We start from the raw sequence: 71,131 nt of genomic DNA, 5'->3' as shown, positions 1-71,131 counted from the left end.
GAGAAACTGAATGCAGCGAGTCGCAGATATAGGATAAACAAGGTTACGTGGTCATTTCTTCCCTTGTCATTTGCCGTAAACGTAATTCTAAATCTTTCTAATCACGTGGAGCTTGTGCCAGTTTCTACGATCAAGCTGCCGGGTTTCGTTCACAAGAACGATCTATTAAGTAGTAAGCGCAAATATCATTGAATATTGCCGGTAAATCGAACAAGCGTATCTATAACGCGAGGGCCTGTATCATATTGGATAGTAATCTTAGTATGCGAATTCAATTTCCTCCAAATTTCTCCAGTCGTCTAAGTCCCTCTTCCCACTCTAGACTGTCAGTAGTAATATTACATGAAAAAGTATTATTAGACTATTAAACTTAAGCTAACTATTGTCAGAAGCCTTGGTGTGACCTCTGAACGAGAGCAAGAAGTAGTAGACCAAAAACAAGTAAAAACTTTCTGCACAGTAAGTTCATTGCACAGTCAGTACGTACCAGGGTTCCTAGGGCTATGTTTACACAGGACTGGTTCCTCTGAAATAGATCCGCTGGTCCAAAAATTGGCCTGGATAGATCTTTTCACACGAGGCTTCCTACCCGTACCGGCTATCCGTTTCCAACCCGGTCTTATTTCTGGACCTGGAATAAAACTCAGGTGTAGTTTTCGAAACATTTCAATCTCAAGTGGAACGGGCACCGTGTAGATACTTAGGCTGGTTCGTTTTGCTACCAGCGGTGCGATGTAAATTGTCGATTTAAATCGTTATCAGAGAGAGGCCATAGCGTATTTTGTGGATAAAAAGGAGGATGTTTTCGTATAATTCACCGACCGAGTTCGGAAAATCGCTATTCATCAGTTCTTGCGTTGGTTTAAGACTTGACGTGCAAAATTTCGGACTATGTTGTTGTTTGTTGTAGTTGTTTCACCAACCTTCCGATAATGAAATGTTTCAACTTACCTTCCGTAAATGTAGACCTCTAAGATCCGAAGAATTAGAAGTGGTAGGGAAGGTGACCAATGTCAGTGATTTTTCTGCGGCACTTTGTTGTAGAGTTCAAAGCGCGATCAGCACAATAATATCCATAATAATATCGGTTCAGGCTAGCCTGCGAACGCAGACGTATTTCCGGCTGTCTCTTCTTTCCACCAGCCAATCTCGTACCCAGAGTCCTCAGGCTCTTTGGCCAGCGGTCGGTGACCAGGATTGACTCTGGGGTACTGGAATTTTATTACCGCAGAATTTCTAAGGTAAAACAATGGAAGCCGTCACGGAGCTTATACAGAGCAGCCAATCAAAAAAATGAAATTTTTTCGAATTCTCCAGAGTCTCTCCTGGCGGTTACCCGCTGAACAAAAAGCCTGAGGACTCTGGATACGAGATTGTCCGCCAGCCGGAAATACGTCTGTGTTCGCAGGCTACGTTCAGACGTTCGTTTCTCAAAACTCCCAAAGAGCTTTCGTAATGATGGTTATTTTTCCTGCAAACTAGCTTAACGTGTGTCTTAAACTTAAAATGCTTTTGCTTTCAAAATTGAATTTTAGGTTATGAATTTTGTGTCTGTAAAATAGAGTTGGGGGGGGGGTTGAGAAACGCATCCCAGGCCCAGTATGTTCACAGAACACTTGCCGAAAACATGAATTCTCGCAGAAGGGAAGAGAAAAAAACCACAGAGCAAACAATTATTTCCAAGAATTGTTTTGGGAATAAGTGATGATTTTGGAAAATTGGGAACTCGCGAGAAAATAATTAATCGCCTCAAGAGAGCCTTTTCATACGAAGCGTATGATTGCTTTTGAAACACAATGACTTAGCACCGATTGGCTCTCTAGTAATCTTCACGTGGGCTTCAGCTGATCTAACGATTGGAAAGGAAAGCGCCCGTTCGTTGGGGAGGAAAGATTGCATGACGAGCCAAGAGAGCGTCTGTGCGGCGCCTGTGATATGTCAATTAGAGGTTGCCACCAGCTGTTTCTCCGTTTTTGTGAAATTCGTTTTGATGGTAAATAAGTATAGTTCTTACAGGACGAGCAGTGGACGGAACATTCTGGTTAAGTTGGCACCTCGACTTACAGGTAATCTAACGTTTCTTATTTTCAATGTTTGCAACTTTCATTATCGCGTATTAAAGCAACTCGTGATTAGGCTATGGACAAAACCGACCTGCTGTATTAGATGAACGATCATATCAAAGCCATGGCGTTTTGGAACTGATATCAAAGTAACACTAGAATAAGCCTCTGTTATTGTAAATCTCCTATCTATTTTCCTATATTGTATTGTAATTTTCTTTTCCTTTTTCTGATAAAATGACTGCCGGTTTTATGGAACCTTAATAACAGTAGAATAAGCCTCTGTTGTAGTAAACCACTTATCTATTTTCCTATATTGTATTGTATAATTTTAATTTCCTATATTATATTGTATTGTAATTTTCTTTTCCTTTTTTTTTCTTTTGAAAGTCTTGGTGTATTTATCTTTCTGCACCCACCCGACTCGTTTAGCTTCACTACTTTCGGGTGGGAACTGTACTGTACTTCAATTTTGTGTTAATATTATAATAAACGAATGATTCTGGGTAACTGATAATCGGCCATAATTACCAGCGGTCTTCTTTTAATCTTTCGTTAGCTGACATTTTACCTAATGGACCACCAGCGCGTATAACTTGACAATGTCAGTTTTTCGTAGTTTAATGGATTTTATAGTTGGGCTACTTTTCTGAAAAATTAATCACAAAGCAGAAGTTCGACAATGGCCGAGTACCTGTTTCTAGGAAGGCTTTCTGTTAGAGGGCCTACAATTTTTCTGTTTACTCGTGTGTTTCAGTTGAATACCGTTGGGAAACCTTTAGCGGAATAAGTCTGTGAAACTTGATCCTTGCTTTGCATTTTATTATCGAGCAAGTGAGGCTAACCGCTAGTAAACGGCTTTTTAGGACAATGTGTTATGGTTGTAATATTTAAACTTTTAGCTACACATAAAGATAAGCGAAAACACCGTACGACGTTTCTACGTTATCATTGCATCAACTGTCAACGAAACATTATGTGCACAAACAGGTTGCCTAAAAATTTTACATGCAGGAATGAATGACAATGTGGAAATTAAAATTCTTCCAAGGGAGTAATGAAAGCATGTCCTGTTTTGATTGGCCTTTGGATTATTAGATTAAAGTGTCTCTAGTATTACGTTTGTTTGTTTAGTTTACCACACACGTTACAAAAATAGCACAATATGAGTACAAACATTACAGAGAAAGTAGCGACGAAGCGTTAGCAGAAACCATAGGGCTTATAGAACTTAAGGCTTCCTCTTAACAGAGTTGTTACATACGATGTTTGAAGACTGTGAGACAGTTGATACAATTACAGTTGAAACGAATAGACGGGAAACGATCAATAAACATTTGAGAAAAAAATGGCATTCAAAGTCAAAAATAAAGATACCATTTTTTAAGCTCACGATGGCGAGGGTCCTGAAGTTGTTTTACCGTATTCATTTCTTTTCAATTTTGATTCCGCAGCTTTCGCGACAATCACTGACACTGGGGTCCGAATATTAAGAGGATTGTTAATCTTCGGACCTAAGTTTTCCACAAGAAAACTTCCACAGGTCAAGATCTTCTTACCAATTATTTCAGTTTTACTGCATTCTCCTACAGAATTATCTTGTTAGAACGCTGGTTGACAGGGCTTACAAAATCAACAATTCTTGGTTGGGCTTTAATAATGACAAAGAGAATCTAACATTTATTTTATGTTAAAACGGTTTCCCTGTTCATATTATTGAGACGGTTGTCAATGAATCAATGCGTCAGCAGAGCTCAAGACAGCCCATCTGATGGCGCTCAAGTTCAAAATCAGTTTCATTTTATTATTTCAAGTTACCTCATGCATGTTTCTTTACTATAGAAGCGCAGAAAAGATAACGTAAACTTGTTCAGCATTGTTGTACTAATATTGAAATTAAATTGTTTTTCTTCTTCCAAAGTCATTACTATTAGTGTTAAGGATCCTGTGCCTCTCGTTCTTCGTTCGCGTGTTGTCTACAATTTTTCTTGCGCAGGATGTTATGCCTGCTACATTGGCGAAACAAGCCGACATTTTTCAACAAGCATTCGCGAGCACCCGAGTATGGACAGGAACTCACACATTTAACAGCATCTACAAGAATCTGAGACATGCTGCAAACTTTGTTCAAACAGAAGCTTTTCCTATTTTGGATTCTGCACCTAATAGACAACAGTTAATTTTAAAAGAAGCTACTCATATCCGCTGGGAAAATCCCACATTAAATAAGCAGCTTAATCCTGCCGACCTTACTCTTCTATTCCGATGTAATTTTCTTATACGTTAGTGTCTTGTTATTTAACTTTATTTATTCATACAATTTTGTGTGATAGCTGTAATTATTTTTGTTGTTTATATTATGTTTCTCTTTGTATATTCGGTTTTAGGAAATGTATTGTTCCATGCCACGCGTATTTAAATGTTGTCCATTAATTCAAAATATGTTACGCCATTAGTAAATTCGTTAGCGAACTCACGACTGATGATCATCGTTGAACGAAACATATCTTGTTACAAACTTAAAGTGATTGCCCGCTTAAAAATGAAATGATATATTTTAACAAGTCAAGGCAATACTCTGGAAAAAAACAACATGGATTTGCTGATCATTTGAATCAAGCAGATGCGCGCAAGTGACGTGGTAGTTAAAGCTCATTTATGCAGCAAACAAGCGGCTGCTAACAGCTTTGCTTAGTTCAACAAGAGTAATGGGCGAGATGTTTACCATCACTTTATTTATCAGGTAATTGTAACTACGTTTCTCTCTAATGGTACCTAAACGTACTGCTCATGAAAAAGAGAAAAGTAAGCTAATTAAACCACTGTGCCATATATTTGATAGCAAAGGCTTGAAAACGAGATAAACAAGGTAGTGAACTGACGCCATTTTATGGAAGCTTTGAAGTTGATTGATTCGGTAAAATAACTCTTCGTCAGTTAGAAATTTTCCAAGTTAAGTTCAGTAACCACAAACCTTTTTTTGTTGTGACAGTTGATTCATGCGATGGAAACTTTTTTTCGGTTGACAGTATAAACTTAAGTTTAAATAGAGATGGTTTTCAGTAGAAGGGTTTTATTTGCATAAACGTTTACAAAAACATTTCTAGGAAACGGGAAAAAAAAGAGTTAATCTTCAGTCGATAGTGGGATCGGAATGAAGGAAAATATTCAATTCAATTGATAGCGAGAGTCAACCACGATGGACGATGACGTTAAATCTCAACGAAAAGAGGAAAGTCGATAAGGCCAGCACCTGCATGAGCCGGCTCACTGGCGGTCAACTTAAATCCCAGCTTGAAGTTACATTGATTCAATTTTAAGTTTGCAAAGATAGTTCATTCATGTTCCACAAATTTCATTGCTGACACGAGCCAGCATGTGCTCAAGATTTGAAAATTACTGTGGCACGGACACATCTAAAAAAAAAAACTGATCACTTGTTTAATTCAAGCAAACGCCTGTATGACCTAAACGACCGTTTCACTGAAAGTCTTGATGATCTGTTACCTATTACGTATGTTTTGCATGAAAGGTACTGTTAGTCTGTTGCAATATGATTACCAACCATTCTCAGTAAGTTTGAAAGTTCCCATAGTACGCAAGGCCCACAGTACTTTTTATACGCCCAACCAAGTCCTGCCAAAAGTGGTGTGACAGCTGCGCACCGTTTCAATCAATTTGCATCGGCAAATTTGAGTTAGATGCGGCTTTTTTTTTTTTAGGTACGACAGAGCTAACCGCGAAATTGGAACGACTTCGATTTATACGTTGTACTTTCCATGTAGCTGAATCTCACACATATTAACAAATTTTAATGTATTTTTCGAAATAACAAAGCTCCTGATGAGTGTACACCTTGTGGCGTGAATAGTCAAGCACGATTGCTTGCGCACAAAAACAAGAAACGACCATCAGTTAGGTTCGACACGAGGGACCGCTGTAATAAAAATGCCGCACCTAAGTCGAACGTTATTGTATTAGGCAAGCCGTCTAAATCTGTGATCTTGTCCCCCTAGAGGCAAACTTAATTGTATTCTGTATAGCGCATGAGGGATAGGACGCCCAAACCGGGCCTTGCTAGGTCTCCAGCTTCTCCAAAAATGAGATAATTTGAAATTAGCAGATCACGCAAGAAAGCTGTGTCCTTTCTTTGCCGTGTAATTAGCCGAGGCACAAATCTAAATAAATTGAATGTAACTCGCTAAGGGACTTAGCTCATCATACAAACTCATGATCAGTTGACTTTGACATTTTTTTTTTTTTTGCCAACCAGTTGGAGAAAAATTTAAAAGAATGTGATATGTTTGCTTTTTATCCAGGTTAAGTAACTGACACTGACACACTCCAATCATGCCTAAATCAACTGATGTTGCCGTAACAACAGTGACGTCTATCTTCATTATTACAAGTATCGTTGGAAACTCCTTGGTTTGTGCTGTGATAAAGAGAAATCGAGATATGAGGTATACATACATGGATACTGAGAGTAATATAGCCTTTCCATTTCTAGTCACGTATACATGTAGATTCAAAGTTATAAGTTCCCATGACGCCTTTTATTTTGGTAGGATTTAAAATTCATGAAAATCGAACAAATAGGCCGTCAAAAGTGATTTCCGGGATATTTTATGGGTCACGTAGATGCCCATTGAATTTTTCAAAGCGTCAATATTCTCCAAATGTTTTAAAAGGATGTAAGTCCAAAAACAACTAACGACAACCAAAACTTGCTTTTTGTGTACATGTGATATTAAATTCTTTGTCCATTTTCTTGGCCCAAAATGCTTTTTCTGTTGCGTTAGGCCACTTAATGTACGAGAAAATATTAATTTCTGCAAAGCAAGAAAAGGTCGAGTTTGCTTACTCAAGAAAGAACAAGATTATGATGCACGCTTACGAGTCGTGAATTTGATTGCGTGTTACTAGCTATGTTATAATTAATTCTGACATTAAAACTTGGCGAGTGCTTGAGGTCCGCATCTGATCCAACCGTATAATGGTACCGTAGCGAACGCAAAAATAAATCAAAAGTGTCAATCCAAATCATCATCCAAATTTCATAAACAAGTGTTTTCAAGCTAACCTTCAAATAAGATTAAGTCTGGTTTCTTTGACCTTGGATATTAAAAATTGAAAAATATATATTTTAAAATGTTTTTAATTATATATTTTAAAAACTGTAAATATGCAAAGGCTATACGCCTGCCACACATCCCTCTTCTCTTCCTCCCGTTTAAGTATGGATTGAGTTAACGGCCGGCGAGTTGACCTCATTAATTCTTCAAAACATTTCAAACTAAGAGTTTTCACTTAAATTCACAGGATTCCAATAGATTTTCTTCTTGTGAATCTAGCAGTGGCGGACATTATTTTCTGCACATTTCGTGTACCGGGGCTGATTCTAAGCTACATTTCAACCCATCCAGATGGGATAGCTGGAAAACTTTTATGTCAAGTGAGGACCGAGACCTTGGGTTGGATTGCAGCGTATTCCTCAATCTTCAGTCTTCTTGCCATTGCATTTGAACGCTACTATGCCGTGATATACCCTTATGAATACAAAGGGAAACTTACCAAGTGCAAACTCAAGGTATGTCATTGGGCCAACACCTAGCTGATTGTTTGAAATTTTCAGAATAGGGATCTCATCGTATAAAGGTAGTAATTGAAATTTTTTTAAGAGGGTGGGTTCTAGTAATAATTTTAAGGAACAGATGGGACTAGTATATATAAAATGAAATGTAAAGACAGAGTTTAGAGGAGTCAGTGTGCCAATGGTTAGGTTTCGCCAGAGCTCAATTGTTAGACCACTGAAGAGAAGGTCTCTGATTATGTGGCGAATTAATTCAACTGCGTTATTAACGACGGATCTACTGTACTTGTCTGTCATGCCTATGTCCCCTCCAACTGGACCAATGACAACATCATAATGTATCTACGGCTAAAGATCGTTGCAGATTAGACTTATGGTGTTTTGATACAGGTTTTCAGAGACGATACCTCACTTTTTCAACCGGTCAGTAACTTAAGTTTTTCCCAAGGAAGAAAAGTCGTTTTGACTTCGGACTAACCCGGATAATCTGTTGGGGGTCATTGGTGAGGATGGGGTGGGTAATCTTTGGATTTTTTTTCTTGAGGATTTAGTCAGCGATCTGTTTCTTGTTAGGCGTTCAATTCAGAGGAGGGGACTACAAGCCTTGTTCTATATAAGAAAAGGAAAATAGGGTTTGGTTAGGCATAAGTTATTATGGTGAAGTGCTGAACCAAGGTTGCAGTTCTTGTTGTTTATTTTATTTATTTATTTATTTATTATATTTTTGCACCCTTGTAGTTTTTTTTTTTTTTTTTGAAAACTAGCTGTTTCGTAATCGAACCATTTTGCTAGCTGACAAGGTGCCCTTTTTGTAGCATGCTGTTTTTATTTATGTTTACCTAACATGTTGACATATTTTACTTGGGCAGTTCAAACTTGAAAGAATTTATTTTTAGCGTCCGAAATAGATAGGACTGTAACTATTGAGTTGTTAATATTATTTTTTTTATTCTGAGGTTGTATGTAGCCTAATTTATGTTTTTTCGTTTATTGTATGAAATGGAGTTAATGGGGGAGAAGTAACATAAAATTAATTTATTGTTCTGACTCATTTCCGTGACGACTGAATGTCACAAATTTCTTTTGATGTTTCACGCTCAGCAATTATTTAATATTTTGAGGCAAATAGCATTTTATTCACATTTGGGCCTTGTCATATGATGTTTGAGTTTTTCTGTGCTCCGTTACTGAAAAAACTAACATGCATATGTTCCGTGGTAACAAAACGCATTCCCTGGACCTTTAAGCTGGTGCTGGCGTTTCGTATTTACGATCAGTTTTTCTTCTTCTTCTTTTTCTTCTTCTTCTTCTTCTTCTTCTTCTTCTTCTTCTTCTTCTTCTTCTTCTTCTTCTTCTTCTTCTTCTTCTTGGAAACTGAATATTATGAAAACATTTGGCATTAAGCTATGAAAAACCACTGTATAACCACGACGTTTTCATTTGTTTTGAGCGGTAGCCTATTCGAAGCAAAAAAATTATTGCATGTGACAGTCATAATTACCACTTTGAAGCCTTTTGTTTTTCTAGATGATTATTCCTGGTTCTTGGATCCTGTCAATAATTATGTGTACCCCGCACTTCCTCAAAACTGATTTTGACACGAAACTCGCTAACTACCAGTGCCATTACGAATGGCCTGAACAGTGGATGAACACGGCTCACACTTGGGCAACAAATGCTTTTGTTCTCCTTTCCATTGTGCTGATGGCTGGGTTATACGCCAGAATGGTTTACACTTTGTGGTTCAAGCGTGATGATGATTATAAACTCACTTATCAACAACAGGTATGTGGTTCCCTTATTTCATTGGGGTTCAATGTGCTCTGTATTTGAATGCCACTTCGAATCTTATTGCGTGGTTTACTACGAAAACACAGGCACGACACCTCTGTAAGACTGAACCGCAAGGTCATTAATCTCTCGTTAAGTAGGGCACCCATTTGGCACACAAACCAAGCTATTTTGTCAGCTAGATGTTATTTATCTCTATTCTAACCAATAAAGAGAAATATGGGCCAAAGGTTGCGGCTGTATTCCATGTCTTCCTACAAAATCAATGCGAGGCTATTATGGGAAAGCAATGATGCAATTATGTATCTGATACATAAGCTGATTGGAGATTAGTGAGTAATCTAACCTTCATTTTATTTTTCGCGTCACTGTCAGTGAACACACATGCACCCAAGCATCAACACGATGGCAAGTGTTGCCAATATATTTAAACCTCGACATCCCTTTTTAAGATTGCTATTAAAGCTCTATTATTCCTGGGGTCTGCATATTCCTGGGGTTTTCTGAATAAAAAACAATAATGTGTCGTGTATCACATTGTTATTCCTACCTTAGAAAAAATAATGGTTCTGCAGATTGGAGATAAGTTTTCCTTTAGACAATCTGATCGACGTTTTGCCAAATGGTACGTCTGGAGCGACGGGCTTCCTTGGTTATTTTTTTTTTCTTCATGCATTCTCAATCCGCAATATTTTATTATCGGTTTAGGTACTAGAATAAAGCTCATCTCGGTTCCAAAGAATAACGCCATCCTTTTGACGTACTCCAAAAATTTTGCCATCGTTTTAAGTAACTAACTGTGGCATGGCCAACAGTTACGTATGAAGGAGTAAAATTCACTTGAAGAAAACATTGTTGCAAAAGAAAGCAGAGGTCTTTCTCTGAGGAAAGGTTTTCCTGTTTTTCTATAAGCCTACCGAGATTTCAGCACATTTTATTCTTTAAACTAAATTCGATTTTGAGACGGCAATACGACTTTATATTGACGGCTGGTTGGGAGAAAATATATTCCGTATTGGGCGGAGTCGCGAAGCGACGGAGCCCAGTACGGAATATATTTTCTCCCAACGCCATCAATATAAAGTCGTATTGCCGTCTCAAAATCGAATTTAGTTTTTTATCGTGATACTGACATTTTGTTGGAGATTAAACGGATAAAGTACAAATCGTGCACTGATTGAAAGAGAAATTCTTACTTCAGTTAAACTATAGCCATGGTAATATCCGTGCGCGAAATTTTTTCTCGGGGCGGGTTATTTGAATTTTTGGCTTTAATTTTAACGTCAAAACAAAGAAAATGCAAAAAATTTACAGTCCATAAAGCACCTACCATTGATGAAATAGACGAGCTAGTAGGTTTGAACATTTTACCAGCAAATGTTATCGAAAATTTGTTACCGCCGAGACTAAAACAACAACATGAAAACAGTAATGAATAAACCTCAAACCAGAAGCAAGAACAAAAAGAGCAACCATGCTAGTACCCAAAAACGAAAACAGAGCATTGTTATCCTAGCTTAGATGCCGTGGAGATTTAGAAAATTTGAAAGAAACCAAGCGGCGAAGAATACTGTAAAAATTACCGAGTCTGCCGTTCGGCGCTACGACAAGAAGATCAAATTGACAAACCTGAGCCATGAAAGAGAACGCAGCAGCGCTCTTGGAGCAATTTTTTCTAGAGATAAGAAACATCAGAAAAGAAACAGATCCTTTGGCTTTGAAAGTGCCATCATTTATTGGAATTTAAGCTCATTGTTATTTACCGTAGCCGCTTTCACACTCGAGAAAGTCTTTTAAGTAAATTTCTCTTCATCGAATTTATAATCACTCTTTTTCGCTTACCTTCAAAAAAAAAGTTGTAGCCGCTGTACCATGGTACATGTTCACCACAAAAAAATATTATAAGTGGTCCTTGAACAGTGTCAGAAGCTTTGTGAACTCAAACGAAAAGAAATAAACAACACCATCCAACGTCGCATGTTCATTCACAGAAGTAAAATTTTAATCTGTGCGCGCCAAACCCATTTAAGTGCCGTGCTGTCATGCTTAGTCATGACAGTTTTTGAGCCAATCAGAAACGGTCATTTTGAGACGGCAATACGACTTTATATTGACGTCTCAGCGCAATGGGAAGATCCCCCAGGATCGCGATAAAGTTTAATATACTTCTCTGTGCTCATGATAATGTTTAGTATTATTTCTCCTAAAGACGTTAAGACTATTTCCAAAACGAAAGATTTCAGTCTTACTATACTGTGCTTGTGACTTCTTTTTATTCGCAGGGTGTGTTAAAATTACGGAAGCGAGTCACCTTGATGGTTTTGACAGTCAGCGCCATTTATGGAATCTGCTGGGGGAGCGACGTAATAACCCATTTGTTAGAGGATTATGGCTCCTACTATCTCGGTTCTGCTACATTTCCAATTGTTCACACCATGATCATGTTCAATTCGGCTGTCAATCCGTTTGCATACGCACTTATAAACCATCGATTTAGAAAGAAGATGAAGGGCATGATATGCTGCAGCGGTTCGAGTCCACCAGCTGCCCTGGAACCACAGCCTAAAGAGATGAACGACTGCAGGACCCAGCAGAATGACACAGCGGGACCAAGTTCCAAAGCGTGATATATGAGGGGCGTATCCACAAAGTCCAGAAAGAGGGGGCCGAAGAAATTGTAGCGAGAGCGCAACTCCCCAAATGTGTTAATATTATAATAATAAAACTATTATTTATCCTCGGCAGTGTTTATAGCACAAGTGCTAGTGGGGCCGAGCATTAAACTTCACAAAGCAATAATTTCAATTGAAAATAACATGATTAAAAAATCGCAACTGGCAGGAGGCAGACCAGCTGGCTGTTTACCAGCGCGGCCGAGGAGTTGAACTCGGGGCTACCGAGAAACAACTCCAGCTAGTGGTCAGAGCGGGAAATCAACCTGGGACCTCCGGATTCAGTTCAAGTCCGGCGCCCTAACCACTCGACCACGCTGCCTCAAGTATAATAACAACGAACTCTATGGCTATCAAAAGACGATTAATAGATTCATCTACCTGCGGTGTATTGTATTCTTAATTTACATATTCAATGATTTTTTTCTCTTGTTGTCGTCGTTTTATTTTTTAGAGGACAAGGAGTAGCAAAAACAGTCCTTGCCCAGTCGCTAAATATAGACGCGTCTAAATAGTACCTGCTCTTGTACCCACTCATTCGTGTGATTAGGTACTTGTATATTTGGGACAAAAGAATGAAAAAATGAAAACTAGACGAGCAGCAACACCTGTCGAACATTTTAATGTGTTTTGAATTTTCGTTGGAAATTGCATAGTGGATGAAAAGCAATTTATGCTGGATTTTTCGATATACAGGTCATGTAATTTAATGGAACACCTTGGTATTATTAGCACTGACGGTTGCTTTATGACTCATAGGTGATCATGACAATAAGCTTTATCTGTTACAGGCGGAAATTCATAATAACGGTAACATTATAGGCAAATAAGTGTACTTGGTGCTTAGAAAAAGGAAAAAGATTCTAAGGTATTAGTTTGCGTAGTGATTCTTTTTTTTAATTTAGCATATTTAATTTACTATTATTTCAAAACCTCTGTTGTAACAAGAGCAATGCTTCCCTTTGAAGAGAAGAGGTATAATAAAGATATACTGCTCTGTTACCTTTACTCGCTTACTTACCGATCCACTCGCCCATTTTTTTACTCACTATAAGCCCTTCTCTTGAAGGATTACAGCAATCGATTTGTGTTCGATTAAAAACTGCCTCATATAGGAATGGAAACTCAAGTTATGTACTACTAAACGGTATATGCTAAGAAACGGGAACGGTAAAAAAAAGATGAAGATGAAACTTTAAATCTTGCTCATTGACAAACGACACATTCAGGTTAACTTAAGAAATGATTTCCTCAGGTCGTAATACCTACGAATTTCATTTGAAGTCTGAAGAAAGAAAGCTTATAAAGTTTTGTCAGAATTGAAAATAATTTCAACGGGTTTTCTATGATTGACATCCACCAAAAAGCACCTTTATCCGACTTTTGTGAAGGCGATAGGTCGCGTGTTATTGGTAACCGCTGTAAACAAGGACATCTTAAAAATTCTGAAGTCGGTAGAGGCGTAGGGAACACAAGGATTATGACACGCAATACGAAATTATCAGACTCCTAAAGCGAAAACTTGACTTTGATTTTTCAGTTTAAGCCAACATTAGAATACGTTTCAACCATCTCGGATTCTTTCAAAAGAACTTTAGGCTGTTATTTTGTGAAAAGTACTATGGGTCATGCGGGACTATAAGCTTGACTATAAGGCCATTTTGTCGCGGATTATTCTGAAAAGTTTATCACGCTTGTCATGCTAAAAAAAAACGCACAGGAAAGCTCCAGGGCCAAAACGTTTAGCAAAGTTTCCATAAAATTAAAAGCTGTTTAAGTTTAGGACAGACAAAAAACTGTAAAAGCGAGCTGAGAAGACATTGACATCCTCCTATATTATTTATTGGGAAGCAATTTACTGTGGACGGTACTAGAAAAAAATAATAAACTTGAATAGATAACATGAATGGCCCGTCAAAGTCCCCTGTCAATGAACAATGGGAGAAAACCCCAACCACATTGTCCAAATATCACGAAAAACAAAACTCTAGGCCAATGTAAAAAACGATGTTTACACAATTTTATTTTTAGGTTTAATGGCTGACTAAATATTTTTGACATGAAGTCATCACTTTGGCGCACAACAGACCTGTTTTATAATTTTAAATAACAGGTGTTGGCTAGTTTACACTTCCTGTATTTTTATTCAGTACTATTTATCTGGCTTTGGACGAAACCTCTGTTACCATATTTTTCAGGTAATTTAATCTTTTTTTTTTTCTTTTAGTTCCTCGTATCTAAACTAACCGCTGCAAAATATATACCAGTACTACCATTTCTGAGTAACACACAAATGCAAAGCAAAAAATCGATCTAAAATTTTATTACATAAAGATGAGAACTTTTTCCGCCTTGGTGCAAAACGTAATAATAACTCGCTTGACGCGAAAACTTCCTTATCTTCAGTGTCCAATTATTTTATTTGCATTACCTAAATGTACGGTCGATTTGAGGGCTTCTAATTAAAGATACATTGCGTTTATATCTTAACTCATATATAATATCCAAGAATATTCTATCCCTCAGGAGAAAACCATTAATAATCTTTTTAATCACCAAGCTAGTGGCAACAATTATGCGCAAGAGGTAATGACGAATGGAGCTTTAAAGCTTTTACGTTAAAACTTATTAAAAACGCTTCAGAAGCCAAGAAAGTGCTTGGGAAGTTGATACTGGAGAGTGCATCAGAGTTGAAGGTATGGCTGGCGAAATGGTGCAAAATAATATCTTTTTGTATTGGCTTAACATATTCAAATTTCATTCAACATTTTTTATTGTCATTCTCAAATATAACCATTCGCGTTCATCTCTTTAATCAGCTGCTGCTGACAACATCTGATAGTTGTCGAGACTCTTGCCTTCTCAGCCGCCGTCTTTTTTTTTTTCGTTTTTCGTGGCCTCGGAACGAGATTGTTTTGGCGCCAAAATCTTCCGTGACGTAATACGCCAATAACCACTGCGCAGAAATTGTTCAATGAGCAAAAGATTGTTAAACAAATACAGAATGTTGAATTAGCATAAATTGTTGAAAGAATAAGCTGTTGAATGAAGTGCAATTCAAGAAACTTTGTTTTCGCTTTGAATCGCTCAATTTAAGCATTTTTGTCCCATTTTTTTTTTTTAAGCCAAAACTCTCTTTTCTTTTGTTAATTTTCAATTTTTGATCTTAAAAGGGTTTCACTAAAAGGATGAAAATTTTTATTAGACTCAACAGCATCAACTCTAACTGTAAATGGTTCAGGCTTTAGAAATTGATTTTCGACTGACACGTTCAAACTTAAATCTTACTTTCATTCAGCTTGCAAACCGTAAGAACTTGAACTTCAAGATTGTTAAAGTCACCCCAATGGTAAAGAAATTCAGTTGTGGCGTCCCCTTTCCGTAAAATGCCCGTGCGATTCTCCACGACATTTCTCAACAGCAACATTCTCCGATGGAAAAGGGAAGCACCTTCCTAGTTCGCGTTTCACCAACTAAAACAAAAATACTAAGGCGTGGTTAATAGGCCGATTTTGTGAGGGGTAAATCGTCAAGATAAGATTCTTCAGGCTAACATGTGAGTTTCTTTTTCCTTGATACATTTATTTGTTGCTTTCATCCAGGTTACATATCTAACAGGAAAGCGCTTTGGCCATGTCAGGATCATCCAACGTTGCCATAACAACAGTAAACTCCATTCTCATCGTTACACGTATCGTTGAAAACTCTCTGGTTTGTGCAGTCATCAAGAAAAATCGAGATATGAGGTACAATTACGTAGCTAAGACACTGGTAAAGTCTGGCTGACAATGTGCCCTTTTTGTAGCATGCTGTTTTTATTTATGTTTACCTAACATGTCGACATATTTTACTTGGGCAGTTCAAACTTGAAAGAATTCATTTTTAGCGTCCGAAATAGATAGGACTGTAACTATTGAGTTGTTAATATTATTTTTTTTATTCTAAGATTGTATGTAGCCTAATTTATGTTTTTTTGTTTATTGTATGAAATGGAGTGAATGGCGGAGAAGTAACATTAAATTAATTTATTATTCTGACTCATTTCCGTGACGACTGAATGTCACATATTTCTTTTGATGTTTCACGCTCAGCAATTACATAATATTTTGAGGCAAATAGCATTTTATTCACATTTGGGCCTTGTCATATGATGTTTGAGTTTTTCTTTGCTCCGTTACCGAAAAAACTAACATGCATATGTTCCGTGGTGACATAACGCATTCCCTGGACCTTTAAGAGCGGATGTCTGTAAATATCAACCAGAGGTGTGCAATAGCGAAAAATTCAAAATTCTCAAAAAAATTCACAACATAGCCCACAGTAAACTATTGCAAGAAATACATGTTTTACTTCGATCCGATAATTATTTTTGATGTGAGGCTATGATCTTGAATTCACCGCTCCTGAACCGGGTTTTCGGTGTCTGACACCACATGTTGCGAAGACCTTGTTTTAAAAATCAAACTAGTTTCGTTCCAAACGAAAAACATCCAGTCTGATAAGTACATAATTATAGACATCATGAATGGTATGTTACTCATCTGAAGTGAAAATTAAATATTTAGGAGATTTTTCAATATTTACAATTTTTTAAGCGATTTCTCGTGATGCCAAATTGACAAATTTGCGACGCTAAAATCATCAACTGGTACATGGCGTTGAGGATAAAGATTTACACCACGTGAAAGAGCATCATTTCTTCTTATAAAATCCGCTTTCAAAACTATGGGCAACACAAAAGGAGATTTTTGAGGCCGCGAATTACACGGTAGTACTTTAGTGAAATTTGAGCTTTTCTGTCACGGCATTCCGATGCCAAAACTCAGATTAACTCAAGATGAAAACGTTTCAAACAACAATTGTTTGTTGGTACTTGCTATAGGTTTTGGCCCACGTTCATAATATCACTTTCCATGGTTTTTAATCATTTCGTGGCAGGCACAAAAGATTGTGGCAGTTTTAGTAGACCCCGAGTTCAAAAGCATATAAAGGTCACAAAGGTCAGTTTACGTAGTCAACGTTTTGAATTCGGACCAGAATGTTTTGCATTGAATCTTACTTTAGAACAAATGGAACAATAACTACAAGTGCTACGTAATTCATACCTTTTGAGCGAGCGTTCTTTACAATGTAGAAATCATCATATCAATCAGGAACGATATATGTATTTTACCGCGATTTAAAAATACGTTTAACAGCAGAGATTGCGTTACAGTTTGCACAGATCACTTGCCCCCAGGGGGAGGGGGACTCCCATATCAAATTGACGAGTTGATCGTCATAAATTTTGAAAAGTACCACTAAAAGGTACCAGAATTTGTTTTGTAGCCGTGATCTGTGCAATTTTCCCACTTAGTGGTACCAACTCTAAAATGAATACGCTAAGTGACAGTTGACTGACATTTATAATAACTTTCTCTCATATGTTTTCGCTCAATACCCTAAAACTGGCTAAAAGGTAGCGCCATACCTTTGACAGGTACTAAACCACGAATTTTAACCCCCGAAAGCTACGCTCACCCCCGTCAATTTTTATATACCCCCCGGGTACCCTGCGAGCAGTGGCCCTTCGACTTATCTAGGAAGATCGAAGGGCCTCTGCTCACAGGGTACCCCCCGGGCGCATGCCAAGGGTAATTTTTCACTGCCGCTTCTAAAACTATCTAAGGGTCACGGGGTTTGCTGACTGAACGCTGAAAACTGAGGCGGAGCTTCTCGTAGACAGAGCAGGTATCGAATTACTGTAACGCAAAAATCCTGACCTTAAATAAGAATTACCTTAAATAACGCTTGCAATTTGATTCTGAATTACTGGTTATTACATCCACACACATTTACGATTTTTAGTGATTTTTTTTAAAAAGTTATTTGGCCGTGTGTTTTGTCACTGTTACAGTCTCCCGACGTAAAGAATGAGGAGGTTAGGAAGTTATTTGGCCGTGTGCTTTGTCACTGTAGCAGTCTCCCGACGTAAAGAATGGGGAGGTTGAGGGGGAGGCGGCGGGGTAAGAGCGAGGAGGGAAACGGGGTTGCGTCACCACTGTCATCCCTATTTTTCCTCAATATTTCCTGTAGTACGACTCACACCTGCGACAGTCGACCACAGTACATTGTCAGCAGGAATAAGGGAGGAGCGCAGGGGGAGCAATTTTTGTCAGAGAGAGGACCAGGGTTTCACAGCCTGGATGGCAGAGCTACGCTCCTTTGGCTGTAAAGCCAGTTCTACAAAGTGACATAACTAACTGACTAAACTTCAGCGTAAAATTTCCCTTAGTATCTTCGAAATCGATGACAGCCATCTGATCAGGTCTATTTGCTCAAGACATCGAGATGCTTATGGCATCAGACGGCGCTGCCAAAACCGATTCTGCGCCGGTCCCACCCAGTTGGGCAGCTAATCGTTTCAAGCAAACGAAGGGAGATCGGAGCATCACATTTGTGCAATCTAGACTTATCCACAAGATGACCTCGATATTAGTGCCTGTTGGCTTTCGCAAGTACTCTAAAAATTCAGAGCATAGCACCATATATTCAGGCAACATGATCTTGTTGGATCGTGTTCTTACTTTGACCCATTAAGGCCAAAGAAACCATATTTTGTCTGCTCAAATTCCATTACTGATGGATGAACTATCTTTTATCGCATGAAAACTATCCTACAACAGACAATTTTTGTGAACAATAAATTGAAAATTGGGTCTTATCCAGATGAACTAGACAGTGACATTGCTTTTAACTCTCCTTGAGTAGCATTCATGGTAGCCTGCGAATAAAGCCGCCTCTCATCGCTCCCGGCCCCCGAGGGCCGTTTTGCGAAACGCCCCTCGGGGACGAGAGCGATGAGAGGCGGCTGTATTCGGAGGCTACGTTAGACTGAAATTTGAAAAACTTTATCAAAAATCAAAACAACTGCGCGTGTTTAGACGCAACCAGATAAAATTATGATAAGCCAAACCCGTAACCTCAGTTTGAACTGATTATATAATTAATTGTCTTTGGGGTCTAGCTGGACGAAACATCAATTTCTATCTCGTGGACAAGGGCGTACGTAAGTGCAAGGTCAGCGGTCTACCGGTGAAATGCATGTAACACAATCTTTGTGACCAAATGTATAAAACGGCCTAAAGTGTTACGATGCCTATAGATGTCCCATATTTCTTAAACATCCAGTGTGGCCGCTCAAAGGTATGAATTATATAGCACTCTTAGCTATTTGCTCCATTTTTTTTCAAAGTAAGATTGAATGAAAGAAGTCCTGGTTTCATTTTATTCCATATTTACTAGTGTTGCGACCGGTTGACACCGTAAACTGACCCGTGTACGGCTTTTGAACTCCGCTAAAATCTTTTGACATTGCCCCTAAAGGATAGAAAACCAAGGAAAATAGTCTTATAAGCATAGGTCATGCACAGGCAGTGCCCTGTAGCAAGAATTAATAAACCATTGTTGTTTGAAACGTTTTCATGTTGTGTTTATTTGAGTTTTAGCATCGGAATGCCGTGACAGAAAAGCTCAAATTTCACTAAAGTACTACTTGTAATTCGCGGCCTCAAAAATTTCCTTTTGTGTTGCCCATAGTTTTGAAAGCGGATTTTATAAGAAGAAATGATGCTCTTTCACGTGGTGTAAATCTTTATCCTCAACGCCATGTACCAGTTGATGATTTTAGCGTCGCAAATTTGTCAATTTGGCATCACGAGAAATCGCTTAAAAAATTGTAAATATTGAAAAATCTCCTAAATATTTAATTTTCACTTCAGATGAGTAACATACCATTCATGATGTCTATAATTATGTACTTATCAGACTGGATGTTTTTCGTTTGGAACGAAACTAGTTTGATTTTTAAAACAAGGTCTTCGCAACATGTGGTGTCAGACACCGAAAACCCGGTTCAGGAGCGGTGAATTCAAGATCATAGCCTCACATCAAAAATAATTATCGGATCGAAGTAAAACATGTATTTCTTGCAATAGTTTACTGTGGGCTATGTTGTGAATTTTTTTGAGAATTTTGAATTTTTCGCTATTGCATACCTCTGGTTGATATTTACAGACATCCGCTCTTAAGCTGGTGCTGGCGTTTCGTACCTACGATCAGTTTTTCTTCTTCTACATTTCCCAAAATTTGATTTTGGCGCGTTTTGCTGCCTTCGATTGAATGAGACTTCACCAAATTTTAAAGATTGTTTTCATTTCGCCGAAGCACTTGAATTACGCTTTTTGGAGTTTTTCCATAGTCTTTGACTCTTTTTTTCGCTGATTTTAAGTTTCGTTGGCTGTTCCTGTATTCCAAAAGGAACGTTCCTCTAGTATGGACTGTTCCTCGTTTTTGTGTTCCTATTGACTATAAGAGGACCAGATGTTTTACAAGGTAGGAACAAAACGTTCACTCTAGTTTAAAAGAGGAATATTTCGTTCCGAGTTCCCAATTGTAAATGGAACATATTGTTCTCAAATTGACAAATAAGGACTATTTTGTTCCGAGTTCCTCTCTGTAAATGGAACACATTGTTCCCAAATTGGTCATTTAAGACTTTTTTGTTCCGAGTTCCTATCTGTAAATTGAACACATTGTTCCCAAATTGGTCATTTAGGACTGTTTTGTTCCGAGTTCCTATCTATTGATGGAACACATTGTTCCGAAATTGATAAATAAGGACTGTTTTGTTCCGAGTTCCCAACTGTAAATGGAAGATATTGTTCCCAAATTGATAAATAAGGACTGTTTTGTTCCGAGTTCCTATCTGTTGATGGAACACATTGTTCCCAAATTGGCCATTTAGGACTGTTTTGTTCCGAGTTCCTATCTATTGATGGAACACATTGTTCCGAAATTGATAAATAAGGACTGTTTTGTTCCGAGTTCCCAACTGTAAATGGAAGATATTGTTCCCAAATTGATAAATAAGGACTGTTTTGTTCCGAGTTCCTATCTGTTGATGGAACACATTGTTCCCAAATTGGTCATTTAGGACTGTTTTGTTCCGAGTTCCTCTCTGTGAATAGAACAAATTGTTCCCAAATTGGTCGTTTGAGAACAGATTTTGGACCATTTTTCTACGCATTCCCATTTTGTTCCCAAATTAAGGTGGCCTTTGGGAATGAGGCAAACAAGAAGGCGCGCTCAGACCTGCTTGGGCGAGTTTGGTGGCATGTCACTGTCATGAATTTTGCACAATAGTAATGAGGGCGGGCAAGTTAGGGCATGCTTTGGCAAATACAAACATATATGCAGTTCCTTTGCTCGTCATGGGCTCCTCGGTTATGGTTCAGATTTAAAGGAGATTGTGTTGACTAGATGCGCTTAAAAGGCAAAATGAGCAAGAAGTATAAAGTCGATTGGTCGGATATCGATGGAGCGTCGCCCAAACCTAAACGGCTTCACTTGGAAAAAGATGAAACTGACAGCTTGTATCACTGCCCAATACAAGAGTGCGACCATGATGGATTTCAAAGTCAAAGAGGGTGCAGAAAACATGTTTATAACAAGCGCAGTTGGTTCTTTTATTTTGATGAAAAGCCCAATTCGAAAGAAATCACAGATTCGCGAAATGTTCCGATGGTGAAACCAATTCAAGATCAAAGTACTGAAACCACAAAGCATGCCGTAAAGTTACTTCCTTCGTTTTCATTATCGTGTGACATTGCCGAGTTGTTCACGAAATGGTTGACTGGAAGTGGTGGCGGTTACAAGAAGGATCGCGCAGCGCAACAAATAGTTACAAGATGCTTTAAGTTTCTAAGATTTTGCTGTGAAGACGAGGAAGAGTTGACTTTTGACGTGGTGGACTTTAGTTTATGTTCTCCAAATTTGTTGTTCAAGTTTATCGACTACTTACAAGACGAATGCAAGCTCGGCCATGGTGGGCGTTTAGGCTACATAGACGCTATTTCTGAAATGATCGACTTCAGAAAACTTCATGGCGCATCAGAGGCAGTCTTTCAAAAGTTCTCTGCAACAGAGTTGTACCTCAAAAGAGCGCGAAAGACAGTTGCAAAGATGATGCGATTGCAGTGGACACACGATTTAGACATTGAAACACTGGAAGCAAGAGGCCACTGGGCAACAATGGAGGAGCTGTTGGGGGTCGTGAAATTCCATCTGCCGCGCTACGAAAATACCGTGAAGATTTGCAAATCGAGTCCAGCTCAAGTCAACCCCTCGGACTTGACATTTGCCACGAAATTCGTGGCCATGTATCTGTTCATCAAAGTGAAGGGGTCACGTCCTATGACTTATCAATATTTGACGGTGGACATGATTGACACAGCTAAGGAAAAGGGTGGATTCATTGATCAGAAAACGTTCAAGACTGCTGGAAAGTATGGATTTGATTCTTTGATTCTTTCCGATGCAAACATGCAAGTGCTCAATGGCTACATCTCGTACGTTAGACCTTTGCTTAAACCCAAGTGTGATTTCGTTCTCGTCAACAGAAATGGAGGCCAACATGGTAAATTGGGCGAGATTATGAGCAAACTGGTGTTTGATGCAATTGGAAAGTACATCCATCCCACGCGTTATCGCCAAATTGTTGAAACGCAGAGCCTCAACCAGCTCACTAGCGAAGAGCAGAGGATTTTGTCGGAAGACCAAAAACACAGCTCTGCCGTTGCTAAAGTTCACTATCAAAAACAACGATCCCGAGAAGTTGCTTTGAAGGGTCACGAGTGCCTACAGAAACTACAAGGCGCCAAGGGGTCAGAAGTGGACGAGGACGTCAACGCAAGACTCGGCGATTCAACTTCCACCGCCGGGCCTTCTGTTGAACCAGGGCAAAATGACAACTCCTTCCCCAAAAAGGACGCCCTGCCTAAAAGAATCTTGCGCTCTCAGAGGAACATTCGTCATGTTTTGAAATTCACAACACAAGAGGACTATTTTCTAAAGGAAGGGATAACTAAGCACGGGTTTGGACAGTGGACTGCTATTTTGAGAGACCTTGATTTCAAATTTCAAGACGGAAGAACAGCGGACTCTCTAAAGAAAAGGGCTGGAATGAAAATGCCGCTGGCTTGACACCAGAGGGACATATACCCGCATGAAAACGCTTACATGCCATCAATGATATAGGTTATTATTATTATTTTTTTTGGCATATCTGGTACTTTGAAAGCTTAACGTGCTTTCTCGAAAAGTAAAGCCCAACAACAGTCATTGAAAGAAAATGCTTGCTTTTCATTAAACTGAACTGCAACAGAACTTTAATGATTTTGATCTTACAAAGCATGGGTTTAATTAATGTAATATATTAAGTGTGCACAAATTAAGTGATAGTTTGAGTATGGTCTGGTCAGTTTTACTTTTGGGTAGCGCTAAAGTAGTCGAGGAGCGTATTCGGCTTTGTTCTCTTGGCCACATCTTGGCTGAGTGGACGATCTTTGCGCTTCCTCGTGGTACAGGTTCGAAGCAACTCCTCTGAGACAGCGAGGTCGTTGACGTTTGCAAGGGCAGCCTGCGCAGGCGACAGTGCACTGCTCGGAACGAGAGTAGCGTCAGGTTCTGGAGATGCTGTGATGGAGCATGGCGACTGTGGCCAGTACTGATCTACGTCGTTTAGGCGTGGAACGTAAGATGGCGTTCTTGGCGTTATGAACAAATCTTGTTCTTCGTCCTCTCTTTCTTCCTCGCTGTAGTTATTTTCCACTGCCGCGAGCGGGAGGGGCTCCATTAAGCTTTTCACCAGGTTTTCGTCTTCTTCTGTAAGAAGGCCAAGCATTCTGCAAACTCGCTTCCGTTCAGCCAACGCTTCCTTAGACCGGAGGGTGCCGAGGTTACTGTGGTAGTTTTTGAGCTTGTCCTGCAGCACTTCGAGGTGGGCATTAATAGACGCTCTCCTGTTCCCATCGAGGTTGCCATGAAGAAGCCTAACGCAATCGTGCAACTCTCGCTCGGTCCTAAGGAGCCAGGAACCTTCAAACACTCGAGCTGCCTTCTCGCGGCGCTGTTCTTCCTCCTTCGCTCTCTCATCTCTACAGTAGTTGTCTACTTCCCTCTGAAGTGGGCTTGGCATCTCTTCATCTGGATCAAGTGGCAACATCTCCACGCTCTCCACACTTATTCCCTTGTCTAGCAAGGCTTGTTTTTTCATTTCGTACTGCTGTCGTCTTCTGTCTTCTCGCATTGCTCGCTTCCTCTGTTCTTCTTTGAGTATGTGTTCAAGCTGTCTGCGTTGTAAACTGCCCGGATGTGATCGGCCCACGGAATCCCTCAATGCATCCAAGACGTCGTCGGACATGGAAGCACTTTCACGGTCTTGTGGAACATTCGTGACTGCGCTAGAAGTGGTCTCCTCGACGAGGGAACTGGCCAGCGTGAGACATCTGAGTTCCTCTTTTTCCTTGTCTTGCAGGATTCCTTCTTCATCGTCACTGTCTGTGTCGTCTTCGTCACTTTCATCGCTCTCGCTGTCGCCTTGACAGTCTTTTGCCTTTTCCGTGGCCCAAACCACGCAATCCATAGCGTGTTTCTATAGCCATGCTGCGGCGCTCTTCTTAGGATTTGGAAGGGTCTTGAATACATAAGTGCGCAGTCGTTTCTCCATTGCTGGTTGGTGTGTTGGACCAAACTGCAGCTTACGCTGGGCGGTGATTATCATGGGGCACTTGTTGAGAAAAGCCTTTGCGGTCTGGTACTTTACATCATGTGCAGAGTATCCTCCTTGCGTCAAGACCTTCCAATCGGCAATGTCCAGGGCGCTCTCACTGGCTTCATCAATGAAGATCACTTCAGTAAATGGTGTGATCATCGCTTTATTAAAGGCTCTTTGTTTGGTCACTGTTGCTATATTGCCATGGTGTATCGGAAAGAACAAACTTGTCTTGCCACTGTTTGCTTCGCCCACAAGGCACGGTACCTTGTCTTTGTGTTGCTTCTTGTTATAGTTCAGAAGCTTCAGAAAATCGTCACAAAAGTGGGCCACCTCGTCTGGGGACAAACTGTTTTCCAGGATCTCTTTGCAGTACTTAGGATCAGGATCATTTGTGGAATCGTACGCGCAAAACGCCCTGGGCGATATTTTTCCAATGTCGTTGGCGTTAATTGGACTCTGTACAAACGCACGCTTCTTTATGGACCAGCAAATACCGCCATTAACTTCAATGAGATCGTAGTCGATCATCAAAGGTTGGAACAGCTCACAATGAGGATCTGATAGAAGCTCAATCACCTTTTTCATCTCTCGTATGAGCCTCGACTTGAAGTGATCGTTCGTCGCGATAGTGTTGATGAATTGTCTGGCCTCGCACTTAAATGAGTAAGTGTACTTTGCTTTTGGGTCGCGCTTGTAGATCTTGCCTCGGTAACTGGCATATTCAAGTTGCTGCATTGCGATTGTTATGTCGTTTACTAAGATGGTCAGCTTGTCAGAAAGTCTTTTCTCACCCGTCATCTTCGTTGTATTGGAGCTGTTGAAACCAAACTTATCGATCTGTAGTTTGGCTTCAATCATCTTCTCTAGTGCCTTTGTCAGAGATTGCTGGAAGGTAGGGTTGAGGAGTGTAACGCGCACGACGTTTTCTCTTCCACAGTCCTCTAGCTCTTGAGAAGACAGAGGAGACATGCCTCTAAGACTTTGGTACTCTTCATGAAAGCTGTACTGGTAGGACGTTGTTACAAGGTCCTGCATGAAGGGGTTCTTGTGGTCTTTTAACGTTTTGTAGAGTTCCTTGATAGCCATGCACACTTTTCCGTCTTGAAACTGTACCTGAAAAAAAAGGAAATTATGAGTATCGTGCTTAAATTGTGCTCGTCCAGTGCGTGTCATTGCATTTATCGTTAGTACATGTGATACCTGATTAGCTGTGACTGCAACTCCACATTTCAGCAGTGCCCTATGGACGATGAGAGGATTTGCCGGAGCACCATTAGGCGTGGTTAGTGCTAACCAATAGTTAATTGCAGGCCAAAGCGATTTGTTGACAAGTGTTGGGTTGCCATTAATCATTTGCTCAGATTGTGTGCTTGGTACAGGACTATTTTCTCCATCGTCATCGCTGTCATCACTTTCTTCTATACTTCCCTTCTTTTTCTCTTGTGTAGCTATGGCACTGAAGAAAAATGCCGCGTTTGGTATACCTGAGAAAATTCAATGAAAACTGTTTTTCAAGGTCATGAAGCTTAGTTTGAAGAGAAAAGCAACCAGGAGCTGAGTCGAACCTGAGATTTCTCTATCGCACAAATCCCGCTTGTGGCAGATGCTATTCCAAGATGTGAGAAGGTCTTTTTCCTTCACATTAAATACGCATTTTGCACTGATAACGCTGCACTGACCGGCAACAACGGGACTCATGTAACATAAGGCGGCTCCTCGAATGGCCTCGCTGTTTAACTGTTTACTTGGCTGTTGTGCTCGCCGCATCCTCAACCTATTGACAGTGGACAGAAATGAAGCCCAAGCTTGCTTCTTATATAGACCACTAGTACTTGCCAGGTGGCTATGAATATATGAATTTCACGAAGTGATGCATATTTCTGCCTTAAAAGGAGCGCATCTCTATTTTAAACACCTTCTCTGCTTTAGAGGTCCTGACGTACTGTTTCTTCCACTATGATAAGCTAATAACAATATTATGCCTTGCAACTTGCTGCCACTTGTTGCAGTAATTTTCTAAAGTGGGTAGATTTTGGTGTTGATTCTTAGTCCCAGAGCAATTGTTAATTTTGACAGCTTCTAGTTTTTGCGTGTTTTTTAATGCTTCTCGATGCTTCTATTTTTTTTTTATTAAAAATGCTTCACAATGTATGTGCAAACTTGTGAAAAGGTAGACGTGATGATTAGAATTAAAAACTACTCGCCAGTGTCGTGTCTTCCTTGGTTATGTTACCAGAAGGAATCGAAAACAATTAGAAAACTAATTACAATATTATGCCTTGCAACTTGCCTCCACTTGTTGCAGTCATTTTCTAAAGTGGGCAGATTTTGGTGTTGATTCTTTGTTCCAGAGCAATTGTTAATTTTGACAGCTTCTAGTATTTGCGTGTTTTTAAATGCTTCTCTTTTTTTATTAAAATGCTTCACAATGTATGTGCAAACTTGTGAAAAGGTAGACTTGATGATTAGACTTGAAAACTACTCGCAAAGTGTCGTGTCTTCCTTGATTATGTTACCAGAAGAAATCGAAAACAATTAGATACAAAGCAGCGCAAAAGAAACTTCGACAACCCAATAAACTTGATATTGCATACATTGTCTTGTAAAATCCATGTCAGTAATCACAAAATTGCATGTTGGGTTAAATCTGATCATTGGTTATTCATATTCCCGTTAAATCCTTGAGAACCACGTCTTCCGCCTCAATAGTAGAAGTTTGTGTTGCTTATAATATATTACACCTAATCCATTGCATGACACTGCAAGTTTGCAGGTAAGACAAACTTTTAATATATAGGCGGAAGATTAGGATTTCAGGGAATTAACGGGGACATGAATCTATAATCATGTTACTGCTTTATATTACTGTAAGTATATACATATAAAATAAATTCAATAATATACTTACAGTAAACATGAGAAGCAAATCATTGGTTATTCATATTCCCGTTAAATCCTTGAGAACCACGTCTTCCGCCTCAATAGTAGAAGTTTGTCTTGCTTTTAATATATTACACATAATCCACTGCATGACACTGCAAGTTTGCAGGTCAGACAAACTTATAACATACAGGCGGAAGATTAGGATTTCAGGGAATTAACGGAGACATGAATCGATAATCATGTTACTGCTTTATATTACTGTAAGTATATACATATAAAATAAATTCAATAATATACTTACAGTAAACATGAGAAGCAAATCATTGGTTATTCATATTCCCGTTAAATCCTTGAGAACCACGTCTTCCGCCTCAATAGTAGAAGTTTGTCTTGCTTTTAATATATTACACATAATCCACTGCATGACACTGCAAGTTTGCAGGTCAGACAAACTTATAACATACAGGCGGAAGATTAGGATTTCAGGGAATTAACGGAGACATGAATCGATAATCATGTTACTGCTTTATATTACTGTAAGTATATACATATAAAATAAATTCAATAATATACTTACAGTAAACATGAGAAGTAAATCATTGGTTATTCATATTTCCGTTAAATCCTTGAGAACCACGTCTTCCGCTTTAATAGTAGAAGTTTGTCTTGCTTATAATATATTACACATAATCCATTGCATGACAATAATATACTTGCAGGTAAGACAAACTTTTAATATATAGGCGGAAGATTTGGATCTCAAGGATTTGACGGAAACTATAATGTAACATCATGTAGCTGACTTTTAGTGTAAGCAAACCTCTACTCATTTTTGTCGGAAGACATGTATTTCATGGATTTAGCGGGGGAATCTTAGATTCGTTTTATAACTATAAGGACTAGTATGATCATAAAAGTTCATGTATTAAGGGCCGAAACAACATCGGGTTTGGTGAGGGCTTGACGCCCTTCCACTGAATACGAGGCCTGACTTGATAATTTTTTAGCGTGATAGGTCTGTGCAGTGCACTGATTTCTTAGGAAAATTACTGTAGAGCGGTAGAAAGGAACAAAGAGGGCCCATGTTTAAGCGTTCCATGGTTCATGACAGTGTGCTTTCAAATGTGCTTGAAGATTCTTTTCTTTTTAGCCAAAAAACACCTTGCAGTTTTATTAGTTTATTTTTGTCATGTCGAGAATGGATCGTACAGAAAGAAACACAAACCATCGTTGTAACTATTATCTGGTGAGGAACCAGGAAGTTTGGGAAACGATCTTCTTCTTTTTCTTCTTCTTCTTCTTCTTCTTCTTCTTCTTCTTCTTCTTCTTCTTCTTCTTCTTCTTCTTCTTCTTCTTCTTCTTCTTCTTCTTCTTCTTCTTCTTCTTCGTCTTCTTCTTCTTCTTCTTCTTCTTCTTCTTCTTCTTCTTCTTCTTCTTCTTCTTCTTCTTCTTCTTCTTCTTCTTCTTCTTCTTCTTCTTCTTCTTCTTCCTCTTCTTCTTCTTCTTCTTCTTCTTCTTCTTCTTGGAAACCAGTATTATGAAAACATTTGGCATTAAGCTATGAAAAACCACTGTATAACCACGACGTTTTCATTTGTTTTGAGCGGTAGCCTATTCGAAGCATAAAATTATTGCATGTGACAGTTTTATTTACCACTTTGAAACCTTTTGTGTTTCTAGATGATTATTCCTGGTTCTTGGATCCTGTCGTTAATTATGTGCACCCCACACTTCCTCAAAACTGATTTTGACACGAAACTCGCTAACTACCAGTGCCATTACGAATGGCCTGAACAATGGATGAACATGGCTTACACTTGGGCAACAAATGCTTTTGTTCTCCTTTCCATTGTGCTGATGGCTGGGTTATACGCCAGAATTGTTTACACTTTGTGGTTCAAGCGTGATGATGATTACAAACTCACTTATCAACAACAGGTATGTGATTCCCTTATTTCATTGGGGTTCAATGTGCTCCGTATTTGAATGTCACTTCGAATCTTATTGCGTGGTTTGCTACGAAAACACAGGCACGACACCTCTGTAAGACTGAACCGCAAGGTCATTAATCTCTCGTTAAGTAGGGCACCCATTTGGCACACAAACCAAGCTATTTTGTCGGCTAGATGTTATTTATCTCTATTCTAACCAATAAAGAGAAATATGGGCCAAAGGTTGCGGCTGTATTCCATGTCTTCCTACAAAATCAATGCGAGGTTATTTTGGGAAAGCAATGATGCAATTATGTGTCTGATACATAAGCTGATTAGAGATTAGTGAGTAATCTAACCTTCATTTTATTTTTCGCGTCACTGTCAGTGAACACACATGTACCCAAGCATCAACACGATGGCAAGTGTTGCCAATGTCTTGAACCTCGACATCCCTTTTTGAGATTACTATTAAAGCTCTATTATTCCTGGGGTCTGCATATTTTAAGGCCTCAAATTAAAAAGGGGTTTTCTGAAAAAAAGCAGTAATGTGTCGTGTATCACATTGTTATTCCTACCTTAGAAAAAATAATAGTTCTGCAGATTGGAGATCAAGTTTTCCTTAAGATAATCTGATCGACGTTTTGCCCAATGGTACGTCTGGAGCGACGGGCTTCCATGGTTATTATTTTTTTCTTCATGCATTCTTAATCCGCAATATTTTATTATCGGTTAAGGTACTAGAATAAAGCTCATCTCGGTTCCAAAGAATAACGCCATCCTTTTGACGTGCTCCAAGCATTTTGCCACCGTTTTAAGTAACTAACTGTGGCATGGCCAACAGTTACGTATGAAGGACTAAAATTCAACTGAAGAAAACATTGTTGCAAAAGAAAGCAGAGGTCTTTCTCCGAGTAAAGGTTTTCCTCTTTTTCTATAAGCCTACCGAGATTTCAGCACATTTTATTCAGTTTAATATACGTCTCTGTGCTCATGATAATGTTTAGTATTATTTCTCCTAAAGACGTTTAGACTATTTCTAAAACGAAAGATTTCAGTCTTACTATACTCTGCTTGTGACTTCTTTTTATTCGCAGAGTGTGTTAAAATTACAGAAGCGAGTCACCTTGATGGTTTTGACAGTCAGCGCCATTTATGGAATCTGCTGGGGGAGCGACGTAATAACCCATTTGTTATGGGATTATGGCTCCTACGATCTCGGTTCTGCTGCATTTCCAATTGTTCACACCATGATCATGTTCAACACGGCTGTCAATCCGTTTGCATACGCACGTCTTATAAACCATCGATTTAGAAAGAAGATGAAGGGCATGATATGCTGCAGCGGTTCGAGTCCACCAGCTGCCCTGGAACCACAGCCTAAAGAGATGAACGACTGCAGCACCCAGCAGAACGACACAGCGGGACCAAGTTCCAAAGCGTGATATATCAGGAGCGTATCCACAAAGTCCAGAAAGAGGGGGCCGAAGAAATTGTAGCGAGGGCGCAACTCCCCAAATGTGTTAATGATATAATAATAAAACTATTATTTACCCTCGGCAGTGTTTATAGCACAAGTGCCAGTGGGGCCGAGCATTAAACTTCACAAAGCAAAAATTTCAATTGAAAATAACAAGGTTAAAAAATCGCAACTGGCCGGAGGCAGACCAGCTGGCTATTTACCAGCGCGGCCGAGGAGTTGAACTCGGGGCTACCGAGAAACAACTCCAGCTGGTGGTCAGAGCGGGACTTCAACCCGGGACCTCCGGATTCAGTTCAAGTCCGGCGCCCTAACCACTCTACCATGCTGCCTCCAGTTATCAGAGCACGAAGGAAAAAGAAGAACTTAGATAAATGCGTCAAGTATAATAACAACGAACTCTATGGCTATCAAAAGACGATTAATAGATTCAGCTACCTGCGGTGTATTGTATTCTTAATTTACATATCCAATGATTTTTCTCTCTTATTGTTGTTGTCGTCGTTTTATTTTTTAGAGGACAAGGAGTAGCAAAAACAGTCTTGCCCAGTAGCTAAATATAGACGCGTCCAAATAGAACTCAGTTGCTCTTGTACCCACTTATTCGTGTGATTAGGTACTTGTATATTTGGGACAAAATAATGAAAAAATGAAAACTAGACGAGCAGCAACACCTGTCGAACAAATTAATGTGTTTTGAATTTTACGTTAGAAATTGTATAGTGGATGAAAAGCATTTCATGCTGGATTTTTCGATAAACAGGTCATGTAATTTAATGGAACACATTGGTGTTATTAGCACTGACGATTGCTTTATGACTTATAGGTGATCCTGACAATAAACTTTATCTGTTACAGGCGGAAATTCATAATAACGGTAACATTATAGGCAAATAAGTGTACTTGGTGCTTAGAAAAAGGAAAAAGATTCTAAGGTACTAGTTTGCGTAGTGATTCTTTTTTTTTAATTTAGCATATGTAATTTATTATTATTATTATTTCAAAACCTCTGTTGTAACAAGAGCAATGCTTTCCTTTGAAGAGAAGAGTTATAATAAAGATATACTGCTCTGTTACCTTTACTCGCTTACTCACCGATCCACTCACTACTAAAAGCCTTTCTCCAGATGGATTACAGCAATCGATTTGTGTTCGATTAAAAACTGCCTCATATAGGAATGGAAACTCAAGTTATGTACTACTAAACGGTATATGCTAAGAAACGGGAACGGTAAAAAAAAGATGAAGATGAAACTTTAAATCTTGCTCATTGACAAACGACACATTCAGGTTAACTTAAGAAATGATTTCCTCAGGTCGTAATACCTACGAATTTCATTTGAAGTCTGAAGAAAGAAAGCTTATAAAGTTTTGTCAGAATTGAAAATAATTTCAACGGGTTTTCTATGATTGACATCCACCAAAAAGCACCTTTATCCGACTTTTGTGAAGGCGATAGGTCGCGTGTTATTGGTAACCGCTGTAAACAAGGACATCTTAAAAATTCTGAAGTCTGTAGCATCATAGTTAGTGGCGTAGGGAACACAAGGATTATGACACGCAATGCGAAATTATCAGACTCCTAAAGCGAAAACTTGAGTTTAAGTTTTCAGTTTAAGCCAACATTAGAATACGTTTCAACCATCTGGGATTCTTTCAAAAGAACTTTAGGCTGTTTTTTTGTGAAAAGTACTATGGGTCATGCGGGACTATAAGCTTGACTATAAGGCCATTTTGTCGCGGATTATTCTGAAAAGTTTATCACGCTTGTCATGCTAAAAAAAAAACGCACAGGAAAGCTCCAGGGCCAAAACGTTTAGCAAAGTTTCCATAAGATTAAAAGCTTTTGAAGTTTAGGACAGACAAAAAACTGTAAAAGCGAGCTGAGAAGACATTGACGTCCTCCTATATTATTTATTGGAAAGCCACTTACTGTGGACGGTACTAGAAAAAAATAATAAACTTGAATAGATGACATGAATGGCCCGTCAAAGTCCCCTGTCAATGAACAATGGGAGAAAACCCCAACCACATTGTCCAAATATCACGAAAAACAAAACTCTAGGCCAATGTAAAAAACGATGTTTACACAATTTTATTTTTAGGTTTAATGGCTGACTAAATATTTTTGACATGAAGTCATCACTTTGGCGCACAACAGACCTGTTTTATAATTTTAAATAACAGGTGTTGGCTAGTTTACACTTCCTGTATTTTTATTCAGTACTATTTATCTGGCTTCGGACGAAACCTCTGTTACCATATTTTTCAGGTAATTTAATCTTTTTTTTTTCTTTTAGTTCCTCGTATCTAAACTAACCGCTGCAAAATATATACCAGTACTACCATTTCTGAGTAACACACAAATGCAAAGCAAAAAATCGATCTAAAATTTTATTAGATAAAGATGAGAACTTTTTCCGCCTTGGTTCAGAACATAATAATAACTCGCTTGACGCGAAAACTTCCTTATCTTCACTGTCCAATTATTTTATTTGCAATTACCTAAATGTACGGCCGACTTGAGGGCTTCTAATTAAAGATACATTGTGTTTATATCTTAACTCATATATAATATCCAAGAATATTCTATCCCTCAGGAGAAAACCATTAATAATCTTTTTAATCACCAAGCCAGTGGCAACAATTATGGGCAAGAGGTAATGACGAATGGAGCTTTTAAGCTTTTAAGTTAAAACTTATTAAAAACGCTCCAGAAGCCAAGGAAGTGCTTGGGAATTTGATACTGGAGAGTGCATCAGAGTTGAAGGTATGGCTGGCGAAATGGTGCAAAATAATATCTATTTGTATTCGCTTAACATATTCATTTCATTCAACATTTATATTGTCATTCTCAAATATAACCATTCGCGTTCATCTCTTTAATCAGCTGCTGCTGACAACATCTGATTGTTGTCGGGACTCTTGCCTTCTCAGCCGCCGTCTTTGTTTTTCGTTTTTGGTGGCCTCGGAACGAGATTGTTTTGGCGCCAAAATCTTCCGTGACGTAATACGCCAATAACCACTGCGCAGAAATTGTTCAATGAACAAAAGATTGTTCAACAAATACAGAACGTTGAATTCGCATAAATTGTTGAAAGAATGAGCTTTTAAATGAAGTGTCAGTCAAGAAACTTTGTTTTCGCTTTGAATCGCTCAATTTAAGCATTTTTGTACCATTTTTTTTTAAGCCAAAGCTCTGTTTGCTTTTGTCAATCTTCCATTTTTGATCTTAAAAGGGTTTCACTGAAAGGATGAAAATTTTTATTAGACTCAACAGCATCAACTCTAACAGTAAATGGTTCAGGCTTTAGAAATTGATTTTCGACTTACACATTCAAACTTAAATCTTACTTTCATTCAGCTTGTAAACAGTAAGAACTTGAACTTCAAGTTTGTTAAAATCACCTCAATAGTAAAGAAATTTAGTTGCGGCGTCCCCTTTCCGTAAAATGCTGGTACGATTCTCCACGACATTTCTCAACAGCAACATTTTTCGATGGAAAAGTGAAGCACCTTCATAGTTCGTGCTCCACCAACTAAAACATAATACTAATGCGTGGTTAATAAGCCGATATTGTGACGGGTAAATCGTTAAGATAAGATTCACCAGGCTAACAAGTGAGTTTCGTTTCCCTTCATACATTTATTGTTGTTTTCGTCCAGGTTACATATCTAACAGGAAAGCGCTTCGGCCATGTCAGGATCATCCAACGTTGCCATAACAACAGTAACCTCCATTCTCATCGTTACAAGTATCGTTGGAAACTCTCTGGTTTGTGCAGTCATCAAGAAAAATCGAGATATGAGGTACAATGACATAGCTAAGACACTGGTTAAGTGTTCTTGCCACTTGAAGTTTCCGAAGTTTCATAAAAATAAAAATAGACCTTTATTAACCTAGTCACCAATTTTTGCTACTTGCTGCTGTTGTTGCTTTTACCTCCAGTATTGTGTCTTTGTGCCAATCGCTGTGTGTTATGGGGTTTAGCCTTATCCAAACGCGTAAATGAGTTTTTTTTGCTATATGCTGCTCAAGTTTTTGGATGTCTCGTACTTTTTACAAAACAAAACATTTTTCAAGAATTCAGTAAACAAAAGTTATTTTTTAAGGTTCTTTCTTGATATGTACAACAAGTGTCATAATTCGTTTAACCACCCGCCCCCTCTCCCTTTGTGCAATATTGGAGAGCGCAAGGAACGCGACATCTAATGCAACGCCTTTACGTTTCTAAACAACATTGCATGGTGGGAAAGGAAGGAAGATGCGATCGAGGCGAAAGTGAAACGTCACACATTGTCACTAGTTGCAGGTATCGCCCCTGGTTATTTTATTAAACGTGGTTCATGCAAGGATGACCTACTTTGTAAACTCCATTTCCAGACTAAAAGAGGGAGGTTTAATTGGGTGCCAAAAGTAATTCGCATTTTCGTCAATTTTTACTTAACTGCGTTTTGTGATTGTGCTACTTTGTAAACATTTGGTAAGCCAACGAGAAGAAAAGTAAAAGCCAATTGTGACTTCTTCCCATGCATTTACTCGCGGTTGACACCAGTTACATGTATTTGCCTTGAATTCAGATCAGTTTCATGCATTGTTTGGTCAGAACACTTACTTCCTTTTGATTTTGCGACAATCAATTAAACACCACCTTGTCATTGCAAGTTCAATAATTTTTACCTTTGGATATTTTTATAACAAATTGATTATAAAATTTTACAGGACTCCTATAAACATTTTGCTTGTGAACCTGGCGGCAGCAGACATCACTTATTCGGTTTTTCTTACACCCGAGTTAATTTTGAGTCACACGTCAACCCACCCTGAAGGTGTAACTGGAAGAATTTTATGCACATTGCTGACGGGTGGAACCTTCGCATGGGTGGGAGCGATTTCATCGGTCATCACTTTGGTTGCCGTCGCGACTGAACGCTACTATGCCGTGATCTATCCCTATGGTAACAAAGGAAAACTTACTATTCGTAAATTGAAGGTATGTCTCTGATTAAATGTTATACGTGTTATTTAGGGCTCTGAGACTTTAATTAGGTAAAAACCTGCCCCGAAGTCTTCCCTATCGATACGAATTTGGAAAGAAATCAACTTAGGACAGCGTGTTATCTCTCTTTCGTTTCACCTATCCAGAAAGACTCTAGTTGTACAAAATGTAGTTTTCGTTTTGAACAGTTAGCGAAATCGTTTTGTAATTTCACTTATCGTAAAGGTAACATACTCTTTTAAATTAATGGTATAACATCATTATTTTCAGGTACACTAAAGCTCAGATACACTAAGCCAACTAAATATCAAATTTGTCTCTCCCTATTTCTTCTTGACCATGAGACTAGATTGAATTGGGCTGCTACCGTATTTAATGACGAAAAGGGCACTTCAAAGTTCGTTACGGTTTTAACAAAAAGGAGAAATGGAAGGCGGTGCTCTTACTTGTTAAAATTTAGGAAATGTTTGCGAAGTCCGTTGGGGCCTTTTAATTTGGCACGTGAATAAAGGAAAGAGTATCTCATCCTTCCAAGAAATACTACGATACCAAGTCTATCTGCTTACAGAAAGAAAAACAAAACGTCTCCGTAACCTGTTATTGCCCGTTATTGTTCATGCCTTCATAAACGTTTTTAAAATTTATTAGGCCCTATCTATAAAGTTCACTTGTTTTGAACATCACCGTGCGTATACGACTTAAACTGGTGCTTTTTTACATTTTATTATTGCAGGTGATCGTCCCTGGTTCTTGGATTTTCGCATTAGCAGTACAAATCCCTCGTTTCATTAATACTGAATTTAAGAAGGAAACAGATCAACAGTTTTGTTTTCTTGCGTGGCCTGTGGCTCGCACTTGGTTATTTTTCGTCGTTTTTGTCTTCGCCTCCTCTTTGATGGCTGGGTTATACTCCAGAGTGGTTTACACTTTGTGGTTCAAATACAATGATGACAATAAGCTTACCCTCCAGCAAAAGGTATGAGTAATATAATTATATTGTTTTATTATTTAATATTATATCGTGACATATTGTATCATGTCATGTCACGTTTTGTTCTCTTTGGATTTGAGTTAATATCTTTCTTCGCCTGGTACTATTCTGCCATGCTTGTCCTGCTCCATTATGATTGAATGTGCTGTGCTGTGCTGTGCTGTGTTGTACTGTGTTGTCCTATACTGTGCTGTACTGTATTGTCCTATCCCATGCTATGACATGCTGTCTTGTCCTAAACTCTAATAGGCTATGTTGTGCTGTGCTGTGCTATGCAATGCCATGCTATGCTATGCGGTATAGTACTTTGTAATGCTGTGTTGTGCCGTGCTGTACTGTACTATGCTCTCTTACGTTGTGTTGTGCTGTGCCGTGCCCTGCTGTGGAGTGTAGTGCTGTGCTGCGCTCTGCTGTTGGGTACTGTCAGCCTCGGCTAATGCATTTCTAGCATTCTGATTGGTTCACTTAATCTCGGTTATCATCTCATATACCGTAGTTTGACCATGTGTGGAAAACGATTGCCCCTGGTGTCGCTAAGCTATTTTTTTTTCCGGCGGAAAGCGAAAGTTTCTTCGGAAAAATGGAGGAAAAAAAAAGAAAAGAAAGAAATACCAGACAATGCCATTTCAATATAACAACTAAAATAAAAGCCACAAAGTTCGGTATGACACTATTCAATGGTACGTATCTCTGAAGTTTCCTTTAAAATCTTTAAAATTGCAAGATTTTACGATTTAGATCACACAACAACAACAAAAACAACCGGTTACCTTCAAAAATTTCAGGATGGCTTGCAAATCCTGGCGGTAAGAGGTTAAAAACCAATCGAAGAAATTTCTCAGGAAGAGCTTTAATGCACTTGAATGCTTGTTTCAGAAAGGTTGTAACTCGTACATTTAAACGTTTCTTGAATTTGAGATGTTCGACTGTGTCCGATCTTCTTCGCTTTCGATTTTTCATTCAACTCCGTTTGCAAAGAGCTGCGTGTGTCATGTGATCATTACGTTTCGCGCGCTTTGGTCGGAAGTTGCCTCAACATCCGGTCGTTTTAATTTGAAAGAAATTTTTCGTTAAAATAAAATTCAGTAAACTTCAACAGCAATATCCAAACGCGGAGAATTTAATAAAACAATTATTCCATTCGCGCTTGTTGGAGATGAGATTAGCCAACTCGGTGCTTCTCGCCTCGTTGGCTATTTACCATTTCATATCCAACGAGCGCTCATGGAATAATTGTTAAATAACGTCGTCTCAGCGCAATGGGAAGATCCCCCAGGATCGCGATAATGTACTGTACTGTACGCAACTCGCAAAATATCCGCGCGTATTATACGTAAAACCATCGAATAAGACATATGTACCGTACTGCACTGTGCTGCGCTGTGCTGTGCTATGCTGTACTTTCCTGTTATTTGCTCAGCTGTTTTGCTGTTTGTAATAGTGTACTGTATTGTTTTGTGTTGTGCTGTGCTCACGATGTTGTACTATACTGTACTGTGATGTACTCTTGTTATCTGCTTACTAAAATTTGAGCTGACGGTGATGCATGGCTGTCGCCTTTCCTTGCTTTTTTTTTTTTTTTAATTGGGTCCTTGTCATAAACATCATCATAGAGCGAGAAGCGAGAAGCAGGTCAAATATTTTCTCTAATTCACAACCTTTTAAAGCCACGTAAAATACGTTTGTAAGGCCAGTTTTATGATTGTAATATCCCCGTTTCAGGGTGTGTTGAAGGTAAGGAAGCGAGTCACCTTGATGGTTGGGATCGTCAGCGCCATATTTGTGATTTGTTGGGGCACAGATACAATTCTCCACACCTTAGAAGATGTTGGCTCCTACAAGCTCAGTCCTTTTGCGATTCCCATTGCTCACACCATGATCATGTTTAATGCCGCTGTCAATCCGTTTGCATATGCTCTAATTAACCAACGATTCAGACAGAAGATCAATCGAATGTGCTGTGTTTCAAGGTTATCTAAAGCGAGTGTTAATTCTACAAGGGAAGCACGGGATATCAAGTTGGCAAACGGCAACACACAGTCGATCGACACAGCAAAACCAAATGCAACCTATTCGTTTTAGACAAATTGCCCTCTTAACAATAAGCCGAACATACCAAGAAATTACTTGGGAAATACGCTAACCTAAGCAAAGACGTTCGTAAGCCAGGAAAGGCAATCGGAAGTTATATGTTTCCCTTTTGACACATCGTCGTGGTATTGTAGCTGTAATGCAAAGCCATCAACCACCGAGACAAGCATTTTCCAGTTACTTTGCCAAGGAGAAGAAATTTATTTGATTGGTCACACTTGCTTTATAATGCACATACTGATGCATTCACAAGGTTGGTTTGGTAACGAGGAAGCCTGAACTGGAAGCCGGTAGGACGTCCAGTCCTCCACTGGTTTTAAATATAACAAACGCGAGCATACAAATGCCGACTGCAGTCCATGGCTCAGCAACGTATATTCTGACCGGGTTGTATTTAAGTTTCTGGTTCTTATAACTCGCCACGGATGCCCATTGAGATATCCCATTAGCTTTTCTTATCGTGTTATCGAATTCTAACACTAGACCAAAGACTGGAGCAATTTGATTTTAATTAGGGCAACGAAAAGATCGAAAATGTATTAGTTTCTCGGAAATAAGTTTAATTTGCACTGTATTGTACACCGAAGTGCTGAAAATCAATAAATTATTAATTATTAACCTGGAAAATTGAATATTTTAATCAAACCCGATAACTCGAAACCCCGCTAACTCGAACAGTTTTTCGTTTTCGAGTTACCGGGGTTCTACTGTGTTGATAAAAAGGCATAGCTTACTTTATTTAGTTGATTTTCTCTTGTTTAAAATTTTTGATGAGATTGTAATGCTAGTTTTCAGGAAAAGATTGCTACTGAGTGTAACTTTCTTTAATAAAAGCATTGTGATTTAATGATATCAGCCGTGACTAAAAGGGGAAGTATCATGGGGTTTTTGACCTCTTTTGTTAGAAATGGTGAAATAAGACATTCACTTTGCTACAAAATAATTCTAGAACAACTAGAGGAGAGAAATCAACTCAATTCTTGGTAGGAACAACTCCTGATCTGTTCTAGCGCATTTTGGCGGCAAAAATGCTAGAACTTGGAAAACATTAGCCTAACATTTTTCAAGTTTCAATCCATTCCGACCTACTCTGTCTCTGGTCAGAGGCACTAATCGACAGTTTTCAGTTTATTCGCTGGAATGATAATTTATAACAAAACTAGACAATTCCTTTTTTTTTGTTTCTGTTGTCAGACAAACATTTTTGGGTTTTGAAATGACATCAAATTTTCGTGATACTTCCCCTTTGAGGAGGGTCCCTTCTTTATTTGCTCCTGAGAGAACGTTCTACGCATCTCGGGATGGAACGATAACCTCTAATTTCTTAAGGAGCCTCTAGGCAGTTTTTTGGACTTAGGGTGGAAGTTTTGAAATTACGATCTCGCATACAAGATAAACTTCGATCTCCTTCATACTACATTATCATTTCAACATATGATCAAAGTTAATTTTCTCATCGGTTTCCAAGCAACAGCTATTACCATAGCAACGGAAGCGCATAGCCTCTCATTCTAAACATTATCGATTATCTCGAAATCCAGTCAGAAACTTTAGGGATTTAAACTACTCAATCTAAACAACTTGTAGGCGAAATTAGAAAAAAAATCTGTAAGAGCGTTTTCAAGTAAATAATGAATCAATTTTTATGGGGTGATTTTGTTTATTCCAGCATTTTTCACCAATATCTCTTGCAAAATAAAACTTGACACTTTGTCTTTTCTGTTAAAAGGTCATTGCTATTAGCAAAACATTCTAAATGTATATTAAGCTTCGCGCGTTTCATAGGTGTCTTCGATTTTAAGATATTTATGTTTGAAAACAGTTAAAATAAAGTATAGATGAATGAAAAAGTTCCCACTTTGCATAAATCGAGATATCTTTAAAATACCCCGGCAGATTTTTCTGTTAACTACAAGGGGTTAAAGTGACAATTCTTTTCCATATTCACGCAAGTGTTAGGCTCAAGAACCGACACTGGTGTTAGATAAGAAGGTTGAATCTTGGTCAAGTTTCAGTCATTGTTTGCTTTTTCCGAACGAGAGTTTTATTTTGTTTGTCCCGGTATATTCCACTACTATTCACGTGCTGTGAATATTTATGATTAGGTGAAGTCGTGCAAAAGGTAAATTTACATAAATATATGCTCCTGCTTCTCAAGTCTTCCATTGTAAATTTTACCTTTTGCACGACTTCACGTTACGATAAATATTCAAAGCACGTGAATAGTAGTAAAATAGACCGGGACAAACAAAGTAAAATTCTTGTTCAGAGAAAGTGAATAACGACTAAAACTTGACCAAGATTTAGCCTTCTTATCTAACACCAATTTCGGTTCCTGAGCCTAAAACTTGCGTAGATATCGAAAAGAATTATTACTTTAACCGCTTGTAATTTAACAGAAAAATCTGTACAAATAGAAAACTAGCCCTAACCACGTAATTTAAGTAATAATGAAGCTTTAATTTGAAAAAAATGTTTGGTGGCATTCGTTTTGATCCGAACATGTTACCAATGCATCAAGTTTGTTCGGGTACTTCTGCTCCCTCCCTCCTCCTCCCTTCAAAATCTGCTACGGCCAGATAAGGATAATAGGACACACCCTTTAAGGGATTTTTGGTTAATTGCCTGAGCAGCTTTCGACTTAAATTATTTTTCTTTAAAAGTCGACGAGTAAACCTTAAAGCGTACCTAACCCCCCAATTTGTTTTTCGCTTAAATAAATCTTTGCACCTGTTCGAAACGTATTGAGCCTTTTTGCGCCTTTTTTCAATGAAATCTTGACTTTTTATGGGCTGTAAAAGTTACGAAATCTAGCCATCATCTTTCCCATGACCGAGCTAGTAAGGAGCATGGGTCTACTCCTTACATGACTTCACAAAGTGCTTTGCATGCATTTTCACATAGACTTAATACAATGCAAATCTGTTTGTGACGTCAAGTAAGGAATAGACCCATTCATTCTGGATGCAATTCCCTCGGACACGTTATTTAGGGCTTTGAAGCTATATAAATTATCGCATAAGTCGGCGGAAGTTCAAACTATGGCTTTTCTTGACCTCCAACGTACGTTGTGGAGGATTTTCCTAGACCCTCGTCAGCTTGTGTTTTGTTTTAGGTGCTCTTCGTCACCTTTCTTTCAAATGTGGCCCGCATTCGATTCCCAGCGTTGACGCTATATGTGTGTGTAGTTTGTTGTTGGTTCTCGTCCCTGGGTTTTTCTCCGGGTTCTCCGGTTTTCCTTCTTCTACCAAAAACCAAGATAAATTTCAATTCGACTCTTAAGGGGCACCCTTATTAACCTCGAGTTAGCTTGATATTACCCGCCCAAGCTCCTCAATCCATCGAGAGAGCGCCTTTCTCCAGACCAGATCGGATGGAAGGTTGTTCAACCTCTCCGCTCTCTGGGCGGAAAGCTGAGACCAAAGTTCGCGAGACACGCATTAGAGTATGCTCTTTGTAGACAATGCAGCCTAGTCACCCACACAGTGAAGAGGCAACAGAGCCTCGTGGGCAGATTCTTGCGCGCCAGTCTGGACTTTGTGGCATGACCATCAGCATAAAAAAGGACTAACATTATTCCCACAGTGTCGAACACCTGCCGGAAATCACAGTCAATGACAACAATATAACATTAAGCTGGAGCCGGTTATAAACGAATTCTCATATCTGGGCTTAACGGTGTCAGACGATCTTTCTCTGGATGCTGAGATTAACAGGCGCATCGGATGAGCAGCCTCAACCTTTGCCAGTTTGATCAAAAGAGTCGGGGAAAACGGCTAGCTGGCCATCCACACCAACTGAAGGTGGCCGTATACAGAGTCTGTGTCCTTAGTACCCCCTTCTATGGCAGCGAGTCTTGGATTCTTTACCCTAGACAGGGAAAGAGGCTGAATGCATTCCATCTGCGAAATCTGATGCCCGTCCTCAGAATCAAGTGGTCTGGTTGAGTGACAAACACCGAGGTCGCCCAAGCTGGAATCCAGAACCTCTAAGCCCTTCTCCAACAGCGCAGACTCCTCTGGCTTGGACGTATTTACCGCATGCCGGATGAAAGGATCCCAAAGAGCCTGCTCTATGGTCAACTCGTCACAGGCAAGAGAGCGTGCGGACGACCACATCTACGCTTCAGGGACGTCTGCAAAAGAGACTTAAAGTAAATGGACATTGACATCAGAAGTTGGGAGGAGCTGGCCTCTGACCTCGGAAACAGGTGGAGACAAGAGTTACGGAGGGGCTTTGACTGATCGGAGGCTAAGCAAAGGCAAGCTGCTGAAAAAAAAAGGTTTCGGCGAAAGAACAGCCAAGTGACAGCCCCTCGGGACACTCCCCTCACGTACAAACTGTGCGGAAGAGACTGTCACTCCCTTATTGACCTGCACACGCACATTGGGCAGGTACATCTACATGTATTTTTATTTTTTTTACTCCCATGACTGAATGTTGCCCCCTTTATATATAACTGTAACACACGTGTTTTGTCTGCCCCTTCACGCGTCTATGTTCACTCAACCAAATAGCTTTAAAAACTGTAGTGCATCTCACAAGAGGATAAAACTTGAACAATATAAACGAACAGAATTCAAATATTGTGGAGATTCAGGACCCTCAAAAAGTACACCCTAAGTGACATTCACGTGTGGAGAATACAAGGAGGCAGCCCTTCTGTGTTAATTATTGACTACAGAGTATAAATAAAATAAGATGACAAAAAGCTCATATAAGTCTCGATCAACCTCATTCACAGAAGAGAGCCCCTGGAGAGGAAGTTGCGTCTCAATCAAACTAGACCAGCTGTCGACGACGGCTTACGATTAATAAATAATAAATGATGAAAATCTTTATTGAGGATACCTACTTCAACCAAAGTGATTTACAGAAGGGTACTCCTACTAAAATACAAATAATAAAACTTATACAAGAAAACCAATATGTTAAATATAATATAAAAAATAAAATATTCAAAACGCATGCAAGTTGGATATCAACATAAGTCAGGGTTTGCACTTCTTTGGTAATTAATTTTTATGCTGTGTAAAAGCCGTTAAAGCCATAGGAGGAGCAGTTGCTCACTTCATTACTTTTGAACCTCAGAGGCACGACAGAAAAGAAAGATCGTTGTGATCAACTGTTCGCACCTGACAATTAAAATTAGTCGACAACTTGAGTTCCCTTCATGCATTATAGAACAACGATAATTCATTGGACAGTTCTTTAAAAAGTGTTACCTTGCGCGAGGAAGACGAAAGACAAAAGAGTACCTGCAGCAAAAAACATTATTCGGTCGGAGAAAGGAAAGAGAGGTTTGGCGGACGTTTTCTGGAAAGATACCGAGCCACATCGCATGAAATAAATGAATAGGATATCACAAATAAGGAGAATAAGGGCGTCGACAGACTGGAGAAAAATTTGTCGACTACTATGTGTATTCGACAACAATTATCAGGGAGGGATTAAGGGGAAAGGGGCGAAAGTTTTTGTAACCGTGTATCGAATGGTATTATGCAATCAATCGTTTTAAAACCCCTTTTAAAGTTTGTCTTCAGAAGCCGTAATTTTTGGTTACGAATGCTTCCAGAATGCTGTAAAGCAGAATCTCCACCAATGTGAATTTTGCGGTGGTGGGGGGGGGGGGGGGGGGAGGGAGGGGGGTTCTTGCGCTCTCGTCACAATTTCTTTGGTCCTCTCTTTCTGGATTTTCTGGATCCGGAAAGCAATCCTACGCAATAAACACCAAAATGATCAGTAGAATTTGTTTTTTTTTGTTTGTGAAAATTTGATAACTAGCGCTCCTGCGTATGTCATGCCGCTGATAACGAACACTAAAGATGTCTCAGAGACTAGGTAAAACGAGTTATTCAAAGTCATCAACAACAAAACTAACGCGTTTGTTATGGAATAACTAAAGTAGTTTTCCTTTTTGAAAAGGAAGACTAGTTTGTCGTCAATAACTAAACAAAAAACCTAGTTTACGGGTTCTTACTAGTCTGTGAGGAACAGAATAAGGGGGCTTGGAACGGTTGAATTGCCGTCTAAATTGTGTAAAAAGCCTAAAAGCCTTTCTCTACAAGCGGAATCGAAATTGGTTACTTGTGGCTGCTTGTAATTTATGACTGCCGTACTTTATTTGATTTTTCCACTAAGCGCATATATACATTTAGAGAATTCGAGCTGAAGCGTGTCTAGATAAAAGCATCATTTGTACCCTTTACTGTCATGTTAACTGAAAGCAGGTTTGTGTACACTAGAGGAAACGTGTTTGGACGACTGTTACTCTTCCACAAGATGAGACGTTGAGACTCGGTAGAGAAAGCTTGCATAGCATCTTATAGAAGGACAAATTTTTCATTTTGCCGTAGGTCTGTACTCTGATAACGTACAGAGGACGTCGAAAACTGGTAAAAACATAAGTCACGCTACAAGTCACACTTTGTTGTTCTCACCACGTTTTTGACGTGATCTGTGAAAGCACCGACGCTTGACAAAATCGAATCTATTTGTTAAATAATTAATTAATTTAGTCAGGAATAACATGGCTCCAGATTGTTCATTCTTTGAAATAACTTAGAAAAACTTAAAAATGCCATAAAAACTTGAATGAAATAAGATCAAGTGTATACAAGATTTTCTGACTGTTCACTGAATCTACTGAAAATGCTCAAACGTTGACGGCCAACAGAAGCCAGAGTTACAACTTCCGCTTTAACTTTCTCTGGTAATTTAAACAGGTTGAGAATTCTTACTAGACCAATACAGAAGCAGCTGATAGATATATCATGTACAGATCACTAATATAATATTTTACAGCTAAGCTGATCCCGTCCTCTTCGATTCCTGCCTTATCGCTGATGCGTCTTGATGCCCAAACAGAGGAGGGAGCTTCCCCAGGAACACAAGAAAGTTAACAGTTAAAAGTCCTCAAAAAAAAAAAACACAAGTGAAAATTAACGTAGGTTTTTTCTAAATTAACTATGTAAGCAGACATATTTTTAGAAATAGCAAACAGTGACGTAACATAACTAAATTAAGCCCTATTTTGTCAGAATTGAACTCGAGCAGTTGGCCCAAGCGATTGACAAGAAGTGTAAGGAGAAAAGTCAAATGGCCAGAGGGTAGCCTGTGACAAACGGTGTAAGTGTCGAAATTTTCTTGTGCTCGAGAATATAGATTACATCATATAGAGCACTTGGAACGGCTGCACAGCCGTTCTAGATAAGGGGAAAAAAGGTAAAAGGGTAAAGGCCTTCAGTTCTCTACAAACGAAATCGCAATTGCTTGCTTGAGATTGTTTTGTGACTACCTTGAATGATTCGCTATTTAGAGAATTGGAAATGAAGCTTTTCTTTATAAAAGTTTGACTTGTACCATTTACTACCATGTATACTAAGAGGAGCACGTAGTTTAAAGTTAAGTGTACACTAGAAAGCCAGTAACCTTGTTATGCTAAGAGGCCTTAAATTACCCAGCGACGAGCTTGAACGACTGTTACCCTTCCAAAGGTGAGACGTCCTGTGTGCAACTTAACTAATACTCACCAGACTTAGTATAGATACTGCATTTATATTTATAGAGGAATAAGTTTTCAATTTATTAGATGGAACGGCATCCTAAGCAATGGCGAGTCAGGAGGGAGGAAACATCACTAATTTTTTCCGTAAAATGTTTCAAAAAGTGATAGACTTTTATCAGGGCTACAAAGCGAAAACTATGAAAGCATTGATGTGATTGGTGGTGGAGTCCGCTCACAGTTTCACCGGCGTCTGTTTTTATCAATTTTGTACCACGAAAGCTTGAATTTTATTTGACAAAAAGGTTTACACGAATATTGCAATATAAGCTAATTTGCATGATTGAGCACGTACGGGCTGTTCACTCTTTGACATAAATAAAAAAAGTTGAAAAAAGTCATAAAGTCTGAGTTAAACAAGATCAAGAGTATAGGTATAGGTACGTTCACTGAGCCCACTCAAAATGCTTAAAAGTTGACGGTAAACAAAAGCCAGAGTTTCACCTTTCGCCGATTTCTTAGATAATTTAAACAGGTTCAAATCGCTTATCAGAATATTACAGAAGCAGGTGCAAGGTATTAAGTACGGGTTACTAATATAAAATCTTACAGCTAAACCTATGTTCTTTGATTTCTGGCTTATCACTGATGCTGCTCGCTAAGTAAGCAATGATGATAAGGAGCTTCCCCAAGAAAGTTAACAGTTGTAAGTCCTCGAAAAACAACTACAAGTCGTTTCGAAAGGGATTTCGCATTTGAAACTTAAACTATGGACAATTCAGCAAAAATTAATTTAAATTTTACATGCTATGCACAAGATGTGAAATATAAATTATTAGCCTGCGTCCTTCGCATGATTAAGACTGAACATAGGGGTCACCGCTCCGCCATGTTGCATTAAATTGTTTTCAAGCCACTCGGTGGTTTTGGCTTTTACCCGTTCACATGGATTTTGAAACAGGAAAATTCCTTTTGCTATATTTTCAAATTCTAATATTTATGAAATTAGCTTTGTGTTGATGAATTATTTGTCTTGGTTTATCTGAAAGTGGCGTAGGTGCCAATGTTTTTTTTTTTTTTTTTTTTTTTTTTTTTTTTTTTTTTTTTTTTTTTTTTCTGAAGAAAACAGTAAAAGGTTGGTCGTGTCCTTGAATAAGATTTTTAAATCAGGCATAAAGGATAAAATATCAGGTTACAACAGGAAGGCAATACTACGACAAAAATCATCTATCATTTGAAACAAGCAAATGCGTACAAGAGACGTGGTAATTATAAAGCTCCTTTAGATATAAGCCGCTGCTTACACTTTTGCTCAATAATTAATAAGCATAGCGGGCGAATTGTTTCAGCTTCCTTCTCCTTACTTCTTGTCTTAAAAGGGATCGGTCATTAAAAAAAAAAAAAAAAAACGGAAGAAAGCCATTGTGCCACACGATCGGTATCAAATATCTGAACAGGAGGCGAACGAGGAAGCGGTCTGATGCCTTTAATTACTGAAGCTTTCAAATTAATCATTTCTATGTTGAGTTCATCAGGTGTATACGGTAACCGCAAAAAAAATTTGTTAATAGCAAACTTCTTGTGGCGTTATTAGTCAAGTAGGAAACTAGCACACACAAACAAGAATTGACCAATTAGTTACTACGCAAGCGCACCGCTCTAATTATAAAGTTACTCCAAGCTGTACTTGGTACGGTGTTGAAGCTGTTTCTTACTAGCTTTGCAGCTTCTCTAAAAATAAAACAGTTGGAATGCAACAGATCACGAAAGAAAGCTCAGTACTTTCTTTGAGTAATCGGAGACCACTCTTAATAGTTTAAACTCGCAAGAAGACTAAGTACATAATTTTCTCTATCATTTGACTCCAATTGGGTATTTGCCAACTGGTTCGAGACAAGTCTAAACCAAAAGATTTTGTTTTGCTTTTGTTCAGGTTATGTGACTGACACTGGCATGCTTCAAATCATGTCCGAATCAGCTGATGTCGTCATAACGGCAGTGACGTCTTTGCTCATCATAACAAGTATCTTTGGAAACTCCCTGGTTTGTGCTGTGATAAAGAGAAATCGGAATATGAGGTATACATACATTGGATACTGAGAGTAATACGGTTTTCTATTTTTGAATAAGCGGGGTAGTTTCTAAAGAAATTGTGGCGCTGCGTCAGTGGGTGAGTGAAACTAATATCCCTTGCCATCCGACCATTCAATAGGCCTTATCACGGTTTTCGACGCCATTTTGACGAGGCAAACATGCTTGAAATAACAGTGTTTGTATGGAAATCCGATGTTAAATAATTTTCATAAAACATCGCTTCGGAAAAATTCATGAATTGGAAACTTTTGACACTAAGAAAAGGACTTTAAGAAAACAAATTGGAGGGATGTAGCTGTGCCGCCGGTGTTTTGAACTTTCCATACATTTGTCTGTAAAGCGAACCAGCCGTGAACTGCTACTAAAAATACAAATGTATGGAAAGTTCAAAACACGACTGGACGCTTTCAGGCACTGCTACATCCCTCCAATTTTTTCCTTAAAATCCTTTTCCTAATGCCAAAAGTTTCCAATTCATGAATTTTTCAGAAGCGATGTTTTATGAAACTTATTTGACATCGGATTTCCATACAAACACTATTATTTCAAGCCCGTTTGCCTACTCGTCAAAATGGCGTCGAAAACCGTGATAAGGCCTATTAAATAAAGTATTACCTTCAATCCGAAGGAAAAAAGTCTAGAATTTAGATTACAAGGACGCGGGATTTAACAAGACAATATTTTGTTGTTGTTGTTGTTTTTTTTTTTTCAACTTCATCATCAGGCAAATCGCAATATGAACACCTATCTAAATGTGAAGGTTTTAAGTTTATCAGGAGCTTGTTCGAAATCCAGCTTGATTCCCCGCACTCTCTAGACAAAAGATCATTCAATATACAAACAGTAAAAAATAACACCACTGTAATTACTCAAGTAAACCACTGGAATGTGCTACTTTTTAAAGAGGTCTTAATAATTAAAAATTGTACGCCCAATCTGAGCTCGGGACGGAAGGCGTCAAGGGACTTACAATTGTTCTAATATAATTGTAATTTTAAATCATTAGTGTAGTTTTTTGTAACCTTTTTCTATTTGTGATTATTGCCTGATGATGTTGTTGAAATAAACAACGAAGTAATCCTCCGTCAAATCCCGCATCCTTGAATTGTAAACGAAATCTTAGGTTTGTGAGATGCATTTCTTCGGAGTCACGTTTATACTTTATTAGTGAATCTAATGTTTGGTTTGATCAACTGATTTTCTAAGGTAGTATGGTTACCATAAAGAGATTCGAGTGCCGAGCGTTAGTACTCCGTCGGATAAATTCACTCTTTCCATTTCTAGTCACGAATAACTATAACTTTCGTTATATACTCCCTTGACACATTATATATTTGTGGGATTTATAATTGGTGAATAGAACAAATAGGCCAGCAAAAGGATGCGGATTATAATTTCCGTGGAATTTGATAAGTCACGTGCACGCCGATTATATATTTGCTTTGCTCAGAAACTCTATCTAGGTAAAGGGGGAGCGGATTCTCCTGGCACCGACTTTGGACCTTTATATCTATTTTGAAATATTTGAGAAAACCCCACCAAACTTTGTGAACAGGAACTTGTCTTATAATAGTTTGATGTGGTAGGACAGTGTTCACTGTATTGCTGTTACCATGGCAAAAACGTTTTGGTAGGTATTTTAGAAATTGGAACATTCCTGATGTCGTGAAAGATGTTAGTCACCGTGGTATTAAATGATAGCTCATAATTAATCGTTTGCCTCACAATTGTGTCAGATAGGTATGGATCGCGGCGTTAAGATTGTTTATAATACTGGTCTTCGTCAGCTGGTGGTGCTGACTGGCTGTTCTGTGCTTGCAATAGCAAGGCGTTAGTCTGAAACTATATGTACAGCACAGTTAAAGTAACCTAGGCAGTTGACAAGATTTACTGCCAACGTGGCATAGTCTAAATTAGAGACACTAGGAGATCAATGTATGAACTTTGCCAAAAATAAAACATTTGTTTCTGGCTCCTACAATCCCCATTTCCCCAACCATTTTTTGGAATTTTTTAAACTAAGATTTTTCATATAAATTCGCAGGACCCCAATAGATTTTCTTCTTGTGAATCTGGCAGTGGCGGACATTAGCTACTCCACAATGCTTATACCGGAGTTGATTTTTGGCCACATTTCAAGCCACCCAGAAGGAGTGACAGGAAACGTCTTATGCCAATTGAGGAATGCAAACTTGGCTTGGGTTGCCGCGATTTCCTCGATCTTCACTCTGGTTACCATCGCATTGGAACGCTACTATGCTGTGATATATCCCCTTGGAAACAAAGGAAAACTTATCAGGTTAAAACTGAAGGTATGCCATTGAGCCAACAACTATCTATAATTTTCATTTGAAGTCTTTTCTGAGTAGGGTTCTTTTCCTGTTTATTAACTTATGGTATATAAGTAATAACTGAGTTTTTTTAAGATGCCGAACCCTTACGAATCTTAAGCCAAAGCCGTGACGCTAATAGTATAAAGGGGATTAATAGATCAAATTATTCATATATTCATCAGGTCTGAGTTAATGAGGTAACCCTAAGAAAATGAGATGCATGCTGTGTAGTTACATGAGGGTCATTATGGGATGCGAATCCTAGGTACATGTTGCTTGTGCACGCGTGTTATTGTTTAGAGCGTTGTATATGAGATGATTTTTTAAGAGTGTGTCTTGGCTAGACTATGACACATGAAATGATCGCCCAACCATCCGGATGATAGGGCAAGTACATAGGGGAAAGACTTTGTTGGGAACCAAAGACGAGTGACTGATGTCTTGGTGAAACCAGAATCACGGAATAACTATAAATAGGTCCAGAGGTTAATACACATGAAAGCCACGCTCATGTTCTTTATCTTTCCTAGCAAATTGTCTCTTACGCTTGGGTGTTGAGCTTTGACTTGATCTTCCACGAAAAGGTCCATATCAAAGTTTTATCTTTGTTTTTATACTGGTGTTTGCTTGTCTCGATTGGTATCCACAGGCATTTGGTCAGCCCACTGAAAAAAAAAACCTAAACAATTCCTGTCTTTTGCATTTAAAGTAGGGTGTGGGTGTACCCTAGTGTTTGCAGAATTGCTGCTTTCCACTCTTCACACACTTTGCAGTCGGGTATCACTCCATCACGAACACATTGCTGATACCAATGTACTCCTTCTTCAGTGCAGAGAAACGGATACCCTTTCCAATTCAAACAGCAAAGGTTGGATATGCTCGATGCGGGCTTAGTTACTTCAAGATCTTGAAGGCAGACTCCACACTTTGAATAACTCATCTTGGAAGTGTTCTGTAAGGGAGTCACTTGAAAGTGATGTCGATGAGCACAGACACAGTGACTTCAGTTGTTTTAGGAACCGGTTAGTGCATCTGGTCTAACCAGTACCAACAAGTCTATGAATGTAACACCGGTTTTACTTTATTGAGCACTAGAATTGACGATCAAGTCTAACCAGTATCGACACGTTTTACAAAACTGATCAGGTTGCAAAATGGCTTTAAAATGTTTTATTTTTCCTCTTAGGTTGGGTTTCATCAACCCATTCTTGTCCATAAGGTGCAGAATGTCCGATTAATAAATCTACAGTAGTTTCCTGTGGTCATACTCTTAAAGACCATAATATGACGTCATAAAATGTTCAAATCTCAAGTTGAACCACGAGCCCCAGACGAGTGGTTTCACTATCAAAAAAGTACGAAAGGAAATGGCTTTATTTTCCGTTGAGAAAGCGCAGGCGTTATATCTGTCGTAATTTTTATCGTCGGTACTCTTATAGACAATAACTACGAGTCAATTAGCGTGCCGGAATTTTGACAGTTATTGTGTTATAAATTGTGTCATATTCAATACACATTTGTGTGATGTTTATTCCAAAGCGTAAAGTCATGATCCATCAGCTTTTGATTGTCAAGTACTAAACTAGGGTCTCATGTTTGAAACCATGGTGCAAACCAAGAATAACAAAAAGTAATTCCAAAAGTGTATCGCCTTCCTTCATATCCATGTAAGCTATAAAACTGGTTTGTCCGGTTTAATAAGCTTCCCATTGTCAGTGACTTCGTAACCTAAACACCACGGGTATGGAATCAGTTGGTATTTCTAACAGTAAAGAAAGTGCCATGTCTTCTGGTGAAATAGAAGGCGTCGTTTCTATTTTGGGGGAGGACGTTTAGACTTTGAGCATCTTTCGGGCTGTTTTTTCGACTTTGTTTCCTTTTTTTCAGGTTTTACAGTCGTTTCGTTTTTCATTCGTTTTGTCAATCCTCCATACCTTTGAAGAAGATGATCCAGCAATAGGACTTTTTAGTCTTCCGGTGAAAGGGAATACGTGACTTTTGACGTCTTAATACCATCGTGTCAGCATCGGTGTCTGATCCGGCGTAGTTAGTCGATTTCCAATCAAAGCACCAAGGGCTGGTAGAAATCCTCCTTTCTGATTCAGTACCTGCTTTTTCTGTTTGAGGTTTGGTTTCTTGCGGGTCAAATACGGTGGGTGACAGTCTTTAATTTTTTATGATAGGGGTAGGTTTCTTGATCTGATAAAAGGTACACGATCCAGGCGATTCATATAGCCCAAAGCTCTGTCAAATTCTTTGGTAATGTCACTTGAAATCAGTCGGATAAGATAAATTGATAGTAGTTTTAGTCCTTCAGTTCTATGTAGATCGAAACATATATTTCCCCCCAGGTATTTATTTTTGTCCACTCTTGTCATGAATGTCTGGGTATGCACACTGCCGGCCAGCTATCGTGCTCTACACCAAGTCGTCCATGCCACTTTTCGAGAAGTTCAACTCGACAAATAAATTGGCAAGAACCTAGTTGAATCTTTCTTGCAGCTAAGAATGTAGCTCACTTGAATGCTGAGTACATTTTGCCATGTATGAGGATAAATGATACGCGTCAAGACGACTTCCCAGCCTTCACTCAAATGAAATTGAGAAGTTGCATCGATAAACTTGCCGTATGGTTTTCAACGTGTTGTGCTGTGCTTGCATCACTGGTTACCATGACATAAAAGCTATTTGTCATTTTTTCTCAAGTTTTTACTTTTTCACCTGTAAATGAAAGTAGCTCAGCACTACCACTTTTCGAGTAGACGTCAATAGTTTAAAGCGTCTTGGTTCGCAAGGGAAGGTATGCAATGTGTTCCGGCATTTTCAAACTTTTGTCGATACGAAACAGATGATCTGATCTTTCAATCACTTTTTTAAGTTCAGTCACCGTCACCTTCCTTTAAACGAGGTGGGTTGCCGGGAAGTAGGCAATACAAAAAAGTGGCAGGAACTGGTGGTGATAAACAATGAATATTCGGTTAAACCTTTCAACAATGTGAGCCTTGGTTTCATTGTAGGTTACATTGTGATGAACGTTTTGGTTTCTCAGATACGTTTTAAACCTTTAGTTCTTGAATTCAGTTCCTGCATCTGACTGTAATCTTTCTCGATTGCGTCATTGGGTAAACACCTTGATCAACGCAACCACTAAAGAGAATCCGGTCTTGGATTTTAAGGGTACCACCAGTGCATACTTGGAAAGGGCATCAGTGCTCGTCAATAAGTATTTTTATAAGATTTCAACGACTCAAATCTGAAGGACTTTCAAATTCGCCTGCCACTGCTGATCCAAGCCAGTTACAATGACCCGAGAAAACAAATTTTGCATTTTTTTAGAAATACTTCAAAGTATTTGGCTTAATCTTCCTCGTCGGGGGCTCTTTCTTTCTACCACATGTTGAACAGTAGCTAATCTGAAGCTTAAAATTCTCGCAGGTAACACTCATATTTACTACCTTAAAATATTTCTTTTTCTAGGTGATTATTCCTGGTTCTTGGATCCTGTCATTGATTATCAACATCCCGCAGTTCCTCAAGCTAAATTTTAACACAGAAATCAATCCAAATTATTGTTTTTTCGAATGGCCTAAACAGTGGATGAGCACGGCGTATAATTGGACGTTGCATGCCATTATTGTCCTTTCCATTGTGCTGATGGCTGGGTTATACGCTAGAGTGGTTTACACTTTGTGGTTTAAGCGTGATGATGATTTCAGGCGGCTCACTTATCAACAACGGGTATGTGTTTCCCTAATTGTATTGGAGTTGAATATTCTAAATATTTTATAGCTACTTGGAAGCCCTGCAGTGTATGTTAAGGTAATCAAGTCACCAGTAAGAATTACCTACTGGGCTTTAGCTCTAGTACGGAAATGAAGACCACAACGAGTCAAAGAAAAATGTATCGACCTTGATCGGCGGGAATCGAAGCCACGACCTCTGGATTTCGAAGATTTTGTCTTTACCTTAAGCGGTCTCCCTTTTCCTTACCAGGGCTGATGCTCAGCCGTAAATTTCATGGGATCACTTTTCCACTTCAACATACACTGCAAAGTTAATTCTCTGATCCATCGTTTCTGTCATTAGTCCTAGCGGCATAACATTTCGTTGGATCTGACCGACGTTTCTATCAATGGCACGCCTGCGTTTTGAAGTATTTTTTTATTCTTTTCATTTTTACATTGATTTGAGAAGTAGAAGAAAGCTTATCTGGGCTCTCAAAGAATGGCGCACGACATCATTTTTAGGTTTTTTCTAACACTTGCCATCGTTGTACGTAACTGAAATATAACATCATTGACCAACAGATATGTGTGAACGAGTAAACATGAAAAAAAAAACTTTTTGCTTAAGTACGCAGAGAACTCCCTCAGAGCAATGATTTACCGCTTCTTCCTAAAGGTTAACGAGATTTAGTTAAGCACATTTTGTTCATTTTATAACGTCCGCTAGTTAATTAATCCCTCTCTAAACCTGTGACCATAATATTGTTTCCTTTGAAGGCCTTTACATTCCTACTTCACCACGCTCGTGACTTCTTTTTATATTGGCAGGGCGCGCTAAAAGTACGGAGGCGTGTCACCTTGATGGTTTTGACCGTCAGTGCCATCTTTGGAATCTGCTGGGGCATTGACACAATACTCCACTTGTTAGAGGAAATTGGCTCCTACAAGCTCAGTCCCTATGCAATTCCTATTGCTCACACCATGATCATGTTCAATTCGACTGTCAATCCTTTTGCATATGCTTTGATTAATCAGCGATTCAGGGAGAAGATGAAGGGAATGATATACTGCACCTCAAGTTCATCTGAAGCAAGAGCTCATGCTGCAAGGAAACCAAACGAAATCGAGATGATCAACCAACCGAGGAAGCAGTACCAAGTCTCAGGGAGCGAAGGGTTGGAAGACTTGGAAACAAATTCCTCCTCTCGAACTCTGTCGACATCCAATGGAAGCAATATGATTTAAAGTTCTACAGCTGTCTCTTTTATATCTGATTCGTATCAGTCGTTATTTATTTGATTTAGGAGCGAGGGAGATGAGAGGCGAGTGAAATGAGGCGCGCCGAGTAAACCGTAGGGTGTCCTTGGTAGCTACAAGAACAAATGTCACCCTTCGTTGACTGCACCTCGTCAGAGCGTTCCGAAAAATTCAGGTTCAGCAAAAACTCACTTACCTAGCGACTGCTTACGAGTCAGCTTCTTTATAGAACTTCTTTGAAACGACAGCTGAAATTCTATGCACTAATTTAAATTGAGCAAAAACTCAATGCAACCACCATAGAGGTCAAGTTCTGTTTCGTAAAACCACGAACTGCTCCTTGTGAAAGTTTTTCCTTTTTAATCAAGATAAAAAGTTATAATATATACAAGCATGGAAATTTGAGAAAATTTTAAGACCTGATTTTCTAACAAATTTCGGTGTTATTACCATAGAAACTTCTGCTGTGCTTAGTTGTCAATTAATTTTTAAATTATGATCGATAGTTTTTGGAGGGTAAACCTTCGGTAAACCGTGTAAACACTACAAATATCGATGACGTTGCAAGTCATACAGATTTATAACCACCCAATGATTAATTTACGTTCGCTCTTATTGGACAAAACACCTCACGTAGCATAAACAAGGTTCTTCAAGTCTGCGTATTGTTGTTGTTTATCGCCCACCGAAAGTTGATAACAAGAACACGGAATCGCTGTTTTCTGAAGAAGTCCAACTCTCTTGGAGACACTTGTCACTGCTACTGGTTCCCATCTAATGGCTAGCGACTTTAACTTCCATGTCGATGATTCTAGCGATCGGACGGCGGTGCGTTTTTAACAACTTCTTGACACATTTTTATTTGCAGCAGCACATCTGGGAGTCCACACATAGGAGTGGTCATACTTTAGACCACATGATCATTCGGGGGGAAGAGAACATTGCTATCAATTTCACTGCACGTGATCCATCACTATCAGACCATTTTGCTGTGTCATGCACTCTCTCCCTTTGTAAGGTTCCGTTTGAGAAGAAAAAACTTTGTTACCGCAAACCCTACCATCAGTGAGGATAAGTATAACTCAGTATTGCCATCACTGTTGGATGAGCATCCCCTTTAAGAGAGCATGTTGTTGCACTTCGCCCTGCGGCACCATGGTATACTGCAAACATCAGGGAAGAGAAGTGCATGCGCAGACGACTGGAGTGCCTATGGAGGCGTTCTGAGTTGAATGTTGATCGTGAAATGTACGTTCAACAATGCAAAATGGTAAACGAGCTCATCTACCAGTCGAAAATGAGGTATTACTCCGGGATAATCGAAGATAGTCAATTAGATCAAAAGAGATTGTTTGGAGTTGTGAGCAGTTTGCTACATGTAAAAATGGAGATAAGGCTTCCTAGCTATAATGACTCCTCTCGGCTTGCGGAGGCTTTTGCTGATTTTTTCACGGACAAGACTTCTAAGTTCAGGTATGGGCTCCAAAGAAGACGGAGAGAGGCTGGTAGTCAATTTCCCGACTAAGAAGCCATGCCTTTAATTTGGCTATTTTCGACAAATTTCAACCTGTAACTCTTCAGGGGATGTCTAACATCATCCGGGGTGCCAAACTGAAATCATGTCAACTCGACCCTCCCCCTGCTGTTATGCTGAATCAGTGTCTGAATACTTTGTTGCCAGTTTTAACCAAGATTGTGAACCTTCCATTAAAGTCAGGGCACAGTACTTGCATGTATGAAAGAAGCTCTGCTGGATCCGCTACTGAAACAGTCATCGCTGTACTATGAGTTACTTTTGAACTATAGGCCGATATCCAATCTTATGTTTACATCCAAGTTATGTGAAAGAGTTGTTGCTGCCCAAGTTACCAGTCATCTGAGCGAGAATAAGCTACTAGAATCTTTCCTGTCGTCCCATAAAGTAGGTCACAGCACGGAGTCTGCTTTATTAAAGGTACAGAATGACATCTTGTGCTCTATTGATGATGGGAAGGGCGTGGTCCTTTTGATGCTCGACTTGTCTGCTGTGTTTGATAGAGTTTACCGTCAGATCCTTCTCCACAGGCTGTACAATGGTTTTGGGATACAAGGTATGCCTTGTCAGGGGTTCACATCGTATTTAGCAGAGAGGAAACAGTTTGTATCCGTTGGTAGTTAGCGATCAATCAGTCGTCTATTGACTTGCAGGGTTCCTCAAGATTCCGTACTTGGACCACTACTGTATACATTGTACAAAGCACCGCTTGGAAACATAATGCGTCATCATGAAGTCTCCTTCCTTTATTACGCTGATGACACACAGACTTACTGTGTGTTTAAGGCCTCAGATGCTGGTGACCTTGAAGGAACCAAACTCAAGCTGGAGGCCTGTATTGATAGTGTAAATGCCTGGATGCTGCACAATAACTTGCAGTTGAACGATGACAACACGACGATCCTTGTCTTTAACGCCAAGCATCGGCCTGCTCCCCATCTGGACTGTTTGCAAGTAACCAGTGCTAAACTCAAGCCCAGTGATCATGCAAGGAATATTGGAGTTATTTTTTATTCCAATCTTAGGTTGATAAACAGATCGCACATATATGTAAATCTGCATTTCACTCAATTGTATTGATTTCGAAAATTAGAAAGTTTCTTAGTATGGAAAATGCTAACACTTTAGTGTCAGCTTTCGTGACTTCCAAACTAGATAATTCTAATGCACTTTTGTATGGCCTTCCCAAGTATAAGACCCAGCGCCTGCAAAACGTGCTGAACTCTGCCCCTAGGCTAGTTACATTGTGTAGGAAAAATGATCACATATCTCCAGTACTAATGGAGCTTCATTGATTGCCAGTTGAACAGCGAGTATAATTTAAGATCTTACTGTATACATAAAGTAGTGAATAGTATGGCACCTGTTTATCTTCGGAAACTTTTAGACTTTTATATACCTGGCCGTAGCCTTAGATCAGGAAATATGCAACTTCTGAAGAAACAATCGTACAATTTAAAATCGTATGGGTTCAGGGCATTTTCTATATGTGCCCCCCAGCTTTAGAATACTCTTCCGCTGGAGCTAAAGATGTGCGATTCCGTAGGTAGCTTTAAGAAAGGTTGGAAGAGTTTACTTTTAGAAAGCCTTATTGATGAGATTAACTAGGAAAAAGTTTTTAAACACTAGGAATTAGTTTTAAGTTTTAATTTATTTTAGTTATATTTTTAATTTTTAATTTTTAAGGCAATTTTGATGTAAAGCTCTTGTGGACTTCTTAGGAATAAGGGCTATAGAAATAAATTATTATTATTATTATTATTATTATTATTATTATTATTATTATTATTATTATTATTATTATTAAGAATCATACAATAATAGTCGTGCAATTTGACATCACTGGCCCAATTTTTTTGGACTAGAGAAAACAAAGAAAGCACGCGCCACATTCGTTTATGTTTGTGTCAGATCGGAGAAAGAAGAGGTCTTTCTCTGTAGCAAGACAGCCACGGGTATTAAAACATGAAGGAACTTCTTCGTAATGTTTTAATACAGCTTTTAATTAGTAAATGTTATTGGTTAAATTTTATGTATGAGCCCATGATAGGATTTTGAGTAAGCCGGAGCCGTGCCACCAGTAGAACTGGCGGAGAGGGCAGAACCCGCACGAAAGTACGGAAGAGACAGACAAACGGAAAGAAGAATGAACACAATGCCGGAACCACATAGGACACTGAATGATTAACTTAATGACCAGACAAGATGCCCCGAGGGCACAAGGCAAACTGAACAGACACAACCGAATATCCGCACGACCGCACGACCGAAGGAACATCGCCAATTGCCAATTTCACGGTTGTTTTGCCGAATTGGGGGCTCTGCTTGTTCTTGAAATACTTATTAATCATTAAAGGCTGTAAATTAAATTAATAAAAAATTGCAGAAAGAAGCAACTTAATTTTAAATGACTTAAGTGCGCTAATTTAATGTTAACTTTTTTGTCAGATATTTGTGTCAGAGTGGAGAAAGAAGTCTTTCTCAGTAGCATAGGTATTAAAACATGAAGGAACTTCTTCGCGATGTTTTAATGGAGCTTTTAAATGGTTAAATGTTATTGTTTATGATAAGTTTATGCCCATGAATAGCAAGAAGAACTGGGCATACGGAGTAACAACTGAACAAACCAGAAACGCAAACGAACTAACAAACGGAAGCCCGAGCGAACGAACATCCGAGCGAGCGAACGAATAGCCGAATGACCGAGTTATAATCTAACGGTCCACCTAGCAATCACCGGCCAAAACGAACGGACGAGAAACCGAGTGAACGAACCTGCGAAACTAGATGAACAGCTGAATGACCGAGCGGACAGCTCTTTTGTTTGCAGTTCTTCTCCCAAAATTGCATCAAATACAGGTAGAACGCTGTTTCAAACCCAAGGGATTTAGTGAATTTAAAGAAGCGCAGTTGCACCTCTTCGCAGATACTTTTCGTCAAGGGTATGCAGCAGTTGCATACCTCCGTTTAAAAGATGTGAGCAACCAAGTTCACTGTGCATTCGTGATGGTGAAGGCAAGATTGGCTCCCATACGTGAAATTTCAATTCCAAGATTGGAGCTAACAGCCGCTGTTATCTCTGTAAGGCACTCCAAGATTATTCGAGAAGAATTGGATATGACTATAGACCGTGTTTGCTACTGGACCGACTCAACTTCCGTGTTGAAGTGCATCAACAATGAGTCAAAGCGATTCCACACATTCGAGTCTAATCGCCTAGCAGTGTTACACAATGGCTCTAAACCCTCTGAGTGGAAGTATGTGAGCCGCGACGATAACCTTGCTGATGATGAGTCAAAAGGTCTTAAAATAGACATCATCTTGAAGAATGACCGTTGGTTGAGAGGTCCCAAGTTCCTGTGGTTAGACGAAAGTCACTGGTCCAAAAGGATTGAGATTCCTGTGTTACAACAAAATTCCTTTAATAGAAGATGATGATGTAGAGGTAAGGAAAGAGGCTCAGATTTATGTCTCCACTGTTTAAAGCAATGTTTTAGATGACCTGATTTCATACTACTCATTTTGGTGGAAATTGAAAATTACCATAGCGTGGTTTTTACGTTACTGCAAATGAAAGTTCAGTTGAGAAAGAATGCTTCAATTGCAAGTGGTTCCCCAGTCAAGTCCAGTGAAATGCAATTGACGAAGTGTGACCATTTGACAGTCGCAGAGCTTCAAGTGGCCGAAAGAGAACTATTCAAACGCTTTCAGCAAATAGCCTTTTCAGAAGTCATTGACGTACTTTCGGCAACAGAGTGTTGTAAGGACAAGAAGTACCCAAAGAAAGTTTTAAAGAGGACCGGTACATCAACATGTCAGCTGAATACACAGCTTAAGGAAGGCCTGTTGAGAGTCGGTTGTCGACTAGTCAATGCACCCTTTGGTGACGAAAAGAAGCATCCTATGTATCCTCCCATACAAGCATCATGTGACTGACCTCTTTATTGAGCAATGACATGAAAGCCTGGGTCACATTGGCCAAGGATCTTTTTTGTCATCCTTGCGAGAGACCGTTTGGATTATGAAAGAGAGATCGGCAGTGTGGCGTGTAATAGGAAGATGCATGACCTGTCAACGGCAGAGAAAGGCATATCCAGGGAAACAGTTCATGGCAAATTTACCAAAAGTAAGGCTTGTTCCTGAGAAGCCACCTTTCACTTATGTCGGTGTCGATTATTTCGGACCGCTCGAAGTTAAACAAGGACGATCCCGTGTGTGGAGATATGGTCTTCTTTTCACCTGTTTGACAACACGTTCTGTACACATCAAGATGGCCCACTAAGGCTAAGTGCTCGGCTGAAAATTAAATATAAACCAAGGCCTCTGATACGTATGTAGTGAGGAGGTACTGATAGACCTCCATGACAAAGAGCACAGGATTTCACTCAGTTCTGTGATAGGAGGGGTGGCAGCACGCCAGATGGGTTCTCCTTTTCATTGGAGGCCAATGATTTGAACTTTTCTACTAGTACTTGGATCAGTGGACGTCTCAGCTGTCTGGTTTACTCCCGTTATTTGCTGGATCACCTTGGAAAGTGATTGCTGGACCAATGGCAATGAAGTGAGTTAATCAGACAGGCTGGGTGTAGTAAAAGAAGCTTGGGTATTTTGCTGGACTCGTCTCTTAGAGCCTAAATGACAGCAACTGCAACCCTTTAGACAAGTTGTTCCTCGGACGCTGCTTGAGGCAATGAACTGGTGCTTCTAGTGGTACTAGCACTGATGGAAGTATTGGTTCTCGAAGAGTTAGATTTAGTTAGCTCTTCTACTAACGTATCTTTCGTTGATGTTAATGTTTTTTTTTTTTTTTAACTAACGACAGTAACATCAGTACTGACCTATGCACTAATCCTGCAGACAAACACAAACATCTACTGTATTCATCTTGCCATCCTCTACATAGAAAAAACGCTATTCTTCTCAGTCTAGCACTCCGCTTACGACGTATTTGCTCTACTGGCGAAACGTTTAATATATGCACTGCTCAATTTACTACATACCTACTCAAACGAGGCTACAAACGAAACTTTGTCACTAAACATATACAACGTGCCGCCAACATCCCACGCAGACTCGCTTTACAATCTCCTAACCTACGTGGCTTACTGGTTTCGGCTAAACTTTCTTCTAACTCGACTAATCCCCACCCACAACTCCCTTCTGGCTCCTATCGTTGCGGTAAAAATTGCGCCACTTGCCCATACATTTCTGATGGTCTCACTAACTACACCTTTTTTTCCACCGGTGAAACACGCGCTATCAAATCTAACCTGACCTGTGAAACTAAAAATCTAATCTACATGATCCAATGCCACCGCTGCAATTTACAATGCATAGGAGAGACTAAACGACGCTTAAAAGACCGTTTTGATGAACACCGCCGCACCATAGATAACCCTAACACTAAATCTAAGCCCACCACAGCCGCAGAACACTTCCTCACCGCTCCTAACCACACCGCTAACGACATGCAATTAATCCCCATAGAAAAAGTCTACTCTAACCGAGACTCAATCCGTAAGGCCAGAAAAGCCTTTTTAATCTCAAAAGGCAGAAAACTTCTTCGACATGGCCTCAATATTCGCGAAGAAATTTACTGGCTTTTTTCCTTTTATTATTATTATTTTTTGTTATTATTATTTCATTTGCTTCATATTTTATACTGTCAATCAATTTAGTTTTACGTAGTTCCGCTATTGCGCAAAATTTGTTATATAAGCGTATGTCCTAATGTAAATTCTCATTGTACCTGAAGAAGGCTGATTTGGCCAGCCGAAATATAGTAACCTTTAAACCGTAATTCTACGTTGTATCGATCTCTGCTTTTTTTATCATTTTTTTATTTGTTAAGCCGATCAGATCAACATTTAATCCAACGTATACCAGCAGGATTATTGTTCACGGTTGCTGCTTAGACTTAACTCTTTATAAATAAGCCTACCATGTAGACTTCAGATCGATAGGGTATCTATACCCAATGTTAATCATGTTTGCGTGTTACAGTGAGGGTTATTAATAGTTTGCTTGTGTCATGTTTATATTTTGGGGTTATTTATACCCCCATTTTTATCATGTTTGCATATCACAGTTAGGGTTGTTTATAACCGGCTTGTGTCATGTTTATATTCTGGGGTTTTTTATAGCCCATTTTTATCATGTTTACATATTATTACAGTTAGGGTCGTTTATACCCTGCTCGTGGCATGTTTATGTTTTTGGGCTTATTTATACCCCATGATTACATGTTACAGTTAGGGTTATTTATACCCTGCTCATATCATGTTTTATTTTGGGGTTATAAATAACAACAAAATCCACGCAGATTACGCGCGATGTATAAAACAAACCCAGCGTGTAAATTGATAACTTCAAAATATACCTGAACCGAAAAAATAAAAAGCATGACACAATAATTTGTGTATAAAAACCCCAACGGGTGAACAGGACAGAAAAGATAAGTAACCTCAGCTACAATATTAATAATAATAGAAATTCACACAATCGTAGCAATTAAGCCAATAGTAACTGAGAGTGATTATCTGATTGAAGATATGAAAATAGGATTATAAATTCAACAGCTGAAGCTGTTTGAAGGAAAATAAAATTGCTCCGCGATAGCTTCTGAACAGCAACGCCTCTCCTCGTCAATTTAGGTGTACCTCATCTATCGTAAAATAATATCAAGCGAAGGTCGAACCAGCCCGCGATGTCTCCAAAGTTTAGCGTGTTGAGACTGCTGTTGGCAAGTTCTCTCTCAGCCACGAATTCAGAGTTGATACTGTAGAGTTGCACTGGGGATAAGGTTGTTTCTTTTGATGAAAAAATTCCACAAACAACTACCTAATCTACACTAAATTCATTCTGTAATCGATTGATCAGGGTGATAATCAAAGCTCCGACCGCCTCAGGTTCCGAGCTTATATTACAAACGTCGTTGGAACCGATATCAGCACCACAACTCGCAGTTGTAAAACGTGCAATTTCGCCAAATCAAACCGCAAAAGTTTATCGACCGTTCGATCACCTATGCCCAAAAAGAATACCCGACAAGTATCATCAAGATTCAAATTTCGCGAGGATTTTCTTTTGTCTAAGAACTCTTTAAAGCACCGAACAAATGAACGGCCCAACACCAGAGCATGAGGTTTGTCCTTGTCCGGAATTGACATCCAAAATCCCCAATTTTTTAAGCATAAAATAAAAAAACGCTGAATGTGAATACCAGGAGCGCTAAAACAAAGCAATACACAACTTTAGTCCAATGTGGATAAAGTATGGTCAAGAAAATCCGCAGCTGAAAATCTAGCACGATGCTTTCTTCTATACGAGAAAGAGATAGACCTTCGAGGGGTGTGACGTCATTAAAATGCGTTGTACCGGAAGTCCTTCAGCGGAAGTGAAGTGACAACGGAGTCACAACAAACAGCATAAAATCATTTATTTTACTGGGTAAAATAAATCTCCTGTAAGCTAAAAATACTATAATATACTACTAGATATAGTTTGCTATACATTTGTCAGTAATGTTTTTGGGCGAATGTTAAAACTGCATATTTTATAGGATAACACAACACTGCTTCAACCTACAAACCGGAAATAATCCCTGTGAAGACTTATAAGAAATGTCATGTGGTAACCTCGCCTCCACATTCATGACTTCCAATCCAAAGTAGCGTCGCTTCCCATGCCAAGGTCCATTTGGCATTTAAAAAAAAAATACAAATTAAGGACAACTCATTTGCAATTAATTTGACTGCTAGTTGCGCTGCACCATAAAATAAATTTATACAAAGTTCTTCTTTTAGTCGCATTCACAGAGGAAGAGCACCGTTAGAGTTGATGGTGAAAATTGAACAAAGGAGAGAAACGTGTTCTTGTTAAAAAGAGCATTATTTTAAAAAGTATAGAAAAACAGAGATGGACTTCATCTTATTCATTTTCCAAAAGTGTCCGTGGAGCAAAACAATTACTACGTGCGGATGTCTTCGTATAAAATACTAATCCTTGGATTGGCTTCAAACTGATGGCCTAAATATAGCATAAAATCGAAATTAAAAACTCTTAGATCCCTTCAAAATATTTTAAAGGATTGAATACTAGTCTTTGAGCGGTTCTTAAAAGCAGCTTGATAAAATACGTTTTAACATTAAGTCGATGCTTTGGCGCAAACATAGATTAATCAATCATTTGTAAAAACACCTGTGCATTCATGACGTATCTCATTTACATGGTAAAAAGGGCTGTTTACAGCCGTGATCAGTTCAACAACAGCAGTGGGCGAGATGTTTACCTCCTATAGATCACGTAGTTTAAGCTCTTTTCTCTTTACTTCCTTTAGTTGAAGATTTTTCTTTCATAAAAAAAAATTAAGCTTAATACCCCGTGAAAAATTAGTTTCACGCCACACACACAATACAGACATAGAAGTGTTAATCGTGGTAATGCTAGACCATGGCATTGCGTGGATTGTCTTTCTGAATGTTCTTTTGACTTTTCAGCCATTCGCCTTGATATTTTGTGCGGCGTTCGTATCCTATAAACTGGTTTTGAAACATGGTCATTGATCCTTCAAGGGTTTTACCCATTATATGGATCAAGTCGGCATAACGTTCACTACTGAACATAAAATCTAAAATTCCGCAATTGAAAAAAGGTCATTTAAATGGGTAAACAAAGTAATATGAACCGTTCCCCCTGGTTATCTCAACATAAAAGAAAACGTTGAACTTGAATTGAACTTTAATGACAATCTTATTCCAGAGCACGTCATGAGAACTTTTTCAGAAACTTTCGTCAGGAAGGGTTAAATGAATATTTCCCGGTAATTTGTTGTACACTCTAAAACATAAGAACGAAAACGCCATGAAAAAGCTCGAGGAATTCTCAGGACAGTCTCAGAAGATAATTGAGAAGAATTCACTATTCGAATTCGTTGAAAGGATATACTATTTGAAGATCTGCGGAACCTAGGGTTTGACTTCCCATTGATCTGTCAAGAAAATTTATGCAGGTTCAAACTCATTGCAAGCGTATAAGAGAAGCAGGTGGAATTCAACGAATTCTTTTTATAACCTGTTTTTATCATTTCATTTTTTTTCTAAACATTTTAGTCATAATGGAAAGCAATTACGGTCCCATCATGGAAACTAGTGCTTCAATGGCCATTGTATTTTACCTGTCTGAAGGATATGTATTTAAGCGACCTATAGGACGCCCTCGATTCGAAATTGAAATGGAGAAATGACCTACATAAATGGAAAGCAAATTTAAAGGTCTTAAAGGTACGGAAGCGGGTCATCTTGATGGTCTTCACAGTCAGCACTATCTTTGGAATCTGTTGGAATACTGATAACATACTCTATTTTATAGAGCACTTTCGCTCTTACAAGCCCAGTCGTTATGCACTTTCCATTTCTCCCGGAATGCCGATGTCTAATGCCGCTGTCAAACCAGTTATATATTCTTTCAAAAGTTAAAGATAAAATAAAAAAAAAATACAAATTAAGGACAAGTCATCAAGAATTGCTTTGACTGCAAGTTGCGCTGAACCATATAATAAATTTATATAAATCTCTTCTTTTGGTCGTATTGACAAAGGAAGAGCACCGTTCGATTTGATGATCAAAATTTAAAGGAGAGAAACGTGTCCTTTTTAAAAAGAGCATTGTTTCAAAAAAGGTATAGTAAATACAGAGATGGACGTCATCTTATTCATTTGCCAATCGTGTCCGTGGAGCATAAAAATTACTACTTATGTTATTGGTTTTTCGACCAGTTAAACGAAATGTCTACGTGTAGAGTAGTATCCTGGTATTGCCTTTAAACTAATGGACTTAGCACAACAATAACATCGAAATTAAAAACTCTTAGATCCCTTCTAAATATTTTTAAGGATTGAATACTAGTCTTTTAGCGGTTCTTAAAAACAGCCTGGTAAAATGTTTTTACATTAAGTCGATGCCTTGGCGCAAACATAGATTAATTAATCATTTGTAAAGACACCTGTGCATTCATGACGTATCTCATTTACGTGGTAAATAAGCCTGTTCTATAGCTGTGGTTAGTCCAATAACAGTATGACGTATCTCATTTATCTGATAAATAAGCCCGTTTTATAGTTGTGGTTAGTTCAATAACAGCAATGGGCGAGATGTCTATCACCTTATATATCAGGTAATTTACGTCGTTTTTTCTTTACTTGTTTTAGTTTAAGGCATTTCAATCATAAAAATTATGAAGCTTAATACCCCGTGTTATTTGCTACCAAATATCTGACAATTGGTTTCACGCCACAGACACACAACACATACACAAAGGTGTTAATCGTGGTAATGTTAGACCGTGGTATTTCGGGAATTGTCTTTCCGAATGTTCTTTTTACTTTTCAGCCATTCGCCTTGATATTCTGTGGGGGGTTTTATGCTAATAACTGGTTTTGAAACATGGTCGCTGTTCCTTCTAGGGTTTTACTCATTAATCAGGATTAAGTCGGCAAGACATTCACGACTGAACAAAATTGCCGTGTTTTCACGAGCGCTTTTTCAAGTCGCTAATCGAGTAACAACCAGAAATCTCGTGAAAACAGTTGCTTTTCTAACTCGCTTAAAGTTAAGCGAGTCGGAAAACTTCAATGCCATTTAATTTAAGCCACCAATCCAGGTAGCTTAAGCGACTCGACAATTAATTTCCGCCAATGAGAAGGAACTTGAGGTCATTTATCTGATAAGCTTGTCAGATGGTAAAAACAACACGCCTTCTATTTTTATGCCTCCCGCTTTTCCACTGGAATCGCTCGTCTCCTGTTTGTGTCTTGTCGAAAGAGATGTGGTCCAACCAAATTACCAACAAAATTGGAACGTTTGCCTCGAGATACGAAAATGTTCTCGCCAAATATTATCGGCGTTCGAACCAGAATAGCGCCCTCTCAAAAACCCATGCGATTTCCCTTCTGCGGCATATCGTCCTTTGGGAATGGAAAAAAATATGCCTCTTCTCTTCTTCTCCTGGCTCTAACTGTTAGCAATCTCAGCCTTTGTTGAAATCAGTTACTTCGTTGGCTAAAAAGCAAGCCCATAAACAAGGACGTACATGCGAGCGCCGTCTGCATATCCCGCCATATTATTCAAATTGTTTATTCGCGCACGTGATCTCCTCAAAATACTAGAATGAAATATAATCTTAGTCGTGAGAACACCCATCAATTAATGAAGTCGGTAAACAAAACACTTTCAGGAATGTTAAGCGAGACATCCGGTGTCGTGAAAACACAATCAAAAATTCCGCAATTGACGAAAGGTTATTTAAATGGGTAAACAGTGCAATATAAGCCGTTCCCCCTGGTTATCTCAACGTAAAAGAAAACGTCAAACTTGAATTGAACTTTAATGACAATTTTATTTCAGAGCACGTCTTGAGAACTTTTCAGAAACTTTCGTCAGGAAGGGTTAAATGAATATTTCCCGGTAATTTGTTGTACACTCTAAAACATAAGAACGAAAACGCCATGAAAAAGCTCGAGGAATTCTCAGGACAGTCTCAGAAGATAATTGAGAAGAATTCACTATTCGAATTCGTTGAAAGGATATACTATTTGAAGATCTGCGGAACCTAGGGTTTGACTTCCCATTGATCTGTCAAGAAAATTTATGCAGGTTCAAACTCATTGCAAGCGTATAAGAGAAGCAGGTGGAATTCAACGAATTCTTTTTATAACCTGTTTTTATCATTTCATTTTTTTTCTAAACATTTTAGTCATAATGGAAAGCAATTACGGTCCCATCATGGAAACTAGTGCTTCAATGGCCATTGTATTTTACCTGTCTGAAGGATATGTATTTAAGCGACCTATAGGACGCCCTCGATTCGAAATTGAAATGGAGAAATGACCTACATAAATGGAAAGCAAATTTAAAGGTCTTAAAGGTACGGAAGCGGGTCATCTTGATGGTCTTCACAGTCAGCACTATCTTTGGAATCTGTTGGAATACTGATAACATACTCTATTTTATAGAGCACTTTCGCTCTTACAAGCCCAGTCGTTATGCACTTTCCATTTCTCCCGGAATGCCGATGTTTAATGCCGCTGTCAAACCAGTTATATATTGTCTCAAAAGCCAAAGATATAATCAAAAAAAAAAAAAATACAAATTAAGGACAAATCATCAAGAATTGCTTTGACTGCTAGTTGCGCTGAACCATATAATAAATTTATATAAATCTCTTCTTTTGGTCGTTTTGACAAAGGAAGAGCACCGTTTGTTTATGTTTTCGGGGTGAAGTCTTATGTGAATAGCCTCTTTAACCCTACGAGTCTACCAGTGTGGGTCTCGGTCAATAAACTTAATCTCATCCCAGAGCGGATAGTGGCCCGTCGCATTGCTGTGTTCTGAAACGGTGGAGGATTGGGTTCGAGCAAGCCGTATGTCTCTATCGTGTTCTTTAACCCCGTTCATGTATAGATCTTCCCGTCTCTCCAAAATAGACCTTGCTAAACTCGAAGGGGATCTTGTAGACTACATCGTCTTGTTTTGCAGGATCGACAGTGTACTGAAGTCGCACTAGGTGTGATCTAAGCGTCGTGTCAGATCTGAAAACTGTCCGTATGCCTTGCTGTTGTAGGCAACGGCGAAGAGCCTCTGATAACCCTTTGACGTATGGTAGCACCGCTGTAGATTTAATTTCAGGCGCAGGTTATTTTGTGGCTGTTTGTTACTTTGTTTTCGTAATGTTTTCACAAACGAAAAAGGATAACCGTTAGAAAAAAGAACTGGTGAGAGGTGTTTCTTTTCTTGAGAGATAACTGATGGTTTAGTTGTGAGGTGTTTTGATCTATCTATCTATCTATCTATCTATCTATCTATCTATCTATCTATCTATCTATCTATCTATCTATCTATCTATCTATCTATCTATCTATCTATCTATCTATCTATCTATCTATAGCAAATAAGAGATTCGCTATCACAAGGCCGCGCTCTCAGATCTTGTCACTGGGTGCTTTCTTAGCCAGGCTCTGATTCGTTTCTTCCAGGAGCATGTTGGTAAATGACTCATGGTAGTAAACAGTGCAGAGAAATCATATAGTAAAATGGTTTCTTCGGCTCGATGACTCACCTACAAAACATTTTTTTGTGAATTGCAATGACTTCTTCTTCGACTGAGCTCTGTTCTGTTGTAAAGCACACAGGAAGCGGTTTGAGAACGAAAGAAGTATAATAATAATAATAATAATAATAATAATAATAATAATAATAATAATAATAATAATGGTTTATTAACAGATCCACCAGGTGGCTCTTCCCTGTTAAAAGGGAAGTGTAGGGGAAAACACGAGTAGTCGAGTGTTTCTCCCTACTTCTTGAGTGCTCCAGCCGTTTACAACAGAACAGAGCACAGTCGAGGCCTCTTTATTTGTTTTATGATAAAGAATCTTTTTATTTGTCGTCGCATTCACCCTCATTTTCAAAACAAACTTCCTTTTTCCAAACGAACAGAAGTGGCGTCAGCGTGCCAATCACAATCCTTGTTAGAATGGTTTAGATAATTGATTGGTTGAACAAGACGAAAGCTATCAAACATGTCAAAGCAAAACATC

At 38.9% G+C, this 71,131-nt stretch overlaps 6 protein-coding genes across 7 annotated transcripts in view; 5 read left to right on the top strand and 1 right to left on the bottom strand.

Moving 5' to 3' along the window:
• Positions 1-1,900: 1,900 nt before the first annotated feature.
• LOC146455663 (pyroglutamylated RF-amide peptide receptor-like) lies at positions 1,901-12,441 on the top strand. Its single transcript, XM_085094001.1, has 5 exons — positions 1,901-2,066; positions 6,383-6,526; positions 7,386-7,653; positions 9,184-9,441; positions 11,730-12,441. Exons 2-5 carry the CDS (start codon positions 6,414-6,416, stop codon positions 12,072-12,074), a joined length of 984 nt encoding a protein of 327 aa, XP_084950127.1. The 5' UTR covers positions 1,901-2,066; positions 6,383-6,413; the 3' UTR covers positions 12,075-12,441.
• A 12,150-nt stretch (positions 12,442-24,591) lies between these two features.
• Positions 24,592-27,482, bottom strand: LOC146455662 (uncharacterized). The gene has a single exon (XM_085094083.1). It carries the CDS (start codon positions 26,065-26,067, stop codon positions 24,592-24,594), a length of 1,476 nt encoding a protein of 491 aa, XP_084950209.1. The 5' UTR covers positions 26,068-27,482.
• A 1,313-nt stretch (positions 27,483-28,795) lies between these two features.
• LOC146455661 (pyroglutamylated RF-amide peptide receptor-like) lies at positions 28,796-30,973 on the top strand. The gene is made up of 3 exons (XM_085094082.1): positions 28,796-28,843; positions 29,278-29,535; positions 30,626-30,973. The coding sequence occupies exons 1-3, from the start codon at positions 28,796-28,798 to the stop codon at positions 30,971-30,973; spliced, it is 654 nt and encodes a 217-aa protein (XP_084950208.1).
• A 2,666-nt stretch (positions 30,974-33,639) lies between these two features.
• On the top strand, positions 33,640-39,503 carry LOC146455660 (pyroglutamylated RF-amide peptide receptor-like). The gene is made up of 5 exons (XM_085094004.1): positions 33,640-33,778; positions 34,675-34,818; positions 35,732-36,002; positions 36,742-36,984; positions 38,722-39,503. Exons 2-5 carry the CDS (start codon positions 34,706-34,708, stop codon positions 39,079-39,081), a joined length of 987 nt encoding a protein of 328 aa, XP_084950130.1. The 5' UTR covers positions 33,640-33,778; positions 34,675-34,705; the 3' UTR covers positions 39,082-39,503.
• A 6,420-nt stretch (positions 39,504-45,923) lies between these two features.
• On the top strand, positions 45,924-56,292 carry LOC146455659 (pyroglutamylated RF-amide peptide receptor-like). 2 transcript variants are annotated; one of them, XM_085093981.1, is made up of 6 exons: positions 45,933-46,036; positions 46,131-46,218; positions 48,528-48,672; positions 50,733-51,000; positions 54,499-54,759; positions 55,575-56,292. In XM_085093981.1, exons 3-6 carry the CDS (start codon positions 48,548-48,550, stop codon positions 55,989-55,991), a joined length of 1,071 nt encoding a protein of 356 aa, XP_084950107.1. In that variant the 5' UTR covers positions 45,933-46,036; positions 46,131-46,218; positions 48,528-48,547; the 3' UTR covers positions 55,992-56,292. The 2 variants fall into 2 exon arrangements, with proteins under 2 accessions (XP_084950108.1, XP_084950107.1); XM_085093982.1 differs by lacking the exon at positions 46,131-46,218 and having other exon boundaries at positions 45,924-46,036.
• Positions 56,293-67,646: 11,354 nt separating this feature from the next.
• LOC146455658 (pyroglutamylated RF-amide peptide receptor-like) overlaps positions 67,647-71,131 on the top strand; it is a 15,830-nt gene continuing 12,345 nt past the window's right edge. The window contains exon 1 of the mRNA XM_085093983.1: positions 67,647-67,710. The gene's annotated coding sequence lies outside the window, so the exon portion shown is untranslated. The remainder of the gene's footprint in view (positions 67,711-71,131) is intronic.

Source organism: Pavona decussata, unplaced genomic scaffold (assembly GCF_977016875.1).
Source record: "Pavona decussata unplaced genomic scaffold, jaPavDecu1.1 SCAFFOLD_272, whole genome shotgun sequence".
NCBI classification, from domain to species: domain Eukaryota; kingdom Metazoa; phylum Cnidaria; class Anthozoa; order Scleractinia; family Agariciidae; genus Pavona; species Pavona decussata.
The sequence above is the reverse complement of the archived record's forward strand: the minus strand, read 5'-3'. Positions and strand labels throughout refer to the sequence as shown.

Excerpts from the sequence above, each read along its gene's own strand:
- LOC146455663 (XM_085094001.1), top strand. The coding sequence starts at position 6,414 with ATGCCTAAATCAACTGATGTTGCCGTAACAACAGTGACGTCTATCTTC. Across the intron at positions 6,527-7,385 it reads AAGAGAAATCGAGATATGAG|GATTCCAATAGATTTTCTTC; the intron begins GTATACATACAT and ends TTAAATTCACAG. Across the intron at positions 7,654-9,183 it reads TTACCAAGTGCAAACTCAAG|ATGATTATTCCTGGTTCTTG; the intron begins GTATGTCATTGG and ends TTGTTTTTCTAG.
- LOC146455661 (XM_085094082.1), top strand. The coding sequence starts at position 28,796 with ATGGATCGTACAGAAAGAAACACAAACCATCGTTGTAACTATTATCTG. Across the intron at positions 28,844-29,277 it reads ATCGTTGTAACTATTATCTG|ATGATTATTCCTGGTTCTTG; the intron begins GTGAGGAACCAG and ends TTGTGTTTCTAG. Across the intron at positions 29,536-30,625 it reads AACTCACTTATCAACAACAG|AGTGTGTTAAAATTACAGAA; the intron begins GTATGTGATTCC and ends TTTTATTCGCAG.
- LOC146455660 (XM_085094004.1), top strand. The coding sequence starts at position 34,706 with ATGTCAGGATCATCCAACGTTGCCATAACAACAGTAACCTCCATTCTC. Across the intron at positions 36,003-36,741 it reads TTACTATTCGTAAATTGAAG|GTGATCGTCCCTGGTTCTTG; the intron begins GTATGTCTCTGA and ends TTATTATTGCAG. Across the intron at positions 36,985-38,721 it reads AGCTTACCCTCCAGCAAAAG|GGTGTGTTGAAGGTAAGGAA; the intron begins GTATGAGTAATA and ends TCCCCGTTTCAG.
- LOC146455659 (XM_085093982.1), top strand. The coding sequence starts at position 48,548 with ATGCTTCAAATCATGTCCGAATCAGCTGATGTCGTCATAACGGCAGTG. Across the intron at positions 48,673-50,732 it reads AAGAGAAATCGGAATATGAG|GACCCCAATAGATTTTCTTC; the intron begins GTATACATACAT and ends ATAAATTCGCAG. Across the intron at positions 51,001-54,498 it reads TTATCAGGTTAAAACTGAAG|GTGATTATTCCTGGTTCTTG; the intron begins GTATGCCATTGA and ends TTCTTTTTCTAG.
- LOC146455662 (XM_085094083.1), bottom strand. The coding sequence starts at position 26,067 with ATGATTAATGGCAACCCAACACTTGTCAACAAATCGCTTTGGCCTGCA.